This window comes from Bombina bombina, chromosome 2, assembly GCF_027579735.1.
Source record: "Bombina bombina isolate aBomBom1 chromosome 2, aBomBom1.pri, whole genome shotgun sequence".
Lineage (NCBI taxonomy): Eukaryota > Metazoa > Chordata > Amphibia > Anura > Bombinatoridae > Bombina > Bombina bombina.
In genome coordinates, this window is record NC_069500.1 from 1,045,586,555 (window position 1) to 1,045,658,643 (window position 72,089).

Consider the following 72,089-nt stretch of genomic DNA (forward strand, 5'->3'; position numbering starts at 1 on the left):
CCCCCTAATAAAATAAATAAAAAAAAAATAATAAAATTCCCTACCCTATACTAAATTACAAATGTTCAGAGGATAATGAAAACAAAGATACGAACAATAATGACTGGAAAAAGGAATTAGTAAAGAAATCCACATATATGCCTCAAATCTGCCAGTTTCCCGAAATAGACACCTATCGGAAAGTGGTGATTAGAGACATTCTCAAACTTCATGATGGAAAATTAAAAAAACATCAGTGAAAAGGAATCTAAAGCATTGAAAGAAATTCAGAAATGGGAGGACGTGGTGATAAAATCTTCAGACAAGGGAGGGAATGTTGTAATCTGGCCTACTGAACTATACCTAATTGAAGCAAAAAAACAACTAGGGGACAAAAACTGCTATAAACCTTTTTGGGGAAATCCCACACAGAAATTTCTAGTAAACTATAATACCTTAATTGAAACAGCTAAAAAAGACAAATTAATAGACAAGAGAGAATACAAATTCTTAAATGTCAGCAACCCTAAAGTAGCGACGCTATACTTACCTAAAGTGCATAAAAATCAGAAAATACCTCCCGGTAGACCAATTGTGTCAGGCATTGGAAGCCTATGTGAACAGGCATCATGATATATTGATCTAAGACTAAGGGACATAGTACTCTCTCTTCCCTCATATACAAGGGATACCATGGACATTCTGAATAAAATTAAAGGCATGATCCTTGATTCCGATACCTTGCTTGCCACATGCGATCTTGAGTCTCTATATACGTCAATAGAGCATAAATGGGGATGTCACGCAGTGGGGTATTTCCTAGAAATGGAACCGAGTGTAAATATACTCAAAAATGAATTGATACTGAAACTGCTAAAATTTGTCCTGAGTCATAATTATTTTGTCTTTAATGATAAATTCTATCTCCAAATATGTGGCACTGCCATGGGCACCGCATGTGCCCCTACATATGCTAATATATATCTTGGATGGTGGGAGCGGGAACACGTATTTGGAGAAAAGATGGAACAATATATGGACAACATACTGTTATGGCTCAGGTACATAGATGATGTATTCATTCTATGGAAAGGGGATGAATCAAGGTTTAAACAGTTTATACAAGAATTAAACTGTAATGATCTGAATTTAAAACTAACCTTTGAAATCAGTGACACGGCAGTAACATTTCTCGATCTAACAATCTCAAGAGACATGTTTGGACATGTACAATCTGGCATTCACAGAAAGGAAACAGCTACAAACTCTATAGTATCTTTTGATAGTGCACACCATCCCTCTACTAAAAAAGCCATCCCATATGGGGAATTTTTAAGAATACGTAGAAACTGCTCAGAAATTGATACTTTTAAAAGAGAATCAAAAGACCTAAAAACAAGATTGAAAAGCAGAGGATATCCAAATAGTATTCTCAAAAAAGCATACCATAAAGCACTACATATGAATAGAAATGACTTATTGTTTCCAAAACAAAAACAGAATAAAGATACCAGAATTCGATTCGTGGGCACATACAACGTAGCCCATAAATAAATAACCACAATCTTGAACAAACATGTTCACATATTACATACTGATGGAGATCTAGCTAAAAGTGTGGGAAATAAAGTTGCCATCAGTTGGAAAAGGGCACCAACAATTAGAGACAAAGTAATGAAAAGTCATTTTGCAAGGAAACCCAGTATCAGAAAGGATGGCCTAACTGGCACATATCCATGTGGTGCATGTAAATTTTGTATCTATATGAAGAACATCAAAGAAATGCCAATCTTCCCAGAAGGCGTGAAGAGAATTATTGGCCTATTCAACTGTAGAAAGTACAATGTAATATACTGCTTGGAATGCAGCTGTAACAAAAAATACGTGGAAATGTCCACTAGGGAACTCAGAAGAAGACTAGGCGAAGACCTGGGAAATATAAAAAATGCCAAGAAAGATCTTGAGAAAGATAAAAAAACTTACATCAGTTGCAAGACATTTTTTAGATTATCATGACAGCAAGCCAGAATTGAAATGTTGGGTCTTACAAAGACTCACTTTGGGTATCAGGGGAGGTAATATGGAAAATACCCTCTTAAGAGCCGAATCCAGGTGGATCTTTTGGCTACAGAGCATGAAACCTAATGGTCTAAATGAAATGATACAATATAGTGCTTATTTACACTAATCATCATAAATACTAATTCTCGCAACAAAAGGTGATCAAGAATGAGATCACCTTGTACCACAGCCATCCCTAGAACTCAATCAAACACATGTATAAAAATATAAATAAAGATATAAATGGAAGACCTAATAATCTATCTTGATATGTCTGTTGGACTGTAGTTTAAATAATAGTTATAACATCAATTGGAGTCTAATAATAATGTTAAAGAAATTACAGAATCAGCATGATATGGATTGATATATATTTCCCAGTGGAATAATGAAATGGGTATGGCTAAATCTTAAATTTCAACATACCATATGTAAATACACATAATCTAAAAATGTATTTAACCAACAATAACTATGAATTATGTAAGACAATGACCATTCTATTAAATTTGAAAACGTCGTCCATAATGAGACTAACTTCATTAGCATAGATACTGTGTTACACTAGTACTATGTTCCCTACCATATAAAGACACAAATGTTGAATTTAAATTGTAAATTCATGCTTCTCTAATATTAAAGATGTAAATACAGACTATGCAGTATAGATATATCGTAAAATAATCAATGAGGAATGTAATTTAACATAACCACATAACAACTAGTGTGGAAATAATAGAAATGTTATAATAATGGATAATTGCTTCTTTGCCATTAATCAGAACTATACATATGTAGAAGTAAATCGTCATTAATGATGACTGTTAAAATGCACATGAATCAAAACCCTTAAATAAGTATACAAAACACCCCATCATGAAAGTTAGCAGAAAGAGTAAAAGGATGGTGGTGATAAAATAAGAATGGAAAAATATCATGATCTTTGGTTTGTGATAAAATAAGAATGGAAAAATATCATGCTCTCTGGTTTGGCTATCACGCAACATATATTGTCAACTCTCACGGATATATGCTATGATACTTATTGGATATTGAATAACAAACACATGTGGTATTTGAAATCTTTGCTGATCGCTTAATATATATGTCAGAACAGTCTGACATGTAAACAATAACACCAGATAACAAACCCATTGGATTAAGTCATCGTTACACTGTGAGATGTTAGAGAGCAGCAGATAGGTTGATTTTGATTGACAAAAATGTAATTGGCTGGGGGGCGGAGCTGACTAGAGAACAGAGCAGACGTGTCTTCATAGAGCTCCTGGAGCCCATAGCGATTATACCCTAAAAAAACTGCTTTTATTACTCAATCCCTGGCCCGGTCTGCTCCATCTACTTTCAGCATCTGACTGGGCTCTCGGCTGGGACCCTTTCCCCGTTTGTTGGACTTCTACCTCACCTTTGGGCATAGCGCAGCATTTCCTTGGTTCCCATCAGCCCACATCCCGACATCAGTCCCGGAGGACCAGCTCCGCATTACCGCATTAGCGGAGGCCTTTCATCCTCTTTACTAGTTTACCCAGCTACTCACCTGCCTCCGAAACTATTGCATAGGTCAGCCCAAGAAGACCTAGGAGTACAGCTACCGACGGAGCTCCAGTTATCCTCCCGCCGGTCTAACTGCCTGATAGTAGCTACTGGGGGCAATTAAGGACTTCTAGTAGTTGCGGCCATCCTCACTTAACAAGCCAACTGCAGACTGATTCGGCTGGGGAACGGAGCCCTCCGCTGCATTCTTAGTACCACTGATTGCCGCCATAAGGGTAAGCCTCAGCACAGGGTTTCCACCTGGATCCCTGAAAAACTACTCCTCCGCATGAAAAACCATTGGGTCTGTTATTAAAATTGTGCCAGAGGCCTAATAACTAGCAGCCCTAATTAAGGCCTACTGTTTGTTTACTTGAGTGGCAATCTATAACAAGCTGCAAGAACAAGGGGGGATTATTCCTAACTCTGCTTCTACACATAAGTTATCCTGCAGCACCCTGCTGACTCTGGCTTGTCTCCCAACTTAGAGGCCTTACTCTGTACACTGAACACTGAATCCACATAACTGGCTTGAGGCCTGGGATCTGTGCTGACCTGCTGTACCAGATATTTTTCATCTACTCTACTTCTGGCACTGTCTATCTCCAGCACGCAGAGTATACCTACAAGACCCTGCTGACACAGAGACTCCCTGCAGCGCTGCGCATTGCTCAGACCTCAAGGCCCTGTCAGGACTCAGAATCCCTGCCTAGCTCTCGGATAAATACAGCACTACAGTGTCTCTCCCCCTTCCTTTCTCACTCTGCCTCTTAGAGTGGGTCATACCCTACATCCTTTTCCCGTCTGGGCCCAGTGGTGGCATTTATCTCCCTAGGGGAGAGACACATCCTGTCAAAACTTGCTACTTCTGGGAGTCATTTATTACCTACACTCCTACCAATTTACACTATAGCTCACTGCTAATACAGCCTGCAAAAGAACTCTCTACAGCTGTTTAATCCACGTAACGCAACTATGATGTGCTAAGCCCTAGGGCGCCCCTCCCTGCCGGTGTTAGCCAGCTGATTCTGCCAGGTCTCCCTCTAAGTGACCCTCTCTCCTCCTAATACCTCTTAACGCACCGCTCATCACTAGTTGCATCCCTAAATTCCAATGTCGCAACAATCCAAGAGGAAATCCAAGGGAATGCATCCTTCAAAGCATACAGTTCGGGACCATTTTCTTCCCATCAGGGACCCGTTACCGGATATCTCAGATGATTACAGATCTGTCTCCCCCTCTATGTCCGAGGGAAGGGCTAGCGTGCGGAGCTCGCCACCCTCCCGCACACAGTCTGAAACGATCACTATGGATTCTATGAAACTGCTGCTAGATCAACAGACCCAGTCATTCACAAAAAGATTTGATAAACTAGAGAGGTCCTTTGACGATCTCAGAAAAGACATTGTCACAGTTAATGAACGAACCAACATTCTAGAACGCAAGCAGGAAGACCTACTAGTCGACCACACAAATTGGGTAAGCTATATGCAAAATTTGGCGGATCAGGTGTCCTCCTTGGAGGCGAAGCTGGCTGACCTGGAAGATCGTTCCAGACGGAACAACGTCAGGATCCGGGGAATCCCAGAGTCTGTGGGGCCCCAGGAACTAGAAAAATTTGCTCAAGCATTATTCAGATCCATCCTGGGTCCATCAGGGGAACAGGATGCGAGAATTGACAGAATACACAGAGCGGCTAGACCGCAAAATTTACCTATGGACAAGCCTAGAGATACCATAGCCAAATTGCACTATTTTTCCTTCAAAGATAGGCTCCTGAAAATCACCCTGAGACAGCCACAACTTCTGGATCAATTTAGAGATATCTCGCTATATCCTGATCTGTCCCCATTCACACTCCAACAAAGACGAAGTTTCAGTGAAACCACAAAAACTCTGAGAGCCCACCATATCCGGTACAGGTGGGGATTCCCGACTAAGCTGATTATTACCAAAGACGGGGCCCAACACACTGCGCTAACACCACGGCAGGCGCAGGACCTCCTGTGAATCTGGAATTTACTTGCTGTAAACGGAGATGACGACCCTCCCCGCCCACATAGAGTTGGACCTCTGCTGAGAGTGGGAGCCCAGCCCTGGAACCCAGACAGACAAGAACCACCTCGACAAGACCCCGGACAATGATTCACCATCCTCAACCCACCCATGGAGGTCTTATGATTACCTAATCTCCTCTCTCCGGGTGCTGTATAGACTGCTTATCGCTGTCCAACCCTTGACATCATTCCCTATCCCATGTTCTTTCTCCCTCCCTTTCCCCCCACCACAAGTTGTTTAAGTTCTGCATACTTAGCTCTCACTCCTCTAGAGGACTGGGACATGGTCTGCCCGAGTAGACCATCTCCCTATATGGACTGGGACTGCACCTGAGAGCCGGAGATGACCAGAGATCTGGTAATGTACTTTTGAAAGACAATCTAGTCTCACTAATTGCATACTACTTTACTGAGTTATATTTACACCACTAATTGTCTATAATGTTCCAATAATGTTCCAAGTATGTCTTTAAGTTTATATTTCATGCAAGGGTGTTCCTGATGATTTTGGTCTCCCTTCCTAACCTCTCCCATTCCCCCCCTCCTTCCCTCATTTTCCCTGCTCCCCCTAACTCATCTTCCCTTCTCCTACTCTAGCCCTGGTCTCTCCTGACTTCCTAACACCCCCTTTCTCCCCTCAGCCTCCCCACTGGACCCTGTCATTCCTTCCCACCCACCTACTCCACTTCCCCCCCCTCCCACCTTTCCCCCCTTCCAGCCTGGCTACAACTTTCCATATGCCACTTCAGACTCTGGGTGGGCATCCTTGCAGGGGGGGGGGGCTGAGGAGGGGTCCTGCCATCTAAGCAATGTCAAGATGTTGAGTGCATACTGTTTTTTCTATATGACTAATTGAGTTTAACCTGCACTGTCAGAACTGTATAATGTTTTCACATAGAATTCTGGGTTACTGGTTTGTGTAGAGGTATATCTAATGATTATATGCTTTCTTTTTGTCTCTCCTCACCTTTACCACCCTCCCTTTCCCTAATTCCCTGCTCTACAGCAGCTTCCCGCCCCCTCTTCAGCTCCTATGCCCTCTTGTTGCTGCTCCGCCTTACTTCCCATCCGCTCTTCTTTCCTTCTTGGGAGGATAGAACTTCATGTCATCCGCCCATCTATCTTCTTTATTTCTATGTTCTTCCCTTCCCAATTCCCCCACCCTTCCTTCACACGCCCTGTGCAGCTAATACCGCCTCTCCCACTCACCCCTCCTTATGCTCTACCCTGTCTATTTACCTCTTCACCTTCTGATCTTATCCTAACATCTGAATAATGTCAAACATTTAGCATTGTAGAAATTTGTATGATATTATGCTTAGGACTATATGTTAAGGGTTTAAACAGAGGTTCTAGTAATGACCAAGTGTTCTCCTTACATCTCTCTTTGTCCAACAGCCCTGCCCTTCCCTTGGTGCAGCTGCCCTCTGATGCCTCTCCTGATTCTGATGCCTTTACTACTGTTCTACCCTCCTTTCACCACCCTCCTCTCTTCCCCATGGTAAATAAACCCCCATGTCACTCAACCCCAATCTTTTCCCCAATTTCCCCTTCCTAATCCCTTCGTTCCCTTCCAAATGCCTTTTTGCTGATTTAACTCCCTCTTATACATCTTCCCTTGTACCTTCCCACCCTACCTGCCCTACATCCTGAGCCCATCCAACAGGATCTTTCAGATCTCCCCCCTCCCTTCCCCTCCTACATTCTCCCCCTATGCCCGTCTCGGGACTGCCTTTTACCCACCACTCCCTAAGTGTTCATACAGATTAAGTTTTTCATTAATTGTTGCGCATTCGTGTACACAAACTGAACCACCCTCTAAACTTGACATGACCAACCTGAAGTCACGGACCCACAGGACCCTTTTGACCCTCCACCGATTTCATGCACCTAGCACCAAGAGGTTCCTCATATGAACATTGCTCCCTCATCATCATCACCCTAGACCTCCACCTTTCCCCCTTCCGCTCCTAACCCTTCCCTTACTTCATCCTCCCTATCTCTTCCCTAAAACTACCTGGCCACAGCTACCCATATATAACTGAATGTACACCACAACCGGCGGTGGAGGGGAGCCGCTGAGCTCTCCTCTCCCTAACCACCTCCCCACTTCCCCCTACCAGGGGTCACATTTTTGGTGCGGTTAGGGACTATCATTTGTGTCCTCCGCACTCCCTATTTGGCAGAGTGTAGTAGCCTCTGCCCAGCCCGGAGAACCTAGTGGATCCTAGTGAATACCCCTGCCTCCCCCTGCCCCTATCATCTTCCCTGATATCTCCTTCCTTCTTTCTATATTTTTTTTTTTTCTCTCCCGCAATGAGAGTGGGCACGCTGAACGTTAGGGGCCTGAACTCCCCTACAAAACGGAGTTTACTCCTTAAATTTTTGAAAACCCAGCGCCTTGACATAGTGTTCTTGCAGGAGACCCACTGGACGGGGTCTCGGGCCGCCATGTTCTACCCTAGGGATTTTCCGGTTCGCCTCTCCTCAACGTTTCACAAAAAGGCCAGAGGAGTTACTGTCCTAGTGGGGAGACACGTCTCCTATGAGCCCATCTATCTTGATTCAGACCCTTCTGGCCGCTACGTCATTTGTGTATGTCGGCTGGACAACACTTTGGTTACACTAGTGGCCCTGTATTCCCCTAATGTCAACCAGACCCGTTTCCTCAGTAGTCTGCTAAATAAGGTCGCCAAATTTAAACAGGGCCACGTAATTATTGGAGGTGAATGTAACCTAGTGTGGGACCCGCGCAGGGATAGGAAATCCCAGCAAAGGGCTCCCCCAAGACGCGGAGAGGACCATTACTCTCACCTCTTTAGGAACGTTGTCTCTCAGCATTCATACCATGATGTTTGGAGAGCCCTGCATCCGGACGTGGATGACTACACCTATTATTAACCTCCCTCCCAATCCTTTGCCTGGCTAGATTACTTCTTCTTTCACTCATGGACATTGCAGACAGTAGCTGCGGCCACGATAGTACCCTGTGTGTGGTCGGATCATGACGCAGTGGTTGTGGATATCACCTTTTCTCCCTCAGGGGAGAGTGGGCTCTCTTGGCTCCTACCAGAATACCTCCTCGCGGACTCCCAGATTCCGCTCTGGACAAAGGAGATAGAAGAGTTCTTGATTATAAACGACACAAGATCCACATCAGCGCTGACTCTTTGGGCGGCGCTCAAAGCCTACCTCCGTGGGCTCTTTATGCAAAAATCCTCAGAGATTAGAAGACACAGGGGGGCCAGTTTGGCCCAACTTTATCACGAGCACACTGTCTCTAGAACCCAGCTTAGACAAAAGAGATCAGATTCCCTAGTCAAGAAAGTTCAGTCCCTTAGAAAACAGATCGAGGCCTGTGAACTTGAAAAGGTGCAGAGGGGACTTTATCTCCTGAAACAGAGATATTACCATAAAGGGGACAGGGCAGATCGGCTCCTGGTACACAAACTCCAACAGAGAACCTTACAGAATAAGATAGCTTATGTAACAAGAGATGATAAGAAATTCTATTCCCCTAACGATATAGGTGATGCTTTTGCAAACTATTACAGAGGACTGTACCAGATAGCTGACGACCCTGGCATTCGATATGCACCAGCACACGTTATCCCTGAGTTCCTTGATAGGCTTCACTTGCCAAAGGTTCCGGAGGACATGATGGAGCCACTTGTTGCTCCTATCTCTGTTGGGGAGATCGAGAAAATGATCAAAAGCCTGAAGGCACATAAGTCCCCAGGACCAGATGGATTTGATGCCTTGTTTTACAAATAAATTGTGACTCAGTTGTGCCCTCTTCTCGTTCGTGTGTTTGGCAAGGCCATGGACACAGGCAGCTTCCCCCAAGACTTTTTAGAGGCATCAATTATATCTATTCCCAAACCAGGGAAAAACCCTGAGCTCTGCGAGAGCTACCGCCCAATATCTCTCATTAACGGAGATGTAAAACTATTTGCAAAAATATTAGCCTCAAGGCTAAATAAAGTTCTCCCGGTCCTGATTCATCATGATCAGGTGGGGTTCACCCCGGGACGACAGGGCTCGGACAACACCAGGTGCCTATTGAATATCTTCTTTGAAACTGCTGCACTTGGGATCCCACTGGTCACCCTGTCATTGGACGCTGAGAAAGCCTTTGACAGGGTCCGGTGGGAATACATGGTTGAGGTCCTATGCTCTTTTGGATTTCCACCCACTTTTACCAAAGCAGTAATGGCTTTGTTTTCAAGCCCCTCTGCTAGAGTTAGAGGATTGGGGTTTGTCTCTAGGCCCTTTGAGATTCGGAATGGCACAAGGCAGGGGTGTCCTCTGTCACCTCTCCTTTTTGCTCTTATAATGGAACCATTAGCGACTAGACTCAGGACGACTCCCTCAATTCAGCCATTAGTCTTGCATGACATACCTCAGCTCCTTGCCCTCTTTGCTGATGACTTGACGATTTTCCTGGCAGATCCGGAGGAGTCGCTCCCTAAGCTGTTTGAGATCCTAAACGAATTTGCCAATTTAACATATTACAAACTCAACTATTCTAAGACCGAGGCCTATGCTATTGGCCTCCCGGAAACCACCCTTGAGACTTTGAAAGGCTCCTACCCATTTAAGTGGTCAACGGAAGGACTGAAGCATCTGGGAGTAGTACTCTCCCATGATCCTAAGAGAATAGTGGCAGCAAATTATGGGTCTCTGCTTAAAGAGCTCCAGCAGACAGTCTCTGGTTGGAAGGTCCCGGAGGTCTCATGGACGGGTAGGGTTGCGGCTTTAAAGATGCTCCTACTACCAAAACTAATTTATCTATTCCATTGCCTCCCAGTCCCGGTCCCAGCATACCTTCTTAACCATTTCCAATCTATCTTTACAAAATACGTATGGAAGGGACAGCACGTTCGGCTTCCTCTAACCCAACTACAAAAACCGAAAAGATGCGGAGGCATGTCGATGCCGAATATTTCACTATATTATAAAGCTGCCATGCTCTCACATATTATGGCCTGGGGAGTGAAGGACTGTTCCGAGAGGTGGCTCCAAATTAAACAGGGCTCGTTGCCCGCTGGAGTGGACATAGCCAACCTCATATGGATCCCTGATCATGCAGAGGTACTGAGCGGAATACACTGCCGCATAGTCAAGACCTGTCTGAAACTATGGAGAGGGCTCCGGCCCCTGGACCCGGTTGCCCCACATCCCTCCCCCATACACTCTATTAATACTCTGCTACATAGCCTCGTGGACTCACACCCCAGGAGGTGAGAGGCCTTGGGGCTCAGATTACTCTCGGACTTGTACAGAGGGGGCGCCCTAGCCATCCCACCCCAAAATTACCCGGCGGACAGCTTTCCCAGAGAGCTGCAGTTCGAGTACCTCCGCCTGGCTTCACTTTTCTTGAACTGGGGATTTCAGAAGGATAATATGAGAGCTCTTACTAAGTGGGAGAGGAGATGGCTAACAGGTAGGCCTTTACGAGGCTCTCTATCGTTTTACTACAGGTTTCTCTTGGACTCCCCTTACTTCATAAAAACCTGCTCCACAAAGGACTGGGGGAGAGACCTGGGATTGGAGGCTTCGGAGAGTAGATGGCAGAGCGCTCTTCAGGATGTCGGGGCAGCAGTGCACTGCTCCAACATGTTTGAACTGTATCTCAAAATTCTGCTTCGGTGGCAATGGGTGCCCACCAGGCTACATAGAGTGTACCCCTCCAGGTCGGCGGACTGTTGGAGAGGCTGTGCCCACCAAGATACTCACCTCCACATTTGGTGGGAATGCCCCAAACTAAGACATTTCTGGAACCAGGTGGCTGGATTGCTCCGGGGACTGGGCCTCATTGACGACCTCTCAGGGAGTACGGCACTATTCCATTTTGGTCTACAAGATCTCCCAAAACCATCTTGTCTCCTGGGTGTTATAGTCCTTTTGTCGGCAAAGCTGGTTATAGCCAGACAATGGATGAAACAAGCCCCTGCTTCGCTTACCCCAGTTCTTGAATCTCTGGATTATATCCAAAACATGGAAGAATACGCACTAAGGGTTGAAGGCCGATATGAATACTACTGTTCTATATGGTCGGCATGGGAGGAGTATAGGAGATCTGGCGAATCTTCAGCCTCATTGGATGGCCAGATAGTTGTGTAGGCCCTAATCTGGATCGAGAATCTGGCGACCTGAACACCCCTATGGCTCCTAATGCCCAATATATATATATATATATTTTTCTCCCTCCCCCCATCCCTGTCTACCTTGCCTGCCTTTCCTGGCCCAACCCTGGCAACAGTTCTCCGGGTTATCCCCCCCCTCCCCACCCATCACACCGTGTATCCTCTTCCAGCTGATTCCCGTATCCAATCTAATATTCCACATATCCCGTATTGCCACGGTCATCATTACCTAACACTTGGTCTTAGCTTTATATTTTCCATTCTGAGAATCTTTTTCCCTACGAGTTAGGTCTTCAGACAAGTACTAAGTTCCAGGTCCCATAAGTGGACCTATTTCACTTTGTTGACACGTTTCCCCTGTTATTAAAATATATAAAATGGGGCTCTATTAGGGTTAATACAATGCTCCTTTTACTGTCTACTGTGTTTATGTTCAAATGATGGAATACTGTCATGTAATTCTGTTTGAGATATTGCCCTACCTACTATGTTTGTACTTTGATATTTTATTGCCTCAATAAAAATACTTTTAAAAAAAAAAAAATGTAATCGGCCACGGGATCGGCTGATGATCCTTTAAAAATAGTGTGTGGCGGTCGGGCCGCACGCCTCTGAAAAAGCAGTTGCGAAATGCACGTCAGGCGTTAGCACTGCTCCTCTCATATAGTCCATTTGGTTTAATATTAATTGTTGGCCTCTTTTAGGCACTTTATCTTTAACTTTAAATTCTAATAGCTAGTAATCGACCATAGCGAGTATTAGCCTGCAAATAATATTGATTTAGGCTAAGTTAGCCACATTTTTATGGAGCATACTGCTCAACTTTAGGCTATCGCTATGGATAGATTATCTTAGTGCCATTTGAACCTAGGTAATATCTATGGTCAAGTATAATAACAATGCTTATTTACCAGAGCGATATTTATAGCCTGAATTCTCATAGCTTTGGCTATTTTAGCCTCATAATATAATTGTGTATAATTCAGGCTATCGCTGTATATAAGCCTGCATAGTGCCACTTGACTTGGGACAACCTCAGAAATATACGTTCCCCTGTATAAACATCTACTTGAGTTTAATAAAGAACGAAAGTTCAAACAGTACATTCCAATACAGGAGAAATAGAAATAATCACATTGTTAGCAGTACAAATATTTTTTCTTTGAATTATTTCTATTGGAAAATCATTCTAATATATAGGTGTCTACCATAACTCCTTTATAAATCACTAGAATCTAATTGTCTGTGCTAAAATCTCAAAGTCACAAATATCTATAAATAATATTGCACTTGATACAATATCGCTTTCTATAAATAAAAGTATATATGATGATGTTGTGATGTCATCATACTCCTACACAATTTAAGTAGTGGTTGAAAAGTTTAACATCCCCAATACACTCTGAATCTATGTTAATGGATTAGGATTGGAATCAACAATTATTGTGTGTTATCTTTACACCAACCAATGGTTATGGCATTCACATCTGTCGTGAATAATAGTTAGTTAAAGTTATCTGCATTTATTTTGTTGAATAATTACCCAAACAGGACGGTGTGATACAGACTGATCACTGTATCACATTTGAGAGGAGCCTTTGCGTACCGAGTATCACTCGGACACAATTTTAATAAATTTTAAACACTCACTGGTAGAAATTTCCACAATTTTTTTTTTACCCAAATTGATATAAAAGTTAAGTTTTAAATCAACACACGACACACCACACAGTAATATAGTACTGGTTTTGACCATTATAAGGCCTAGATTTGGAGTTCGGCGGTAAAAGGGCTGTTAACGCTCCGCGGGTTTTTTTCTGGCCGCACCATAAATTTAACTCTGGTATCGAGAGTTCAAACAAATGCTGCGTTAGGCTCCAAAAAAGGAGCGTAGAGCATATTTACCGCAAATGCAACTCTCGATACCAGAGTTGCTTACGGACGCGGCCGGCATCAAAAACGTGCTCGTGCACGATTCTCCCATAGGAAACAATGGGGCAGTTTGAGCTGAAAAAAAACCTAACACCTGCAAAAAAGCAGCGTTCAGCTCCTAACGCAGCCCCATTGTTTCCTATGGGGAAACACTTCCTACGTCTGCACCTAACACTCTAACATGTACCCCGAGTCTAAACACCCCTAACCTTACACTTATTAACCCCTAATCTGCCGCCCCCGCTATCGCTGACCCCTGCATTACACTTTTAACCCCTAATCTGCCGCTCCGTAAACCGCCGCCACCTACGTTATCCCTATGTACCCCTAATCTGCTGCCCTAACATCGCCGACCCCTATGTTATATTTATTAACCCCTAATCTGCCCCCCACAACGTCGCCGACACCTGCCTACACTTATTAACCCCTAATCTGCCGAGCGGACCTGAGCGCTACTATAATAAAGTTATTAACCCCTAATCCGCCTCACTAACCCTATCATAAATAGTATTAACCCCTAATCTGCCCTCCCTAACATCGCCGACACCTAACTTCAATTATTAACCCCTAATCTGCCGACCGGAGCTCACCGCTATTCTAATAAATGTATTAACCCCTAAAGCTAAGTCTAACCCTAACACTAACACCCCCCTAAGTTAAATATAATTTTTATCTAACGAAATACATTAACTCTTATTAAATAAATGATTCCTATTTAAAGCTAAATACTTACCTGTAAAATAAATCCTAATATAGCTACAATATAAATTATAATTATATTATAGCTATTTTAGGATTAATATTTATTTTACAGGCAACTTTGTAATTATTTTAACCAGGTACAATAGCTATTAAATAGTTAAGAACTATTTAATAGTTACCTAGTTAAAATAATAACAAATTTACCTGTAAAATAAATCCTAACCTAAGATATAATTAAACCTAACACTACCCTATCAATAAAATAATTAAATAAACTACCTACAATTACCTACAATTAACCTAACACTACACTATCAATAAATTAATTAAACACAATTGCTACAAATAAATACAATTAAATAAACTATCTAAAGTACAAAAAATAAAAAAGAACTAAGTTACAGAAAATAATAAAATATTTACAAACATAAGAAAAATATTACAACAATTTTAAACTAATTACACCTACTCTAAGCCCCCTAATAAAATAACAAAGCCCCCCAAAATAAAAAATTGCCTACCCTATTCTAAAATACAAATATTACAAGCTCTTTTACCTTACCAGCCCTGAACAGGGCCCTTTGCGGGGCATGCCCCAAGAATTTCAGCTCTTTTGCCTGTAAAAAAAAACATACAATACCCCCCCCCCAACATTACAACCCACCACCCACATACCCCTAATCTAACCCAAACCCCCCTTAAATAAACCTAACACTACCCCCCTGATGATCTTCCTACCTTGTCTTCACCATGCCAGGTTCACCGATCCGTCCTGGCTCCAAGATCTTCATCCAACCCAAGCGGGGGCTAGACATCCACTGAAGAAGTCCAGAAGAGGGTCCAAAGTCTTCCTCCTATCCGGCAAGAAGAGGACATCCGGACCGGCAAACATCTTCTCCAAGCGGCATCTTCTATCTTCTTCCATCCGATGACGACCGGCTCCATCTTGAAGACCTCCAGCGCGGATCCATCCTCTTCTTCCGACGACTAGACGACGAATGACGGTTCCTTTAAGGGACGTCATCCAAGATGGCGTCCCTCGAATTCCGATTGGCTGATAGGATTCTATCAGCCAATCGGAATTAAGGTAGGAATTTTCTGATTGGCTGATGGAATCAGCCAATCAGAATATAGTTCAATCCGATTGGCTGATCCAATCAGCCAATCAGATTGAGCTCGCATTCTATTGGCTGTTCCGATCAGCCAATAGAATGCGAGCTCAATCTGATTGGCTGATTGGATCAGCCAATCGGATTGAACTATATTCTGATTGGCTGATTCCATCTGCCAATCAGAAAATTCCTACCTTAATTCCGATTGGCTGATAGAATCCTATCAGCCAATCGGAATTCGAGGGACGCCATCTTGGATGACGTCCCTTAAAGGAACCGTCATTCGTCGTCTAGTCGTCGGAAGAAGAGGATGGATCCGCGCTGGAGGTCTTCAAGATGGAGCCGGTCGTCATCGGATGGAAGAAGATAGAAGATGCCGCTTGGAGAAGATGTTTGCCGGTCCGGATGTCCTCTTCTTGCCGGATAGGAGGAAGACTTTGGACCCTCTTCTGGACTTCTTCAGTGGATGTCTAGCCCCCGCTTGGGTTGGATGAAGATCTTGGAGCCAGGACGGATCGGTGAACCTGGCATGGTGAAGACAAGGTAGGAAGATCATCAGGGGGGTAGTGTTAGGTTTATTTAAGGGGGGTTTGGGTTAGATTAGGGGTATGTGGGTGGTGGGTTGTAATGTTGGGGGGGGGGGTATTGTATGTTTTTTTTTACAGGCAAAAGAGCTGAAATTCTTGGGGCATGCCCCGCAAAGGGCCCTGTTCAGGGCTGGTAAGGTAAAAGAGCTTGTAATATTTGTATTTTAGAATAGGGTAGGCAATTTTTTATTTTGGGGGGCTTTGTTATTTTATTAGGGGGCTTAGAGTAGGTGTAATTAGTTTAAAATTGTTGTAATATTTTTCTTATGTTTGTAAATATTTTATTATTTTCTGTAACTTAGTTCTTTTTTATTTTTTGTACTTTAGATAGTTTATTTAATTGTATTTATTTGTAGCAATTGTGTTTAATTAATTTATTGATAGTGTAGTGTTAGGTTAATTGTAGGTAATTGTAGGTAGTTTATTTAATTATTTTATTGATAGGGTAGTGTTAGGTTTAATTATATCTTAGGTTAGGATTTATTTTACAGGTAAATTTGTTATTATTTTAACTAGGTAACTATTAAATAGTTCTTAACTATTTAATAGCTATTGTACCTGGTTAAAATAATTACAAAGTTGCCTGTAAAATAAATATTAATCCTAAAATAGCTATAATATAATTATAATTTATATTGTAGCTATATTAGGATTTATTTTACAGGTAAGTATTTAGCTTTAAATAGGAATCATTTATTTAATAAGAGTTAATGTATTTCGTTAGATAAAAATTATATTTAACTTAGGGGGGTGTTAGTGTTAGGGTTAGACTTAGCTTTAGGGGTTAATACATTTATTAGAATAGCGGTGAGCTCCGGTCGGCAGATTAGGGGTTAATAATTGAAGTTAGGTGTCGGCGATGTTAGGGAGGGCAGATTAGGGGTTAATACTATTTATGATAGGGTTAGTGAGGCGGATTAGGGGTTAATAACTTTATTATAGTAGCGCTCAGGTCCGCTCGGCAGATTAGGGGTTAATAAGTGTAGGCAGGTGTCGGCGACGTTGTGGGGGGCAGATTAGGGGTTAATAAATATAACATAGGGGTCGGCGATGTTAGGGCAGCAGATTAGGGGTACATAGGGATAACGTAGGTGGCGGCGGTTTACGGAGCGGCAGATTAGGGGTTAAAAGTGTAATGCAGGGGTCAGCGATAGCGGGGGCGGCAGATTAGGGGTTAATAATTGAAGGTAGGTGTCGGCGATGTTAGGGAGGGCAGATTAGGGGTTAATACTATTTATGATAGGGTTAGTGAGGCGGATTAGGGGTTAATAACTTTATTATAGTAGCGCTCAGGTCCGCTCGGCAGATTAGGGGTTAATAAGTGTAGGTAGGTGTCGGCGACGTTGAGGGGGGCAGATTAGGGGTTAATAAATATAACATAGGGGTCGGCGATGTTAGGGGTAGCAGATTAGGGGTACATAGGGATAACGTAGGTGGCGGCGATTTGCGGTCGGAAGATTAGGGGTTAATTATTTTAAGTAGCTTGCGGCGACGTTGTGGGGGGCAAGTTAGGGGTTAATAGATATAATACAGGGGTCGGCGGTGTTAGGGGCAGCAGATTAGGGGTACATAAGTATAACGTAGGTGGCGGTCGGCAGATTAGGGGTTAAAAATTTTAATCGAGTGGCGGCGATGTGGGGGGAGCTCGGTTTAGGGGTACATAGGTAGTTTATGGGTGTTAGTGTACTTTAGGGTACAGTAGTTAAGAGCTTTATAAACCGGCGTTAGCCAGAAAGCTCTTAACTCCTGCTATTTTCAGGCGGCTGGAATCTTGTCGTTAGAGCTCTAACGCTCACTGCAGAAACGACTCTAAATACCGGCGTTAGGAAGATCCCATTGAAAAGATAGGCTACGCAAATGGCGTAGGGGGATCTGCGGTATGGAAAAGTCGCGGCTGTAAAGTGAGCGTTAGACCCTTTAATCACTGACTCCAAATACCAGCGGGCGCCCAAAACCAGCGTTAGGAGCCTCTAACGCTGGTTTTGACGGCTACCGCCGAACTCTAAATCTAGGCCTGAGTGTGCTCAATATGCCTCTCTTTCTCTGTCCTTCTCCTTGTTAATAAATTATAAATAGCCCTTAAAAGGGCCTTTTGCGGGGCATTGCCCCAAAGTAATCAGCCAACATTACAACTCACCACCCACACACCCAACCCTACTCTAAAACCCACCCAATCCCACCTTAATAAAACCTAACACTAACCCCTTGAAGATCACCCTACCTTGAGACGTCTCCACCCAGCCGGGCACAAGTGGACCTCCAGAGGGGCAGAAGTCTTCATCCGATCTGGGAAGAAGAGGTCCTCAAAGCGGCAGAAGTATTCAACCAGGCGGCATCTTCTATGTTCATCCATCCGGAGCGGAGCGGGTCAATCTTCAATCCAGCTGACGCGGAGCCATCCTCTTCAATCGAAGTCCAAGCAAAGAATGAAGGTTCCTTTAAATGACATCATCCAAGATGGCGTCCCTTGAATTCTGATTGGCTGATAGGATTCTATCAGCCAATCAGCATTAAGGTAGGAAAATCCTATTGGCTGATTGGATCCAATAGGATTGAGCTCGCATTCTATTGGCGGTTCCAATCAGCCAATAGGATTTTTCCTACCTTAATTCAAGGGATGCCATCTTGGATAACGTCATTTAAAGGAACCTTCATTCTTCGCTTGGACTTCGTTTGAAGAGGATGGCTCCGTGTCGGCTGGATTGAAGATGGCCCCGCTCTGCTCCGGATGGATGGATGAAGATAGAAGATGCTGTCTGGATGAAGATTTCTGCCGCTTGGAGGACCTCTTCTGCCCAGATCGGATGAAGACTTCTGCCCCTCTGGAGATTCACTTGTGCCCAGCTGGGTGATGACATCTCAAGATAGGGTGATCTTCAAGGGGTTAGTGGGTTTTAGAGTAGGGTTGGGTGTGTGGTTGGTTGGTTTTAATGTTGGGGGGGTAATGTATTTTCTTTTCAGGTAAAAGAGCTGATTACTTTGGGGCATTGTCCCGCAAAGGCCCTTTTAAGGGCTATTTGTAATTTAGTATAGGGTAGGGCATTTTATTATTTTGGGGGGCTTTTTTATTTTGTTAAGGGGATTAGATTAGGTGTAATTATCTTAAAATTCTTGTAATATTTTTTTATTTCTTGTAATTTAGTGTTTTTTTGTAATATAGTTTAGTGTATTTAATTGTATTTTAGTTGAGATAATTGTAGTACAGGGAGTGCAGAATTATTAGGCAAGTTGTATTTTTGAGGATTAATTTTATTATTGAACAACAACCATGTTCTCAATGAACCCAAAAAACTCATTAATCTCAAAGCTGAATAGTTTTGGAAGTAGTTTTTAGTTTGTTTTTAGTTTTAGCTATTTTAGGAGGATATCTGTGTGTGCAGGTGACTATTACTGTGCATAATTATTAGGCAACTTAACAAAAAACAAATATATACCCATTTCAATTATTTATTTTTACCAGTGAAACCAATATAACATCTCAACATTCACAAATATACATTTCTGACATTCAAAAACAAAACAAAAACAAATCAGTGACCAATATAGCCACCTTTCTTTGCAAGGACACTCAAAAGCCTGCCATCCATGGATTCTGTCAGTGTTTTGATCTGTTCACCATCAACATTGCGTGCAGCAGCAACCACAGCCTCCCAGACACTGTTCAGAGAGGTGTACTGTTTTCCCTCCTTGTAAATTTCACATTTGATGATGGACCACAGGTTCTCAATGGGGTTCAGATCAGGTGAACAAGGAGGCCATGTCATTAGATTTTCTTCTTTTATACCCTTTCTTGCCAGCCACGCTGTGGAGTACTTGGACGCTTATGATGGAGCATTGTCCTGCATGAAAATCATGTTTTTCTTGAAGGATGCAGACTTCTTCCTGTACCACTGCTTGAAGAAGGTGTCTTCCAGAAACTGGCAGTAGGACTCGGAGTTGAGCTTGACTCCATCCTCAACCCGAAAAGGCCCCACAAGCTCATCTTTGATGATACCAGCCCAAACCAGTACTCCACCTCCACCTTGCTGGCGTCTGAGTTGGACTGGAGCTCTCTGCCCTTTACCAATCCAGCCACGGGCCCATCCATCTGGCCCATCAAGACTCACTCTCATTTCATCAGTCCATAAAACCTTAGAAAAATCAGTCTTGAGATATTTCTTGGCCCAGTCTTGACGTTTCAGCTTGTGTGTCTTGTTCAGTGGTGGTCGTCTTTGAGCCTTTCTTACCTTGGCCATGTCTCTGAGTATTGCACACCTTGTGCTTTTGGGCACTCCAGTGATGTTGCAGCTCTGAAATATGGCCAAACTGGTGGCAAGTGGCATCTTGGCAGCTGCACGCTTGACTTTTCTCAGTTCATGGGCAGTTATTTTGCGCCTTGGTTTTTACACACGCTTCTTGCGACCCTGTTGACTATTTTGAATGATACGCTTGATTGTTCGATGATCACGCTTCAGAATCTTTGCAATTTTAAGAGTGCTGCATCCCTCTGCAAGATATCTCACTATTTTTGGCTTTTCTGAGCCTGTCAAGTCCTTCTTTTGACCCATTTTTCCAAAGGAAAGGAAGTTGCCTAATAATTATGCACACCTGATATAGGGTGTTGATGTCATTAGACCACACCCCTTCTCATTACAGAGATGCACAACATGCATAAAGAGGATGATGTGGTCAAAATACTAATTTGCCTAATAATTCTGCACTCCCTGTATATTTAATTAATTTATTGATAGGGTAGTGTTAGGTGTAATGGTAACTTAGGTTAGGATTTATTTTACAGGTAATTTGGAAATTATTTTAACTATGTAGCTATTAAATAGCTATTAACTATTTAATAGCTATTGTACCTAGTTAAAATAAATACAAACTTGCCTGTAAAATAAATATAAACCCTAAGCTAGCTACAATGTAACTATTAGTTATATTGTAGCTAGCTTAGGGTTTATTTTACAGGTAAGTATTTAGTTTTAATAGGAATAATTTATTTAATTGTAGTTATTTTATTTAGATTATTTTAAATTATATTTAAGTTAGGGGTTTAGGGTTAGGTTTAGTCTTAGGTTTAGGGGTTAATACCTTTAATATAGTAGTGGTGACATTGGGGGTGGCAGATTAGAGGTTAATAAATGTAGGTAGGTGTCGGCGATGTTAGGGACAGCAGATTAGGGGTTAATAAAATTTAACTAGTGTTTGCGAGGCGGGAGTGTAGCAGTTTAGGGGTTAATATATTTATTAAAGTGGCGGCTATGTCCGATCGGCAGATTAGGGGTTAATATATTTATTAAAGTGTTTCCGATGGGGGTGGGGCCTTGGTTTAGGGGTTAATAGGTAGTTTATGGGTGTTAGTGTACTTTTTAGCACTTTAGTTAAGAGTTTTATGTTCCGGCGTTAGCCCATAAAACTCTTAACTACTGACTTTTAAATGCTTGTCTTGACCGGAGAGTGTCTACCGCTCACTTCTTCCAAGACTCGTAATACCAGCATTAGGCAAATCCCATTAAAAGATAGGATACGCAATTTACGCAAGTGGATTTGCGGTATGCTCGAGTCGCGGAAGAAATATGAGCGGTAAACCTGTACCTGCCAGACTCATAATACCAGCGAGCATTAAAAAGCAGTATTGGGACCCCTCAACGCTGCTTTTTAAGGCTAACGCAAGACTCGTAATCTAGGTGAAAGATAGCTACAATATAACTAATAGTTATATTGTATCTAGCTTAGGTTTTATTTGTATTTTACAGGTATGTTTGTATTTATTTTAACTAGGTAGACTAGTTAGTAAATAGTTATTAACTTTTTACTAACTACCTAGTTAAAAATAAATACAAACTTACCTGTGAAATAAAACCTAAGCTGCCTTACACTAAAACATAACATTACAAAAAATAAAAAAAAACTACCATTACAAAAAAAACAACTAAATCATCCCAAGAAATAAATATTAATTCTATTCTAATACCCTTAAAAAAACAACCCAAAATAAAAAACCCTACTCTAGAATAAACTACCAAGGGCCCTTAAAAGGGCCTTTTGGGGGGCCCTTAAAGGGCCCTGAGATAAACACCTCTTTTACTAAAATAAATACAGACACGCCCTAACACTATACAAACCCCCAATCCCAAACTACCAGGGGCACTTAAAAGGGCCTTTTGGGGTGCCCTTGAAAGGGCCTTTTGTAGGGCATTGCCTTGAGATAAACAGCTCTTTTGCTAAAAAAAACCCCACTCCCTAAAAATATACATTACACAAAATAACAAACAAATTATCAAAAATAAAAAAAATATTCCTATTCTAATACCCATAAAAAAACACCCCAAAATAAAAAAAAACCTAATCTAGAATAAACTACTAAGGGCCCTTAAAAGAGCCTTTTGTAGGGCATTGCCCTAAAGATAGCAGTTCTTTTATTGCAAATAATTTACAAAGACCCACTAACATTAAAAACCCACACACCCCAAACCAAGAAAATAAAAAAACTATCTAAAAAAACCTAATATACCCATTGCCCTGAAAAGGGCATTTGTATGGGCATATCTGTTAAAAGAGCATTTAGCTCTTTTACTGCCCAGACCCTAAACTAAAAAATAAAACCCAACCAATATGCCCTTTAAAAAGCCTAACACTAACCCCCTGATGATCCACTTACAGTATTTGCAGTCCCGCTTGAACGATCTTAATCCCGGAGTTGAAGTTCTAATCCAGGCGACCAGAAGTCTTCATCCAGGTGGCCTCTTCAATCTTCATCCCGGCAGCGACGTCCTGATCCAAGTGGCGAGAAGTCTTCATCCAGGCGGCCTCTTCAATCTTCATCCAGGCGGCATCTTCTATCTTGATCCTGGAGACGCGGATCCTGGAGGCAACTGGAGGTGGATCGTCAGGGGATAGTGTTAGGTTTTTTAAGGGTTTTTTGGGTGAGTTTTTTTTTAGATTAGGGTTTGGGCAATGTAAAAGTGCTAAATGCCCTTTTAAGGGCAATGCCCATACATATGCTCTTTTCAGGGCAATGGTTAGCTTAGGTTATTTTAGATAGTTTTTTTATTTTGGGGGGGTTGGTTGGGTGGTTGTTTTTACTGTTGGGGGGTGTTTGTATTTTTTTACAGATAAAAGAGCTGATATCTTTGGGGCAATGCCCCACAAAAGGCCCTTTTAATGGCCATTGGTAGTTTATTGTAGGCTTGGGTTTTTTTTATTTTGGGGAGCTTTTTTATTTTGATAGGGCTATTAGATTAGGTGTAATTCTTTTTTATTTTTGATAATTTGTTTGCTATTTTTCGTAATTTAGTGTTTATTTTTTTTGTAATTAAGTTAGTTTTTATTTTTTGTAACTAGATACTTTTTGTAATTTTTAGAGTAGTGTTAGGATTTTTTATTGGTAGTTTAGTTTTATTTAATTAGTAGTTAGTTTAATTTTAGTTTAATAATTATAATAGTTTAATTGTTAGTTTATTTTTACATTTTTTAATTTGACAGGTAAGTTTTAATTTAATTTAAGATGGGGAAATTGTAATTGTATTATACATTTAGGGGATCGTTAGGTTTAAGAGTACCTAGTTTAAATTAGTTTATTTCGTTGTGGGGGCTTTCGGTTTAGGGTTAATAGTTTATTTAATATATTTTGTTGTAGGGGGCATGCAGTTTAGGAGTTAATAGGTTTATTATAGTGGCAACAATGTCGAGGAGTGGCGGAATATGGGTTAATACATGTGTTTAGTGGCGGTGATGTCGGGAGCAACAGATTAGGGATTAATACATTTATTATAGTGTTTGCGATGCGGGAGGGCCTCAGTTTGGGGGTTAATAGGTAGTTTATGGGTATTAGTGTACTTTTTAACACTTTAGTTATGAGTTTTAAGCTACAGCTTTGTACCTTAACATTCATAACTACTGACTTTAGATGGCATTCCGGATCTTGTCATTTTAGGCTGTAACACTCACTTTTTAGCCGTACCGCAAAACTCGTAATACTGGCGCTATGGGAATCCCATGAAAAAATTTAATTTTTACTTGTGCGGGACTGACGTTGCAGTATAGGCTAAAAGGTGTGCGGTACAGCTATACCGACAACACTTGTAATAGCTGCGGTTCTGTTTTAACACTGAAAATGCCATATTTTCAGCATTAAAAGCCGCAATGCAAAACTTGTAATCTAGCTGATTATGAGATAAATATTCCTTATTTGAGATTTATGTGTGATCTGTATATTTATAGCTATTTATTTCCTTAATCAGGTTTATATTTAAAGGGACAGTCAACACCAGAATTTTTGTTGTTTAAAAAGATAGATAATGCCTGAAAGTAAAAGTAAACTTTGGTGAATGAAAGCCCGTTATTTAAAAATACTATTAAAAACAGGGGCACTTTCATTCATCAAAGTTTACAAAGCAACCGTTTTGTTAAAAAAATTACCTTTTTTTCTTTTCACTGCTACAGCTGCTTCCCCCACCTAGAGATCCTCTATTCACACGTCAGCAATGACTAATCTGGCTTCCTCCAATCACAGCTTTCCCCCCAGGTTAGTCATTGCCTTAGGTCATGCTGTGATTGGAGGAAGCCAGATTAGTCTTTGCTGACGTGTGAATAGAGAATCTCTAGGTGGAGGAAGCTGCTGTAGCAGTGAAAAGAAAAAAGGGTATTTTTTTAACAAAACGGCTGCTTTGTAAACTTTGATGAAGAAAAGTGCCTCTGTTTTTAATAGTATTTTTAAAAAACAGACTTTCATTCACCAAAGTTTACCTTCACTTTAATTTATGAATTCCCCAGTTTTGCATAACCAACACAGTTATAATTATACATGTTTTACCTCTGTAATTACCTTGTATTTAAGCCTCAGCAGACTGCCCCCTTATTTCAGTTCTTTTGACAGACTTGCATTTTACCCAATCAGAGCTGTCTCCATGGTAAATTCACATGCATGAGCTCAATGTTATCTATATGAAACACATGAACTAATGCCCTCTAATGGTGAAAAACTATCAAATTGCATTTAGATTAGTGGAGGCATTCAAGGTCTAAGAAATTGGCATATGAACCTCCTAGGTTTAGCTTTCAACTAAGAATACCAAGAGAACAAAGCAAAATTGGTGATAAAAGAAAGTTTGAAAGTTGTTTAAAATTACATGCCCTATTTGAATCCTGAAAGTTTTTTTTGGACTTGACTGTCCCTTTAATTTCCAAAAGGCTCGTTCTAAACTGTGGAACTATATATAATAATATGGGCTAATGATGTTAATATTTAAATCCACTTGTAATTCCTTTGCGTATTTCATGCATAATAGTTTAGAGTTAGTTGTTCTTATATGAATGTGCTGCAAACATATTGCTGTTCTATCATGATATGTACAATATTGGTGTGCCATTAATTTAAGCATTGTTATGATATAGTGCTAAGGAGGGTTCTAGACTATGACCCATATAGGCATACATTCTGCCCATAATTAAATTACTCAAGACACAAAGAAGTGGGTGTAAAGGCCACAGCCAGCATTTATTAAATTATTTAATAAATATAACTTTATCAAATTCAACAAATTCCAATAACATAATAAATTAACTTGATAACCATAAGGTGCTTGTCCACAGGGATGAACCTTCCCCCGGCTTACCACCAGGAACATCCCCCCACAACTCTCCCGCCTCTTAGGGAGGTCCCCACTTTTCTTAATTTACAGCATATAAAACAAGCATCCCCGCCACAGCTGCGACATAAACCAAACAATAAGGGAGGGAGGGAGGGAGGGAACTTCTCCTTGCGTTTGCAGAGGCAAAAGAGGATGGATAACTTCTGGTACCCCTTTATTTACTGTCCCTCCAGGCTCCACCTATCCTACCCTAGACTGCTCCATTTACCTGAATGGGGTCAAATTCTCCTCCGTCCAGGCTCTCCTCCAGGGAGCATTGACCCCATATAGGCATACATTCCGCCCATAAATGAATCACTCAAGACACAAAGAAGTGGGTGTAAAGGCCGCAGCCCGCATTTATTAAATTATTTAATAAATATAACTTTATCAAATTCAACAAATTCCAATAACATAATAAATTAACTTGATAACCATAAGTTGCTTGTCCACAGGGATGAACCTTCCCCCGGCTTACCACCAGGAACATCCCCCCAAAACTCTCCCGCCTCTTAGGGAGGTCCCCACTTTTCTTAACTTACAGCATATAAAACAAGCACCCCCGCCACAGCACGTCATAGACGGGCCAACCCCACCCGAGCTAAGGACTTTAACACCCCTTCCTTCATGCTAAAATTAAAGAGATGAAGACCCACCTCGTTCAGGTGTTCCCCATCTTTTAAGAAGAAGCACCGCCCCATTTCTCCCTCAAATTCTACATGGCGAATGCCAAACCCCCCAAGCCTTGCTACAAAACTGGTAATTGGCTGATTAATCTTTTTTCTAGAGGCCTCCAACTTCTTAAAGTCCCATGCGGCCCTCCATACCGAACAAGGTTCAATGTCAGACCATACTACACCAGGTCCGGAAACAATTCCCTTAACCTGCCCAAGTCCTTCTTGATCCTATCCAACAAATCCTTTTGTGACTGAAAGCCCAAATCATTCCCACCCGCATGGATCACTAAAATAGCCGGAGGCCGAAAAAATCTTGCATAATCTACCACCTTCCGAAGCATTTGGTCCCATCTCAGCCCCCTAACCCCATACCACTGTAACAACACTGTCTCCTTGTCCAATCTCAACTACGTGCCTTGCTCCATCACTGCTGCTGTTTTATGAGCCCAATAGGAAACATTGAACAGGACCTGTCGAAACAAATTAACATTCCAAACTCTTAAGTCCGGCCTCACATACAACTTAAAGCATCCAGACTTCCAGCCCCCAATCTTTCTGATCATGCTCTCACCCAACCCCAAGCTGGCGGCTTCTATAGCAGCCCCTATTCTAAAAGAATGCGTACCAAACTCTTCCGACGTATAACCTAACCCAACCAATACCCGCCTGAATGCCACCAAAAACTGAAAGCGAGATAAACAGAACCATCTCTATGTATGAATAGCGGCTTGGGCTAAGCCAAATCCACAACACCTTTTCTTAATTGAAACATCCCTGACCTGAAGTCCCCGACATCTTTCTTATTTGCCCCCACCATTTCTGATATATGGAAAGCCCCGAAAAACGCCAACACAAACGCAGCCCTGAACCGAACTTCAAAATCTGAATCGCACACCCTTTCCAGAAAACCCACTATCTGCAGTAAAGTACCAAACACCACCGGCTGCCTCTTATATTTCCACATCTGACCTTTACACACTCCTCTCACCGCCAACTGGACCACAAACAGCTTTGTTAAATCCTCCCAGCCCAAAAGCTTGAACAAGAACCCCAATGCCGCCACGTTCTTTTTCAACCCTGATTTAGACAGACCTTTCAATACCCATTCCTCAATCCATGCCAACAATTCCCGAATCCACCCCTCATGGGAAGATTCCCACCCATTCACCTTCAAGACCTCAAGCCACCTACCCCAAGTTCTCACATAAGCCACCCATGTACCTTGAGCTAAGGCTCCCCTGGCCACTCTGATTAAATTCAACGTTCCAACCATAACAGTTCTGGTGGACAGCCGACTCCTTTCTCCTCCGCCGCTGGGGCCACTTCTCGAAACCTCTCCCACTGGAATCGAGAGAGAGCATCAGCTATTACATTCTGACAACCTGGCACATGAACAGCATGGAACAAGACATTCATTTGCATGCAATCCAGGACAAACAACCTCAGTAAGCACACTACCGGCAATGAGCTAGATGTCAACCTGTTGATGGCGAATACCACACCAGAATTATCCATGTGGAACACGACCCTCTTGTCCTGCAAACAACCCCGCCAAACCCTCAATGCCGCCAACAACGGAAATAGCTCAAACAAATTCCTCGTAAGACCCACCTCCTTCCACTCCTGGGGCCACTTCCCCATGGACCAACTACCCTGACAATAGGCCCCAAGCAAAATTAAGCTTGCCCACCAAGGACTACAGCTTGCAAAGCCGAATCTTCCTTCTCCTGATCACCCCCCAATGGTCCCTTTCATATCTACCAATTTGTCCACCGGCAAGCGGCATTCCATTGCCATGGAATCAATCTCAATGCCCAAAAAACTCAAAACCGTAACCGGGCCCTCTGTCTTATCATTCGCCACCGGGATTCCGAAATACTCAGCCACTGTAAAAAATTGCTCCATCAACTGACCCTAGTCCGAGTTGTTTGCCTTACCCACTAATAAAAATTCATCCAGATAATGGACAACAGACTTTAGACCAGAAGCCTGCTTCACCAACCATTCCACAAAGGTGCTGAACTTCTCAAAGTATGCACACGATATGGAACATCCCATCGGTAAGCAGAGGTCCACGTAATAGGCACCCCGGAAAAAACAACCAAACAAATGGTGGCAGACCGGATGTACTGGTAACAGCCGAAAGGCAGCCTCCACGTCCACTTTCCCCATCAACGCCCCTGCGCCTGCTTCCTTAACCAATCCCACCGCCTTGTCAGAAGAGGCATACTTCACCGCCGTCATCTCTGGATCAATGCCATCGCTAACCGATGTTCCCTTCGGGTATGACAAGTGGTGAATCATTCGAAACTGCCCCTTTTGTTTTCTTGGGCACCACGCCCAATAGGGACACCCTCAAATTCCAAAAGGGCGGGCAGGAAAATGGGCCCGCCATCCTTCCCAATGCCACCTCCTTGTCCAGCTTCCATTGAACCACCTCTGGGAATTCCCTAGCTGATTTTAAATTACCTGAAATCTCAAAACCCTCCACTTCTACAAATGGGATCCAAAAACCTGAGCTTAACCCCGTGAGCAAAAGCTCCACATCCCCCGACTTTCCCCTGACCTTAGCAAACCATTCTAACCATGGCACCATTCTTGTTACCCTCACCGGGGTCCTGGCCCTTAGGAGTAACCTCCCCTGCTTTCCCACTTCCTCCGCCCTTCTTAAAACATCTAGCCCATGGGTGGGCCCCTTTGCAACCTGAACAGGCATATTTATACTTGCAACTACTCCCAAATTTGCACTGACCATCATTGTATTGGAAAGTCCAAACAGGAACCAGCACTATAACCAGAGGAACTGACACATCCGTGGGCCACTGCCAAGCCCACTATCAAATCATAGAAACAGCACAGAGGTGTCAGGTTAAAAATCCCTTTATTTTAGAACATGGGGATCAAAAAGAACACAACGTTTCGTGGCGGTCCCCTTAATCATGTGATCCCCATGTTCTAAAATAAAGGGATTTTTAACCTGACACCTCTGTGATGTTTCCATCATTGTATTGGAAACATATGCCTTTCTTACTGGCAAACGTTGTTCCCCCGCCCGTGCTACCACTGGACCCTCCTCCTCCTGCTGCTCCACTGGAACCTCGAAAGGATCCCCTCAATGGCGTCATTAACTCCAACCAAATGCCCATATCCCTATTGTCCCACCTCATCTCTTGCCTCACCGCCAGGCGCTGCCGAAACTGTTCGTCATAGCACCACCACGCCAACCCCCCGTATGTCCGATATTCGTAATAGCAGAATAATGCTGAGCATTGCTCTGGAAACTTTTCCCCAATAACCGCTGCCAGAATACAAAAGGCTTTTGACCAATTAGTAAGTGTTTTCGGTAGCTTGTGGTACCTCTTCTTCCTCTCGTCCTCCTCCTTCTTCTCTTTGTCCTTCGTATCCTCCTTGATCTCCATTACTTGATCCAACGGCAGGAGAGAAAATATTTCCAAGAATTCTCTTTTCCAAATTTTCTCCTTAACATCCTGCGCCAGATGTATTCCTAGAGGCTCAATTGAGCACAAGCATGGCTTCCTCACTTTCTGGAACCTTCAACACTTCCCCACTACTCCCACTGGTCTGTCCTACTGTGGCCACCCCTTGCACCTGGCCGCCTCCTCCCGTACCCGTGTTTCCTTCCGTCGTGGCAACCCCGGCTCCTGCCCTGGTCCCCCAAGCCGCTGCCACGTTCCCTTGCTGTCCCCCTATCTGCTTCTCAAATTGCACCAGCAAATCCCTTAAACCCTTCAGTAATGCACCCTGCGCCCCTCCTAAGCCATTCTCACTGCCATCCACACTCACTGCTTTGGGAACACCCTCACCTGTGATCCTGGGCTCCCTAGCTGCTCCTGCTGTTCCTGTACCTTCTGCCCTTGTGGCTTCCTTGGTCCCGGACTGACTCCCGGCTACTCGCCCCCTAGGCCGGTGTTCACCCCTTCTTGGGGTCGGAGATCTGGACCTCCCCCTCCTTCTACTTCTGTCCACAGCTCTCTCCAGTCTCCCCCATGTAGGAGACCGCCTGTCCATCCTATGCCTCATCCTCTCCCTAGGCGAATGGGATTTGTCCCTCCACCGGTCTGATCCTGACCTCCGTGGGCTGTGGCACACCAAGGAGTCCCTTTCTTGAGGCCGTATCTGCAGAGAGGAAACAGTGAGACCCTATTCTGCCTCCCTCCCCCTCCCCTAACACTCCCTTCTCTATGCTCACCCCCTACCCTACCTGTCCCCCTTAACTCCTGCCCACTATGCTCTGACGCCAAAACCCTAATCAACTGTTCAAGTGTGGCAAGGTCCCCTACCTGCCGTTGTCCCTCTGGTCCTGAAGACGTCCCCTCCCCAGGGTCCTCCAACTCCAAATCGCTGCAGGAGTAATCCAAGCACAGCACATCCCCATCCAGGTCCAGACACTCAGATGCAGCAGAAGCCTCTGCCCCACCGCCCACCTTTCCTCTGACTCTTCCCCCACACCTGTAGGGGATAAAATTGACAAATTCAACACACCCCCTTCACTAACCCCTGCCTGTTGCCCCCTTCCCAAACCATCTGCCTGAATCCCTGCTCCTCTCTTTCTACACCGCCCCTTTCCTCTTGTGGTGGCCTTATCTCCTGGCCTTCTATCACTAACCGCTATCCCAGCCCCTAGCACAGCTCTCCCTCTCCCTTCTCTAACTATCTGTTGCTGTTCCCTACCCCCCCTTCCTACACACCTCTGCCTCAACATTCCCTTTTTCCTACACCCCCACTCATTCCACCTCTCCCCACCTGCTCTTGCTCTGCAACCCATTTCTTCCTCCTTGCTCCCCCTGCACTCTCCTTCCTACTACCACCCCTGTCCCCCTCCAAACTCCTAGCCCTCTTGTCTCCTGCCCTCACAGACAGCTCCCGGGAATTCACTGAAGCCTGGGGAGATCCCTCCCCTGCCGTGTCCCTCACCGTGTTTGTGGCCTGCCCTTTTCCCCGCCTTACAGCGGGTCCTCTGCTCCTCCCCTGCGACTCACCACCGGCGCCTCCCTCATGTACCCCGCCTCTCCATTCTGGACCATCCTCTGCACCCACTGCTCTGCACCTCTCCTCCGACCCATCAACCGGCCTCTGGACTCATCACCTGCCTGATGGGGCCTAACGCCGTCACCGCTCCTGCCACCACTGACATCAGGGGACAAACGCTCCGGAGGCCTCGACCGCCTCAGCAGCCTGACGTTCCTGGTCCCTCTTCCATCAGCCACCTCCGCAGACCCAGGAAGCTTGGCAGCAGTCAGGTAATCCCTAAGCCATGCCGTGCCCCTTGCCGCAGCCACCCTCTGAACTTCCTTGAACACGCTATCCATTCTCTCAGGCCACTGCAAATGCAAGCTCCTATATTCAAACTTCACCTTGCGTTTGCAGAGGCAAAAGAGGATGGATAACTTCCGGTACCCCTTTATGTACCGTCCCTCCAGGCTGCACCTATCCTATCCTAGACTGCTCCATTTACCTGAATAGGGTCAAATTCCCCTCCGTCCAGGCTCTCCTCCAGGGAGCATTTCTGTTTAACTGAAATTCCTATTAGGCAGCGTGTACTGTATAATTATGGATATTGCAAGATACCTATAAAAGTTAAGTTCTTTATTTAGTGTGTGCAGATGTTATGCAGCAACATTTGAACCATTCTATGTTGGTGTGCTGTAGGTTAACTCAATATTTTAGAATGAAATATGTAAATCTAAAATGTGTTTTCTGATGTTTTGTATGTAATAACAGTGAGTTTTTTATGTATATGAATAGAACATTTATAAATTAATGAATTAATCACAGTGATTTGTACTAACAAAATCTTAGAGACATTGATGTTACCCTGAATGTCATGTTGGATTTGGTGTAGAAACAGTTAAGTAACTATGATTAGTGTTGTTACTAACCTAGATATATAAGCCTCAGGTGTTTGTATCACAAGCATGGTCTATGATTATGATGCGATTGTAAGCCCGAAACGTATAAGACCGTTTCTATCACTTCACTACACCGAAATTTTTTATCCAATAGTGTATTTTTATCTGCAGCGGGATCACTTTCTTCTTTTTTCTGTATTTTTAAATGTATTTTTTATATGTTTTATGCAAGTTTTTAGTCAAGTGTAAAGGTTTTCTTTCAACTTGTAATACTCGTGCAAAGAGGCATGATAAACCCCATTTTGATTGCAACCAACTGTTAGCGTGCCACTTATAATCTAGCCCTCAATATTTACATTTATGCACATTAGATCACTTATTCAAAATCATTAACAATATGTATATTAAATAGCTACCACAAGTTTATAAATAAATGAAATAATAATTTGTATGATAAATAAAACTTTAGAAAAAACACAACATGTATTTATGAAAACAAAGTTTATATATGAAATTCCAAAATAATGATCCATATAATAATAACTATATAAACTCTGTAGGACTCTTGTCTCTGAGTAATAAATGAAGATGTATTATTTTTTATATAAAAAAATATCCTTATCCCCATTTCAGTATGGACTGTTCTTACATTTTATGTCTGCATAGATTGACAAAAATTCAAACTTCTATTATGTGACTAGATAAATGATGACATTGGCCCTCATTTATTAACCATTCAGTGGACAAAATTCTGTCTTCCCAAGTTTGTTATGACTTTGAGCAAGGCTTACATTTTAGATTCTATAAGTAATCACTTGTGCAGCCTCACCCCATGCTATTGTGCAACACATTGAGCAATGTTGTCAATTATCCAAGGCAAATCCTGGATGTTTTAAATATGCCACCGTTGAGGTGATGGAGAGGTTAGGAAGCTGCATTATATAGACTGCTGTTTCTTAACTTGAAGTTGCATGATTATTGGAGCTTGCATGCAATTTGAGGATCCCTATGTCTGTAGATGTATCATGGTATATGTCAGCAATTAAAAACTGCTTTTAAAAGGCATACAAAATACATTTTAAATATAAATTAAAACTGATTGTTTATGGGGACTTCCGGTGGGCGGCTCTACAAGATGGCTGCAAGCTTCATCAGCTCAGAAGCAAACTACTTCTTATTCTAATATTGCTGACACTTACCCACGCCATCTGCATCTCCCTTGACAGGCAAGCTGTCCGGGAATACATAGCAGACAGAAGGATTAACAGCTCTTCTACCCCGGAACGTCATTAAAGAAGAAACCCGTTGGGGACTGTGGCGGGAATACTGCCGCCACATTGTATATTCAATTCACACAGTTCCTGTCTCCTTACAATGGAGATATCCATCGCCAAAGAATGCTCTGCTGGCTCCTATATATTAACAGAATTACAAACGCTATTCTTGCCCAAGCTAGAGAGACTCTTGCAGTCCTGCACTGATTTATGCGCTATGATGGCAACTAAGAAACAATCTGGTCAACAGGGAAGGCCAGCCGCCGAGCCCACTACAAAGACCGTCACACGCAAGTCTCTTAATGACAACCCCAGGGCCCCCAACCTATTGGTAAGCGGAGTAGTTTCTTCTGACATACACCTAGTGGGGTCCATTACAGAACCGAAAACCAAACCAAAAGAGAGCCTGCCAAAACCTTGGTTGACCCACCCACTATTGGTCTCAGCTCCAGAATTGGATATCCAAGAGAACTGGCTGGGCTACGATACAGACCCGACTGCCTATCCGAAGTACAGCTTACCGCTCTCTGATATGGCTCGTCTGATTACTGTCTCAGCTTCAGTCACAGATCTTAGCCCAGGCTTTGAAAGAGTGGCTGCCTACAACCCCGCTCACTCTGCTGCTACGGCAGTCGAGTCTTTTATCATTCCGAGTACAGCCATTACTACACCTGAGGAACGACATGATCTCTACAACTATGGTCCTGACATCATGCTCGCTGCACATTTGATTATCAGCCCACACGCCCTGAAATTGGACTTGAGGTGGAGCGTTTGCCCTTTGGGAGCATTGCTACACTTTATTCCCGCTGTGAGGCAGCTCCTCTCCCCTCCGCAGAAAAGCTGCATTCTCCAAAGACATAGTTGCCATGCTACATCCCGTGCTGGGATCGGGTAGTCTTTATATTGTTACAGCCCTAGGTACCAACTGACTGGGTATCGAATGACTGTGTGGGCTGTTATCCCTGTATAGATTATGTACAATGCCCAGCATCTTTAAACCCCGCATGTATTTCTTCATCTCATAACATATGTAAATCTGTTAACTAGCAGACTCGGACTAGGCTGTGTGTTTGTATGATTGTTGCACTTATGTTTGGTTTTAGTTGTTTTACTGTTTTTTCTTTTTTCTTTTGTTGTTAACTACCTTGGGGCTATCGTGTGTAGTGTAGTGGGAGATTTACAATCACTCCTACTCGCAACGCTGTATCCCACAGATGGAATCAGCCGATCTCGCAGTCAATAACAACATCAGTTACCCCTCTACATGTTAATTACATTACGGTAGGCTCACTGTTCAATCAACTGTATAAGTTTGCTAATCGCATAATGCCAGTTCATTGTTTTGACTGCACTAAACCTTTGTGTCCACGAAAAGCTGTATATGTTGCAGAGGAACCAGCTTAAATATAGTGTATTTTGCTTATCTCCGCTTACAACTGTGTCTGTGAATAGGCCACGCTTTTCCACTCGTTGTTTCCTTTGAATCACTCACCGGCACAGGCTGCCTCTCTCCCTACCCTGGATATCATTACCGGTTCTTTTCAGCTATGGTAATCTCTTCCTTTAACACTGCCCTATAATACGGTCTATGGCTTCTGATCTCTTCTCTACTATTTGATACTTGTGACTCCCCCTTCAGTGATATATAACACACATATGCAGATAAGGTCTACTCCAGGCTGCACATTTATAGGTAATCCCAATATAGTCTCACTCCATAGATCTAACTACATGTCCTACATCACTATTTGTACTTCACAGCTCTCAATCCCACATGATCTTGGCAGCCCTGCAGAGCGGCTACAGTATACTGTGCCCCACCATCATCCTCCGCTCTTAATCACCTACAACCATAGATTATTCGTATGACTATCGGTCCATTATACTTGTGGGAATCTTGTTGACCTTGTTAATAAGAATTACAAGTGCATCTATTACTGTCCAAATTTTAGCGCTCTTGTATATTACCAGTTTTTAGAAGTGGGACAGACACAGTACTGTTTTATTGCATATCTCATTTCTTCAACATCCATTTAGTGTACAATCTAAATGTCTAACAGTTCCCTCAATGTTCTTTTACCTAGTCTCTCAGACTACTTGTTTAAAGGAAACAAGCTTCTCATGTCCCATTCTGGAGTAAATGTATACACACGGGATTTCTATACTATTCCTATAATTCTATCACCCCCCCTACCCCAAGAGTTTTTTTTTTTTTGTTTGTTTGTTGTGTGTTAGGTTAATGTGTTGGTTTGGTTATTTTTGTTTTGTTACTACTATAAAATTTTGAGACATGGGTGCTACACGTAATGACAATTGAATAGACTCTATGTATCTTGCCATGTACAAACAGTTTAACCAACTTTCTCAATTGTGTGTTTTTTATCTCATTGCTTAAATGATAACACCTAATTTGGAACTTTGATTGTAACTCTCTAAGTGTGTCTTTACTTTGTGTACGCTTAGAATTATTGACTTGTACCTGTGTCTCTTCAATAAAAATAAATAAAAAAAAAAAAACTGATTGTTTATTATAGGGATACTATTAATATTTCTTTCATGTAATTAGCAAGAGTCCATGTGCTAGTGACGTATGGGATATACATTCCTACCAGGAGGGGCAAGGTTTCCCAAACCTCAAAATGCCTATAAATATACCCCTCACCACACCCACAATTCAGTTTTTACAAACTTTGCCTCCCATGGAGGTGGTGAAGTAAGTTTGTGCTAGATTTCTACGTTGATATGCGCTTCTCAGCAGGCTGGAGCCTGGTTTTCCTCTCAGAGTGTAGTGAATGTCAGAGGGATGTGAAGAGAGTATTGCCTATTTGAATTCAATGGTCTCCTTCTACGGGATCTTTTTCATAGGTTCTCTGTTATTGGTCGTAGAGATTTCTTCTCCTACCTCCCTTTTAAGATCAATGATATACTCTTATATACCATTACCTCTACTGATTCTTGTTTCAGTACTGGTTTGGCTATCTACTATATGTAGATGAGTGTCTTGGGGTAAGTAAAATCTTATTTCTATTTATGACACGCAAAGCTATGGTTGGGCACTTTATATGTAAAGTTCTAAATATATGTTTTAAACTTATATTTGCCATGATTCAGGATAATCAGTATTCCTTATTTCAGACTGTCAGTTTCATTATTTTGGGATAATGCATATGAATATATATATATTTTTCTTACCTTAAAAATTTTCAATTCACTTTTTTCCCTGTGGGCTGTTAGGCTCGCGGGGGCAGAAAATGCTTCAATTTATTGCGTCATTTTTGGCGCAAACTTTTTTGGTGCAAAATTTTGTCCTTTCTGGCACTATAGTTGACGCCGGAAGTTTGTTCGTGGTTGCGTCATTTTTTGGCGCATGTGTGTTAGACTTTTTTTGCGCCATAAAATGTGGGCGTCGTTTTCGGCGCCACAGGATGTGGCGTCATACTTGGCGCAAAAAAAAGTGGGCGTCGTACTTGGCGCCAAAAATGTGGGCGTCTTACTTGTTCCACTTTTTTTCACATTATTTAAGTCTCACTTTTTTGTTGCTTCTGGTTGCTAGAGGCTTGTTTATTTTGCATTTTTTCCCATTCCTGAAACTGTCATTTAAGGAATTTGATAATTTTGCTTTATATGTTGTTTTTTCTATTACATATTGCAAGATGTCACAACCTGACCCTGGATCAGAATCTACTTCTGGAAAGACACTGCCTGATGTCGGTTCTACCAAAGTTAAGTGCATTTGTTGTAAACTTTTGGTAACTGTTCCTCCGGCTGTAGTTTGTGTTAGTTGTCATGATAAACTTTCTAATGCAGATAATGTCTCCATAAGTAATAATCCTTTAACTGTTGTTTTTCCTTCAACATCTAATGTTCAGGATGTCCCTGTTAATGTAAAAGAATTTGTTTCTAATTCTATTAGGAAGGCTCTGTCTGTTATTCCTCCTTCCAGTAAACGTAAAAGGTCTTTTAAAACTTCTCATATTTCAGATGAATTTTTAAGTGACCACCACCATTCTGACTTATCTGTTTCTGATGAGGATCTATCTGGTTCAGAAGATTCTGCTCAGATATTGACACTGATAAATCTTCATTTTGTTTAAGATGGAGTTTATTCGTTCTTTACTTAGAGAAGTGTTGATTGCATTAGATACGGAGGAGTCTAGTCCTCTTGATACTAAATCTGCTAAGCGTTTAAATTCGGTTTTTAAACCTCATGTAGTTACTCCAGAAGTTTTTCCAGTTCCTGATGCCATTTCAGAAGTAATTTCTAGGGAATGGAATAGTCTGGATACTTCATTTACTCCTTCTCCAAGGTTTAAGAAATTGTACCCTGTGACATCTGATAGATTAGAGTTTTGGGACAAAATCCCCAAAGTTGATGGGGCTATCTCTACTCTTGCTAAACGTACTACTATTCCTACGGCAGGAAGTACTTCCTTTAAGGATCCTTTAGATAGGAAGCTTGAATCTTTTCTAAGGAGAGCTTATTTATGTTCAGGTAATCTTCTTAGACCTGCTATTTCTTTGGCTGATGTTGCTGCAGCTTCCACTTTCTGGTTGGAGGCTTTAGCGCAACAAGTGTCAGACCATAATGCTTATAGCATTGTTAAACTTCTTCAACATGCTAATAACTTTGTTTGTGATGCCATTTTTGATATCATTAGAATTGATGTCAGGTATATGTCTTTAGCTATTCTAGCTAGATGTTATGTTAGGTGCAAGTATTTGATATCCTTAACTGCAGGACCACTCAGTCTCACACCAAACCTTTAGGTTCATTAGATGTAATCAAGAACCTAGTTTTTGCTCATAGATCTGAGGGTCACTGCTGCATGGATGCAGAGTGAAAGAAATGAGATTTAAAGGTATATTATCCCGATTGCAATAGCAGTTTGCAATATGCAGATAATTATGCAGAGAGGAAGAAATGAGATTTAAAGGTATATTATCCCGATTGCAATAGCAGTTTGCAATATGCAGATAATTATAGAGATAGTAGATAAAAGAAAGATATAGATAAGATTAAGTATTAGTAGGTGAATGTCAGCCTCAAATAACACAGGTTGCAACCAGGAGGTGTTTCTATATAAATTAAGCAGGAGAGCTCTATAACAGGTTATGTTGTTTTTAGTTAACAGGCAGTCCTTAGTTAGTCTATAACGTTGTTAGTATTCATGTAAACAGCAGGCAGACCTTCACAACCAACAGTATGATTATTTGATAAGGCACATAGAATAATTAAGCACAGTTCGTCAAGCTGAATCGATAGATATTACAGGCAATCAGATAGTTAAAGGTAGCTGTATTTGCATAAGCGTCACACTGTAAAACATGCAGGAAAGTCCTTTTAAGTAGTAAGTGAATTAAGGTATAATACGTTACCAACTTCAGAGAGTAAGAAATAGTAACGGTTACCGCAGCTTCAAGGTGAGTTGCTATTAAGCACAGGAGTTGGTTGTTTGCAGCCAGAGTGAGAGAGAGCTCCAGAGACTTACGGTGACGTCAGACGCCGATACACGGCTTCAATGTATAAGCCGGGAGAAACAGAAATAACAAGTAAGAGATACTTTGAGGATTCCGGACAAAACAAGGAAACCTGATATATGACGATCCAAAGTTGAAAAGCACACAGCAATTGTAGTTATTAAGAGTAAATTCCTTGGTTAGGAATATCAGCAAGGTGTCTTCGTTGTTGCTCAGCTTATAGCTAAGTGAATACAAATTACCAAGCATAGGTAGACTGGAGGAGGGGCCTTATATAGGAATGTGAATACCTGAACATCCTGATTTAAAGGGACAGGAACATAACAGGACGCCCCCCTAAAAAGAGCCGCTCCGCGGATCAAGGCTTGGGTCGGTCGGGATGTCTTCGATGAAAAATTGAAAGAAGACGGGGTGCCGACAAATTAGAGTATGGTTCCCAGGAGTCCTCATCAGCCCCAAAACCTTTCCATCGTACCAGGTACTGGAGTTGATTGCGGTATAAACGAGAGTCCAAAATAGAATCCACCTCATACTCAACATCATCCACAACTGGAGGGTTAGTCAACGAAGGATGAGGGGGATCCCTTATCGGAGAGAAAGGTTTCAGGAGGGACACATGGAATGTAGGATGTATCCTGAGAGAAGGAGGCAGCTGAAGAGTCACAGCATTTGGATTAACAACCTTAACTATGTCATAGGGACCTATGAAGAGACTTCCAAGCTTTTTACTTGGAATACAGAGTTTCAGGTGTTTGGTACTTAGCCAAACCTTATCCCCAGGTTTATAAAGAGGGGGTTTTGAGCGTCTTAAATCATAATGATGTTTCTGTGAAGCTTGAGCTTCTTGTAAGGTTGTTTTGAGAACAGAAAAACCCTCAGCAATAGTATTGACTGTCTGATCAACCGTAGGTAGCAAGGAATCGGTTCTGTGGAAAAGATGATATGAAGGGTGAAAACCATAATTAATATAGAATGGCGAAGTTTTTGTGGATGCGTTGGTCATGTTATTATGTGCAAATTCTGCAGTAGGCAGCAGAGCGAACCAGTTATCCTGTTGGTTGGTACAATAGCATCTCAGATACTGTTCAAGAGACTGGTTAGTCCTTTCGCACTGACCATTAGTCTGGGGATGATAAGCAGTACTTAATCTCCTAGTAATCTTGAGAATAGAACATAACTGAGTCCAGAACTTAGAGGTGAATTGAGATCCTCTATCAGACGTGATGGAGTCGGGTAGTCCATGTAACTTTACAACATGATTCAAGAACAGTATGGCTGTTTCGGATGCAGTTGGTAAACCCATATGTGGGATAAAATGTGCCATTTTAGAAAACAGATCAACAATGACTAGAATTGTGTTATGGTTAGAGGATGGGGGTAGCTCCACTATATAGTCCATTGCTATGTCCTTCCAGGGTCTTTCAGGAACTGGTAATGAAAGTAGAAGTCCATAAGGACGAGTTCTAGTATGTTTGCAAGTAGCGCAGACTGAACAGGATCGAATGTAAGAAGAGACAGAACTTTTCATATTGGGCCACCAATAGTCTCTTTGAAGTATGCGTAGTGTTTTATGAAGTCCAGGATGTCCTGAAAGGAGAGAATCATGTGCAGAATGCATCAATTCATTACGTAGAGGTTCTGGTATGTATATCTGGTTTCCATGGTAATACAGATTACTACTGTGTTTTTGTAGATCTGCTAATGGGAGTTTTGGATCTGCTCTCTGATACTCTTTTATAGAGTTTTCAGTGATTGAAGTTAATCCAATGAACTTATTTTGTGGAATGATAGAATCTGGAGGTATATAATGTTGAGGTTTTGGATCCTTCCTTGAAAGCGCATCTGCTTTTGTATTTTTGGAACCTGGGCGGTAAGTGATGGTAAAATCAAATCTTGAAAAGAAGAGGCTCCATCTAACTTGTCTAGATGTTAACGTTTTGCTGGTTTTTAAATATTCAAGGTTTCTATGATCCGTAAGTATAAGAATAGTATGTTTAGTACCCTCAAGGAGGTGTCTCCAAAACTCTAGTGCTGATTTTATAGCGAGAAGCTCTTTTTCACCAATAGCATAATTTAGCTCGGCTGAGCTCATTACCCTAGAGTAATATGATATTGGATGCAGTGCTTCCTTGGGTGAAACTCTTTGTGAGAGTACAGCTCCAAGAGCGTACTCAGAAGCATCAACCTCAAGCGTGTACTGTAAACTGGGATCTGGGAATTTGAGTATCGGTGCTGTTACAAACCTCTCCTTTAATATTTTAAATGCGTTCTCAGCATGTATATTCCAAGAGAAACTAGGTTTTTTCTGAGTTAATTTAGTCAAGGGTCTAGCAATCTCAGAAAAGCCCTTGATAAACTTCCTATAGAAGTTTGCAAACCCAAGAAATCTCTGAACATCTTTTTTTGTACGGGGGGTGCTCCAGTTAGTAATAGCTTCCACTTTGTTTGCTTCCATGGCGATACCAGAAGGGGAAACATGGTATCCTAAGAAGGAGATAGTAGTGGTATTAAAAATGCATTTCTCTAACTTGACATAGAGATGGTGTGTATGAAGTCTGGACAAAACAAGCTTGACATGGGTGTGATGGTTTGTTATATTGTCAGAATAGATTAAAATGTCATCTAAATAAATGACCATACAGACATCAAGTAAGTCATGAAATACGTCATTTATAAAACACTGGAACGTTGCAGGAGCGTTGCACAGCCCAAAAGGCATTACTGTATATTCATACAGTCCATAACGTGTGCGGAAAGCTGTTAGCCACTCATCGCCTTTCCTCATTCTTATCAAGTTATAAGCTCCTCTAAGATCTAATTTTGTGTAAATTTTAGCTCCTTGCAACCGTTCTATAAGTTCAGGGATAAGTGGGAGTGGGTACCTGTTTTTCTTGGTGCATTTGTTAAGTTGTCTGTAGTCAATAATAGGACGAAGTGATCCGTCCTTGTTTTTAACAAAAAACATTGCAGCACCCGCTGGAGAGGTGGAAGGTCTTATAAAACCTTTCTTAAGGTTATCCTCTAAGTACTGTTTCAAATGAACCAATTCAGGTTCTGACATAGGGTATATATGACCAAAGGGAATGGAACTGCCCGGTAGTAAGTCTATCGGACAGTCATATGACCTATGGGGGGGTAAGTTCTGAGCTTCTACTTTGTCAAACACATCGGAAAATTCTTTATAACATTCAGGTAAAACATGATCAGTCATACAACACACAGAAGCTTTGGGAAAACAGACTTCCTTACAGTAAGTGGAATTAAAATTCACAACACCTTGCTTCCAAGAAATATCAGGATCATGCTTTATCAACCAATTGATACCAAAAATTAACGGGTATAAACTAGAGGGCAAAATGTCAAATGTACATGTCTCAGTATGGCCCTTCTGTGTGATAACTTGTAAGGGTGTAGTGTGATGGGTGATAGGCCCCGTATTCATAAGAAAACCATCAACCAATCTTATGGCTTGTGCACTATCTTTTTTTATTGTGGGTATTTTATGTTTTGTTACAAATGCTTGGTCAATGAAATTCCCAGATGCACCAGAGTCAATAACGGCCTGGGTTTTTGTCTTCTGTAGACGCCACTGCAAAAGAACAGAAATTGGTAAATGAGTGGTAAGCGCAGACAATTTATTAAGGCAATTTTGGTGCTGAAGATTCTTACCCCTCTTCTGTCTGATAAGCACAGGACAGTCTCTAACAGCATGGTCCTTTGCTGCGCAATATAAACACAAGTTATGTAGCTTCCTTCTGGCTTTTTCCTCTGGTTTTAGAGGACCCCTCATGACAGCAACTTCCATAGGTTCATCATTTGATTTAGATGGTGCAGTGACCACAGGATGGTATACCGGGATTTTCTTGGCAACAGGATCAGATAGTGCCCTTTCAGATCTACGTTCTCTTATCCTTCTATCAACAGTGATACATAAGGTCATAAGATTCTCTAATTCCACAGGAACTGCACCACGGGCTAATTCATCTTTTAATGTTTCAGAAAGACCTGTTCTGAACTGATTTCTCAGAGCAGGTTCATTCCATTGGGTGTCTGGTGCCCATCTTTTAAAGTCCGTGATATATTCTTCTACTGCTCTTTTACCTTGTCGTAGGCTCCTAAGAGCAGTCTCAGCAGTATTCTGATTATGATGGTCTTCATATAATAGGGACATGGCAGAGAAAAAGGCATCTAAGGAGTCCAATATGGGGTCATTGTTCTCATAGAAGGCGTTAGCCCATGATTTAGCCTCTCCTCTGAGATATGAGATGACCGTTAGAACTTTGACCCGATCAGATGCATAGGTTCGGGGTTTTAAAGAAAAGTACAAAGTACAGGAGTTTTTAAATTCTCTAAACTGAGTCCTGTCACCAAAGAATTTTTCAGGTGGAGATACAATTGGTTCAGGTGTTAAATCAATAGGAGCAGGTTTATCAGATAAGTGCTCATTAATAAACTTCCTAATGTGATCATTTTCAATTTTAATTTCTCTGAGGCCTTGTAGCATATGGTCCATGCTTTGTGCAAGGGAACCAACACGGTTTGTAAGTTCAGTGATATCCATGCTATAGGATATATGTTGGGCTTGGTAATATGTTATGTTAGGTGCAAGTATTTGATATCCTTAACTGCAGGACCACTCAGTCTCACACCAAACCTTTAGGTTCATTAGATGTAATCAAGAACCTAGTTTTTGCTCATAGATCTGAGGGTCACTGCTGCATGGATGCAGAGTGAAAGAAATGAGATTTAAAGGTATATTATCCCGATTGCAATAGCAGTTTGCAATATGCAGATAATTATGCAGAGAGGAAGAAATGAGATTTAAAGGTATATTATCCCGATTGCAATAGCAGTTTGCAATATGCAGATAATTATAGAGATAGTAGATAAAAGAAAGATATAGATAAGATTAAGTATTAGTAGGTGAATGTCAGCCTCAAATAACACAGGTTGCAACCAGGAGGTGTTTCTATATAAATTAAGCAGGAGAGCTCTATAACAGGTTATGTTGTTTTTAGTTAACAGGCAGTCCTTAGTTAGTCTATAACGTTGTTAGTATTCATGTAAACAGCAGGCAGACCTTCACAACCAACAGTATGATTATTTGATAAGGCACATAGAATAATTAAGCACAGTTCGTCAAGCTGAATCGATAGATATTACAGGCAATCAGATAGTTAAAGGTAGCTGTATTTGCATAAGCGTCACACTGTAAAACATGCAGGAAAGTCCTTTTAAGTAGTAAGTGAATTAAGGTATAATACGTTACCAACTTCAGAGAGTAAGAAATAGTAACGGTTACCGCAGCTTCAAGGTGAGTTGCTATTAAGCACAGGAGTTGGTTGTTTGCAGCCAGAGTGAGAGAGAGCTCCAGAGACTTACGGTGACGTCAGACGCCGATACACGGCTTCAATGTATAAGCCGGGAGAAACAGAAATAACAAGTAAGAGATACTTTGAGGATTCCGGACAAAACAAGGAAACCTGATATATGACGATCCAAAGTTGAAAAGCACACAGCAATTGTAGTTATTAAGAGTAAATTCCTTGGTTAGGAATATCAGCAAGGTGTCTTCGTTGTTGCTCAGCTTATAGCTAAGTGAATACAAATTACCAAGCATAGGTAGACTGGAGGAGGGGCCTTATATAGGAATGTGAATACCTGAACATCCTGATTTAAAGGGACAGGAACATAACACTAGAAGAGCTTTATGGCTTAAATATTGGAATGCAGATATGACTTCAAAGTCAACATTGCTTTCTCTTTCTTTCCAAGGTAATAAATTATTTGGTTCACAGTTGGATTCAATAATTTCAACTGTTACTGGGGGGAAAGGAGCCTTTTTGCCTCAGGACAAAAAGGTAAATATAGGGCTGCTAATCGTTTTCGTTCCTTTTGTCAGAATAAGGAGCAGAAGCCTGACCCTTCCCCTAAAGGAACAGTCTCCGTTTGGAAACCTTCTCCAGTCTGGAATAAATCTAAGCCTTTTAGAAAGTCAAAACCAGCTCCCAAATCCGCATGAAGGTGCGGCCCTCGTTCCAGCACAGCTGCTAGGGGGCAGGTTACGATTTTTCAAAGATGTTTGGATCAATTCGATTCACAGTCTTTGGATTCAGAACATTGTTTCACAAGGGTACAGAATAGGTTTCAAGGTAAGGCCGCCTGTGAGAAGATTTTTTCTCTCACGCATTCCAGTAAACCCAGTGAAGGCTCAGGCGTTTCTGAAATGTGTTTCAGACCTAGAGTCGGCTGGGGTAATTGTGCTAGTTCCAGTTCTGGAACAGGGTCTGGGGTTTTACTCAAATCTATTCATTGTACCAAAGAAGAAGAATTCCTTCAGACCAGTTCTGGATCTAAAAATATTGAATTGTTATGTAAGGATACCAACATTCAAAATGGTGACTATAAGGACTATTCTGCCTTTTGTTCAGCAAGGGCATTATATGTCTACAATAGACTTACAGGATGCATATCTTCATATTCCAATTCATCCAGATCACTATCAGTTCCTGAGATTCTCTTTTCTAGACAAGCATTACCAGTTTGTTGCTCTTCCGTTTGACCTAGCAACAGCTCCAAGGATGTTTTTGAAGGTTCTCGGTGCCCTACTCTCTGTAATCAGATAACAGGGTATTGCAGTATTTCCTTATTTGGATGATATCTTGGTACTTGCTCAGTATTTACATTCTGCAGAATCTCATACGAATCAATGTGTTGTTTCTTCAAAGACATGGTTGGAGGATCAATTTACCAAAGAGTTCCTTGATTCCTCAGACAAAGGTAACCTTTTTGGGTTTCCAAATAGATTCAGTGTCCATGACTTTGTCTCTAACAGAAAAGAGACGTCTGAAATTGGTTTCAGCTTGTCGAAACCTTCAGTCTCAATTGTTCTCTTCGGTAGCATTGTGCATGGAAATTCTAGGTCTCATGACTGCTGCATCGGACGCGATCCCTTTTGCTTGTTTTCACATGAGACCTCTTCAGCTTTGTATGCTGAACCAGTGGTGCAGCGATTATACAAAGATATCACAATTAATATCCTTAAATCCCAATGTTCGATCTTCTCTGACTTGGTGGTTGAATCACCATTGTTTAATTCAAGGGGCCTCTTTTGTTCATCCAACCTGGACTGTGATCTCAACAGATGCGAGTCTGTCAGGTTGGGGAGCTGTATGGGGATCTCTGACAGCACAGGGGGTTTGGGAATTTCCGGAGGTGAGATTACCAATCAACATTTTGGAACTCCGTGCAATTTTCAGAGCCCTTCAGTTCTGGCCTCTTCTGAAGAGAGAATCGTTTATTTGTTTTAAGACAGACAATGTCACAACTGTGGCGTATGTCAATCATCAAGGTGGGACTCACAGTCATCAGGCTATGAAAGAAGTATCTCAGATACTTGTATGGGCGGAATCCGCTTTCTGCGGTTCACATCTCAGGTGTAGACAATTGGGAAGCGGATTATCTCAGTCGCCAGACGTTACATCTGGGCGAATGGTCTCTTCACCCAGAGGTATTTCTTCAGATGGTTCAAATCTGGGGACTTCCAGAAATAGATCTGATGGCCTCTCATCCCTGTCCAGATCCAGGGATCCTCAGGCCGAAGCAGTGGACGCGTTGTCACTTCCTTGGAATTATCATCCTGCTTATATCTTTCCGCCTCTAGTTCTTCTTCCAAGAGTGATTTCCAAAATTCTAATGGAGCGTTCGTTTGTACTGCTGGTGGCTCCAGCATGGCCTCACAGGTTTTGGTATGCGGATCTCATTCGGATGGCCAGTTGCCAACCTTGGACACTTCCGTTAAGACCAGACCTTCTATCTCAAGGCCCATTTTTCCATCAGGATCTCAAATCATTAAATTTGAAGGTATGGAGATTGAACGCTTAATTCTTAGTCATAGAGGTTTCTCTGACTCAGTGATTAATACTATGTTACAGGCTCGTAAATCTGTGTCTAGGAAGATTTATTACCGAGTCTGGAAAACTTACATTTCTTGGTGTTCTTCTCATAAATTCTCTTGGCATTCTTTTAGAATTCCTAGAATTTTACAGTTTCTTCAGGATAGTTTGGATAAGGGTTTGTCTGCAAGCTCCTTGAAAGGTCAAATCTCTGCTCTTTCTGTTCTTTTTCACAGAAAGATTGCTAATCTTCCTGATATTCATTGTTTTGTACAGGCTTTGGTTCGTATCAAGCCTGTCATTAAGTCAATCTCTCCTCCTTGGAGTCTTAATTTGGTTCTGAGGGCTTTACAGGCTCCTCCGTTTGAACCTATGCATTCTCTGGATATTAAATTACTTTCTTGGAAAGTTTTGTTCCTTTTGGCCATCTCTTCTGCTAGAAGAGTTTCTGAGTTATCTGCTCTTTCTTGTGAATCTCCTTTTCTGATTTTTCATCAGGATAGGGCAGTGTTGCGTACTTCATTTAAATTTTTACCTAAAGTTGTGAATTCTAACAACATTAGTAGAGAAATTGTTGTTCCTTCATTGTGTCCTAATCCTAAGAATTCTCTGGAGAGATCTTTACATTCTTTGGATGTAGTGAGAGCTTTGAAATATTATGTTGAAGCTACTAAATGTTTCAGAAAGACTTCTAGTCTATTTGTTATCTTTTCTGGTTCCAGGAAAGGTCAGAAGGCTTCTGCCATTTCATTGGCATCTTGGTTAAAGTCTTGGATTCATCATGCTTATGTAGAGTCGGGTAAGTCCCCGCCTCAAAGGATTACGGCTCATTCTACTAGGTCAGTTTCTACTTCCTGGGCTTTTAGAAATGAAGCTTCTGTTGATCAAATTTGCAAAGCAGCAACTTGGTCTTCTTTGCATACTTTTACTAAATTCTACCATTTTGATGTTTTCTCTTCCTCTGAAGCAGTTTTTGGCAGAAAAGTACTTCAGGCAGCTGTTTTAGTTTGATTCTTCTGCTTATTATTTCAACTTTTTTGATTTGGGTTGTGGATTATTTTTTCAGCGGAATTGGCTGTCTTTATTTTATCCCTCCCTCTCTAGTGACTCTTGTGTGGAAGTTCCACATCTTGGGTATCTGCTATCCCATACATCACTAGCTCATGGACTCTTGCTAATTACATGAAAGAAAACATAATTTATGTAAGAACTTACCTGATAAATTAATTTCTTTCATATTAGCAAGAGTCCATGAGGCCCACCCTTTTTGTGGTGGTTATGATTTTTTTGTATAAAGCACAATTATTCCAATTCCTTATTTTTGATGCTTTTGCTCCTTTCTTATCACCCCACTTCTTGGCTATTCGTTAAACTGAATTGGGGTGTGGTGAGGGGTGTATTTATAGGCATTTTGAGGTTTGGGAAACTTTGCCCCTCCTGGTAGGAATGTATATCCCATACGTCACTAGCTCATGGACTCTTGCTAATATGAAAGAAATGAATTTATCAGGTAAGTTCTTACATAAATTATGTTTTTTCCTTCATGATTCAGATAGTGCATGCAATTTTAAGCAACTTTCTAATTTACTCCTATTATCAATTTTTCTTCGTTCTCTTGCTATCTTTATTTAAACAGCAGGAATGTTATGCATAGGAGCTGGCACCTTTTTGGTTGAGAACCTGGGTTATGCTTGCTTATTGGTGGGTAAATTTCAGCCTCCAATAAGCAAGCGCTACCCATGGTGCTGAACCTAAAATGGGCTGGCTGCTAAGATTTACATTCCTGCTTTTAAAATAAAGATAGCAAGATAATAAAGAAAAATTGATAATAGGAGTAGATTAGAAATTTGCTTAAAATTTCATGCTCTATCTGAATCATGAAAGAAAAAAATTGGGTTCAGTGTCCTTTAATGATTTACTCACTGCCTTATGAAATCACATAGCAGTTTTAGGTGATTAACCTGCTAAGGGCCAGATTACAAGTGGCACGCTATTTAGCACTTTTGCTTAAGTGTAAAGATCATTCAAATTAATCTATTTGTGTGCTTCAGGTTTTGCATGTATTACAAGTTGAAAGCACGTTTGTGCGTGAGCAAAACCCAACACACTCTAACCAAATATTGCAACCGTGTTAACGTATTCTCCCCACAGAAGTTGTTAATGTATTCTCCCCATAGAAGTTCAAGGAGAGCGCAGAAGAAAAATTCATATATATATTTCTTTCCAAAGGCATGGAGAGTCCACAAATCAATTCAATTACTAGTGCTGATTAAACTCCTGGCCACCAGGTGAAGGCAAAGAACACCCCCAGCAAAGCTTCAAGTATCCTCCCACTTCCCACAATACCCAGTCATTCTTTTCCTGTGTAACATTATAGGTGATGTGCGAAGATGGTGTCTGAAGGAAACCAAATTGTTAATCCTTTAATGGGTACTTTTCCCTGCAAACCAAACAGTATAGCCCAGCACTCACAGTCCACACTCCAGGTGCTCGCAGCAAGGATCCTGCACAAATCCTCAAAAGTAATAGCAAATCCAGGAAACAGCCACAGCACCTCAGTTATGCATCAAGTGTTTGTTTATTGGTGAGAATCACAGCATACAGCAACAATTTTTCCCTGCAAGCAAGGATTGGGATTATGCTGTGTACATGTAACCCTCTTTAGTAAGAGTAATGGTGGCTTTTAGCAGTTGGAAGACCTTGAGTTTGTCTTTGCTTACTTTATAACACTTATGCTACCCCTATATAGAAAACCAGGGTTGGTTACTCTGTTTTTTCTTTATCTACAGGTCTATGTCAGTAAGGATTTTGTCACACCTGTTGCTGTACCTGCTCTACAGCGGATCCATAGGTAAGTGCTTTTACCTTCTAGGTGGGAAGTATGCAGCACTTAGGAGTTCCCTTTCAAAAACAAAAAGGAAAACAAAAGGATATGTTGAGAACAAGGTGGATCCTTATGGGACTGAATATCCCTTTTAAGATTGGGGGATTTATTTGGGCAGCAGTTCAGGGCACTATTCTGTCATAAGAAGACTCTTTTATTTTGGCTATGGGGATTTTTTTGCACAGTTTATCCTTGTTTTTGTTTTAGGGTAATACCTCTTTAACCCTTTGGCTGCTAAGCCATTTCCCACCTGGGTGCTAATAATTTCTTTTGATTTTTTTATTTTTGAAATTTTTGAATTTTTTTTTTTTAACTTTTTTTTTACAGACCCCCAAGACTTACTGTTACCTTTCCAACAGTGGGTCTTGGGGGTCTGTAGCTGCTTAGATGCCTGAGATACAGGCTTCTAAGCAGCATGCCTCCTCCTCCTATACTTAACATTGTTAAGTATAACTAAAGTTGCGCAGTGACGTCATCACGTAATTGTGCGTGATGTCACTGCGCATCACATGAAGCCCCGGCGATGCCTGTCACTCTACAGGCATGATCGCCGGGGTAGCAGCAGTAAGGAGCCCCCAGATCTCCCTCAAGGTGGGAGAGTGCTCATGACAGCTCAGAGCCGTCATTAGCACTCAAAGGGTTAAGGAAGTTTGTTGGTGGTTCTTTTTACCACATTATATTTTTGACTGCTCACTTTATTTCCTAAATGCTGAGCGGTTTGTTTCTAGTCAGCTGTGTTTAAAAGCCGGATTCAAGGGGGCAGAATGGATTTTCTGGCATTGGATGTTTTTTTCTGGCGGTCGCTTCTCTCTGATGTTTGCAGCTTTCTAGGATCTGCAGTTTAAACAGGATTGTTATTTCTGCAGGCGTGGATTTGATGGATGAGTCTCTCCAGCTTGGCTGGGGTGAAGAGGTGCCATTTAATTGTTTAGAAAAATAGAAAAAACAACTTATGGTGCAGTATGACAATGTTGGATAAAAAACACAGGTTTATTATAGGAAAGGTGCTCACCTTTTTTAACCTCAAACATATGAGGTACAATTTTTACATGAAGGGGATGTGGATCCCTAACTGTGTTAAAGATGTGCTTTCTTTTTTTTACATTGTCAGGTGTGGTGATTACTCATATTTCATTTTCAGAGTAAAGTACTTCTCCCAGTGGGTCTCTTGGGGAATAAAAGAAACTTCCTTTCCTCTTTGCGGTATGGTATTAAAGTCTCCTTGCAGCTGGCGTATGGTATTAACTTCCAGTGGCCTCTTGTGGTAAACTTCCTGGAGGGCTAAAAATACCCTTGGGGATGATGGAAGAAAAAAATTCTTGTATATACTGGGTATATATTAGGTTAGTAATGGGTTGGTAATTAATGCTTGCAAAGTGTTAAAAGTATAAAAAAACTTTTTACTATTAATACACTTCAAAAACATGAAAAGTCCCACGGCAGTGTGTTATCAAAACACACTAATCAACCAAAAAGGTCCAAGCGGGAAAAGTCCTCGCTATACAATTCTGGTAAACGATGAATACTCCACTGTCCCAAAGACAAAGTGACTTTTCCAGAGGTAAAGTAAATATTAGATGCAAAATTCTGTCAGTGACAGAGTCCGTTGCGGTGCTGTGTTTGTAGCGGCAAATTTTCGCTGGTCTCGTCGGACCGGAAGTGACGTCAAAATGTGGGCATACCCTTACGCATTACGTGAACAGATGTTCATTTCAAAGAGGAAATTAAGTTTTCTTTATTTCCCAAGAGACCCACTAGGAGAAATACTTTACTCTGAACAGGGCATATGAGTAATCACCACACCTGACAAGGTCAAAAAAAGAAAGTACATCTTTAACACAGATAGGAATCCACATCCCATCCATTTAATAATCATACCTCATATGTTTGAGTTTAAAGAAGGTGAGCACCTTTCCTATACATAAACCTGTGTTTTTTATCCAACATTGACATACTGCACCATAAGTTGTTTTTTCTTTTTGTTTTTCTCCTTTCTATGAGCGCTTATATCTGGAAACTACTATAAATATATATATATATATATATATATATATATATATATATATATATATATAATTAAATAGAACATATTCTGCTGTTTTTTTCAAGTTTTTTTGCTCCATTGACTTCTCTGGGGGAATATGTGAATGTGCATGCGATATAGCTTTTTTAGCTTGTTAGGTTAGCACATGAGCGAAAACAGTTTACTTTCATAATACAAGTGCAACCCGGTGAGTATAAAAAGCTGAACTTCTAGCACAGTTAACACTCAAGCAGGAGAGTTAATTAGTGTTCAACTTGTAATCTGGCCCTTATTTGTGCAAAAAACATCAGCTACACACACACACACACACACACATATATATATATATATATATATTTATGAATGAATAGAAAATATTACGATGTGTGCAAAACATTGGAATGTGAAATATTAATATTTTCATTCTGATGTGTGCAAAACATTGGAATGTGAAATATTAATATTTTCATCTTGGGTTAGCGCACTTGAAAATATACGATCGGGTTTGCACGTGGGTAGGGTGTTAGGTTTTTTTCTGATTTTTTTTTTTGCTCTATTGTCTTCTATAGGGAAATACGTTATCACATTTGTGATATTGTAAATTTGGCTTTTTAGACGTGTTGTTAGCACGCAAAAACAGCTTACTTTCAAACATAATACCAGCCCAAGCCGACACGCGTACTTCTAGCGCAGTTAATGCTCAAGTAGGAGCGTTAAATAGCACTCCACTTGTAATCTATCCCTTTATAGATTAAAGTGAATGTAAATTTTCATGCTAAAGTGCCCGGTTTTTAAAATTTTTATTAAAAACAGGGGCACTTTAATTCATCAAAATTTACATTTAACTTGTGTTATGAAAAAAAACTTACCTTTTAATCTTGACAGCCGATCATGCTTCCTCCATGCATCGCAAAGCCTCTTCCTGGGTCTAAAATGAGGAATCCGGCTTCCTCCAATCACAGTGTTAAGTCAGACACTGATTCCCCCGGGGTGGGGGAAGCCGTTTTTGGAGAATGACCTATCCATAATTTCTGACATCAGAAATGGCTTGCGACGACCAGAGGAAGCTGGAGCTGCTGTCAAGCTGCTGTCAAGTTTAAAAGGTATGTATTTTTTCACAACAGGAGTGAAATGTAAATTTTGATGAATTCAAGTGCCCCTGATTTTAATCAAACTTTTAAAAACCGGGCACTTAAGCATCAAAATTTACATTTACTTTAAGAACAACACTTAATAATGTCTCCTCATAATATGAAAATATTCTCACATCTATAGGTTGGAAAGATACATTTTATCACTATAGGAGTCCCAAGTCAATGTACGTAGGACATTTTGTCATAAAGGAAAGTAAACAAAATTTGGTAGCAAACATAATATTTTCCATTATATTATTTAAACCATCCCATAAATCCATAAAGAATCCCTAGACTATATGCAATACTAGAATATAATGACAACCATGCCCATTTAAACATGTGGGTGGACATAAACCATGAAAAAACTTGAAATAAGGCTAACCACTATTCATTGATTAAGCACTAGAGCAGTGTGAAATGCATTAGGGGATCCACCCATGCCTTTGTAAGCTTATTCCAATAAAATAATGTTCTTAGCCCATCATATCTGCAGTGCACAGATTTTTGTTTGTTTTCCAGTTACTATTAGCGGATTGGTCCAGACTGCTCATCTGATGCGCCATTTAGTAGATGAGTAATGTCGTTTTAGTCCAGTACCTGATTACAACCAGAGTCAGCTGGTCTAGTCACGTTACATTTTAACATAGGACCCCTCATTTGATAGCAGCTTCACAAGTCTTGCATCCATTGAACTTGTGAGTTTTTGGACAGTTTCTGCTTGAATTTGTTTGCAAGATGTCAGAATAGCCTCCCAAAGCTGCTGTTTGGATGTAAACTGCCTCCCACCCTCATATATCTTTTGCTTGAGGGTGCTCCAAAGGTTCTCAATAGGATTGAGGTCAGAGAGGATGGAGGCCACACCATGACTTTCTCTCCTTTTATCCCCATAGCAGCCATTGATGCAGAGGTATTCTTTGCAGCATGAGATGGTGCATTGTCATGCATGAAGATTATTTTACTACGGAAAGCATAGTTCTTCCTTCTGTACCAGGGAAGGAAGTGGTCAGTCAGGAACTCCACATACTTTGCAGAGGTCATCTTTACACCTTTGGGGACCCTAAAGGGGCAAACCAGCTCTCTTCCCATGATTCCGGCCTAAAACATGTCTCCACCACCGCCTTTCTGACATTGCAGCCTTGTTGGAACAAGGTGGCCGTCCACCAACCATCCACTACTCCATCCATCTGGACCATCCAGGGTTGCACGGCACTCATCAGTGAACAGGACTGTTTGAAAATTAGTCTTCATGTATTTTTCTGCCCAATGCAGCCATTTCTGCTTGTAAGCATTGGTTAGTGGTGGACAAATGGAAGGTTTATGCACAGTTGCAAGACTCTGGAGGACTCTACACCTTGATGTCCCTGGGACTCCAGAGGCACCAGCAGCTTCAAATATCTGATTGCTGCTATGTAATGGTATTTTAGCAGCTGCTCTCTTGATCCAATGCATGGATCTGGCAGAAATCTTCCTCAATGTGCCTTTATCTGCACAAACCCGTCTATGCTCTGAATCAGCCACAAATCTCTTAATAGTGCAATGATCACGCCTAAGTTTTCGTGAAATATCTAATGTTTTTATACCTCGTCCAAGGCATTGAACTATTTCACTATTTTCAGCAGCAGAGATATCCTTTTTCTTCCCCATATTGCTTGAAAATGGTGCTCTGCTTAATAATGTGGAAAACCCTCCTTTAGTAGTTTTTCCTTTAATTGGGCTCACCTGGCAATCTAATTATCACAGGTGTCCGATATTGTTTCAGTGATCAAAAGAGCCCTGAGACACAATGCCATCCATGAGTTAAACTTAAAAAAAAAAAATACTAATCTTTGTGACACTGAAATAGAATTTGCATAATAATTTGGAACAGGGTGTAGTCCGGCCCTAGAAGCAGATCTTTTTGAATCTTGTTAAAAGAGTCAATGATAACCACATTATCAACAAATTGGTCAACACTAGCTCATTTATAAAACATTACATAACATCATCTTTAGGGGACAAATTATATAATACTGTTTGGGGCCCATTTATTAAGCTCCGTATGGACTACTGCTTCATAGCCTGTTTGCCTGCTCTTAGGCCACGGATAGAGATTGCGTGAAATCAACCCAATCCAATACGACCAGGTTGATTGACACCCCTGCTAGCGGCCAATTGACCACGAATCTGCAGTGGGCGGCGTTGCACCAGCAGTTCACAAGAGCTCTCCGCATTCAGCGATGTTTGTTGGACATGATCCGCTGATCGGATCATGTTGGACAGACATTTGTTAAATAGGACCCTTTGTATAAAGTGTACACTAAAGCTTATAGGCATTTAAAACTATAGTATTGATAAATATTTAATGTAACACATATCTTCAAACAGAAACACTAAGCCAAGTGCAAAAATGATATATTCGTAACAAAATTCCTTGTTCAGAGATCAATTTAAAAAAGGCAGAACCTAACCTTAATGCAAAATCTAAGTTATAAATATCTTTTCTCTTAAAAAGTTACCATTTGTGCTAATATCATTTATGCTATTTAATAAAACAGTCACTTAGTAGATGGCTAATCCAGTAATTAGAGCATACAGCTTAATTTAAAAACCTAAACCAATCTAAAATGACCCAATGAGAAAACATTAAGTTCATGTACTTGTCCTCCTTTCAAGGTACTGCCACAATTTCCATTGATGGTCGTACATAAGATTCAATTCCAGTTTCCATTTTTCTAGACTTAAAATGTATACTGGTTAATGTTTGGTTTACCTGATATGAGTCTAGGGGGTCAATTTAACAAATGTCGAGTGGACATGATTCGCTATATCGAACCATGTCCACCCGACATTACTAAATGCCGACCGCATTTAACATTGCACAAACATTTCTTGTGAAATGCTTGTGCAATGCCGCTCTCTGCACATTCTAGACCTATCAGCCGCTAACAGGGGTGTCAATCATTATGACCGCTGCTTCTTAACTTCAGTTTCCGGATTATTCGGACAGATTAAGCAGCATCAAAGCTACTAAATGTGAAAATGCATCTAGGGTGCAGTTTATGATGTGATTAAACTTGTTAAGGAAATAATAATTTTGACAAAAAAGGATGGTATAAGGCAACAAAAGAAAAACAGCCGAACCTGTTCTCTCCTGAATCACATTCACATATCGGTATGATATGAGGTTACTTCAGTGGTGTATTTAGGGTTTGCGTTGTCCTAGGCACTTACAATTCTGCTGTCGGCACCGTCCAGGTTTTAGGTATTTTATGGCCATAATATTTTCATAATATATTGCCAAAGTAAATGTTCACGAAGGCTTGCATACACTCAGGTGGGTTGAATTAGCACATGTGTTGACAGTATACATGTGAGCAGTAATAATATTATACATATTAAAAGTTCTGTCCCCCAAATCTGCCTCCATAGGCAAGTGTCTTGTATGCCAAATTCAGAATATTCTACTGGATTATTTTCTATGAGGGTGGCAGTTTGAAAACTTTTATGATCGTTCATGTATTTTGTGAGATAAGTTAAGTGGGAACATTTGGGTGGTTTTATTCATTGTGTAGCCATAATTGGTATAAAATACTAATATTTATTTATAAAACAAATAAAATACAATATTGAGCGCCCCACTGAGGATATGTGAAGACTGTGTATCACAGCTGCAATTAGACCTGGGTTGCTGCCATTAGCCTGTCACAGTTCTGAATACCGGATATTAACTATATAAAGAGAAAAAAGAGAAAAAAGAGGAAAACAGGTGCAACACCTCTAAGTGCAATATGTAAGTAAAATCACAACATTTATTATCAGGTTTACAATTAAAAACTCACAAGGATAACCTCAACGAAAATGAGGTATGGTATAAGTGCTTGAGAACCATCCAGGTCTCTCAGACGAAATCTTCTGATGTAAAATCAGCTGCAAACAAAGTACATCAATAAAATGTCCAGGTGTCACACACACCAATCGATTGTGCTAGCTGTTCTTCGAATCACGACAAACCCTTCAAGTCCGTGAGGCACGAACACTTGGAATCACTCAAGTTCAAAAAAACACGCCACTCAAGATCAGCTGTATGCAAGCGTAAAAGCCGGCAACCTGCATCAGCTGTTAGTGGTAGCGTGTGCAATGGTGGGCGTGGCCTTACGCGTTTCATAGGGATAACCCTACTTCGTCAGAGGCTGCCCACTTGTTCCACCATCCGATCCTTTATGCACGGGCTGACGTGATGCTCCTCCTTCACAGGTATATTAAACCAACCAGAGAAAAAGTGGATACTTTTCAAAACTCGCCCTTCTCTACATTTATTGTTAAGGAATACCAATTAGGATCGCACTGTGTTTACAACACAAATGCAATTACACATTTTATGTATAATAATAATAATACAGTCAGCATACGGATTATTCTAAAAATAAACATCTCTACCTATATTATATTAAAACATCTCACAATTACATTAAAAAACCATGCCTAAGATGCATCAACATATTCTTATGTAAAACATACAGTTCCATACTTATAAACATATTCATTAGATATGCAGTATAAAAGATATATATAAAATATGAAAAATTCTCTATATTTTGTCATCCAATATTAAAAATGCATCCATAATTCATAATAATTTTAAAATGAATATGCTTATTAAATAAATAAATAAATAAATAAATAAATAAATAGATAAATAAAATCCATATTTCCTGTGTATACACCATTCATTTTCATCAGTAATACTTATTTATTAGCAGATCTAAATTAGAGCATTTAAAATAATCTGCTTATACATAGCAAACATTTTTTAGCCGTCAACCTTGTGCATACTCAGATTTAGTTAAAGAAAAGTGATAATTTCTTGGTTTCGTTAAAATGTTGTAATAATGTAAAATCATTTTTTTTCAAACTATAAAACATACTTAAAAATCTGTCTGCAGCTTTTAACACAGTTGACCATTCTCTCCTCCTAAAAATACTACATTCATTTGGCATCCGAGACACAGCCCTCTCCTGGTTTGCATCACATCTTTCAAACCGCTTGTTTTCAGTTTCCTTTAACAACATATCTTGTGATTCTATGCCTCTCTCAGTTGGAGTACCGCAAGGCTCTGTCTTGGGCCCCTTGCTTTTCTCTCTTTATACATCCTGCCTTGGAAAAATTACAGCCTCCTTTGGATTCCAGTACCACCTATGCTGATGATACCAAAATCTATCTTTCCTGTCCTGATATCTCTCCCTCTTTACTCAACCAGATTTCTGACTTCCTCTATGCAATTTTCTCTTGGATGTCTTCACACTACCTCCAACTCAATCTGTCCAAAACTGAGCTGCTTCTTATCCCCCCCTCTTTGAGACATCCAACACCTGACATTTCTCTGATGGTTGGAGACTATTCACAACACCTCACCCCAGGTCCGCTGCCTTGGGGTCACACTAGACTCAGAACTCACATTCAACCCACATATACAAGCGCTTACCAAATCCTGCAGTTCACACCTATGCAACATTTCCAGAATTCGTCCCTTCCTTACTCAAAAAACTACAAAAATACTTATTCATTCCCTCATTTTGTCACGCATTGATTATTGTAATCTACTCCTAAATGACCTCCCTCCAATCTATTATGAATGCTTCTGCTAGACTCATTCACCTAAGTCGACGATCTACATCAGCTGCTCTGCTCTGCCAGTCTCTACACTGGCTCCCCATACACTCCAGAATACAATTTAAAATAGTATCCCTAACCTACAAAGCACTCAACAGTCTAACTCCCAACTATATTTCCTCTCTCATCGTGAAATATTCCCCATCCTGTCCTCTTCAATCAACCTCTGACCTACATCTCTACACTCCTGTTATCTCTACTTCCCACTCCCGCCTCCAAGACTTTACAAGTGCTGCTCCTGTCCTCTGGAACTCTCTACCCCGCTCCATTAGACTGTCTCCAACCTTGTATAGCTTCAGACGATCCTTGAAAATTCACCTATTCAGAGAGACATACCATCTCTCCTCCATCACGCATCCGAACCAAACTAATACATGTACATGAACTGCCTGACTCACTGCTGCAAATACAACCGATGTAACAAGCTACCCCAACCTTATGTCTCTGCACCCTAAACCTAAAGACTGTGAGCTCTCCGGAACAGGGCCCTCTTCCTCCTGTACTAGATTTGTTTCGTTTTGTTATGTTTTGTATTTTATAACAAATCTTTGTCATTGTGTACCCCTATCACTGTACCCAGCGCTACGGAATTTGGCGGCACTTTACAAAAAAATGATAATAATAATAATAATAATAATAATAATAATAATACTCATTACTAAATAGAATCACCTTTATGCTTAATTATTTATGGGTTTAATGCTTGAATGTTCTAAAATGATAATTAAATAAAAAGATAAAGAATAGTGGTAGTTGAACATCTGTCATAAATTGTTCCGATCAGCCAATAGAATGTGAGCTCAATCTGATTGGCTGATTGGATAAGCCAATCGGATTCGATCAGCCAATCAGATTTTTCCTACCTTAATTCCGATTGGCTGATAGAATCCTATCAGCCAATCGGAATTCGAGGGATGCCATCTTGGATGACGTCATTTAAAGGAATCTTCATTCGTCGGGAGTCGCCGGAAGAAGAGGATGGATCCATGTCGGCTGCTTCAAGATAGTCCCGCTCCGCGCCGGATGGATGAAGATCAAAGATGCCGCCTGGATGAACATGTCTACTGGTCCGGATGTCCTCTTCTTGCCGGATAGGATGAACACTTCGGACCCTCTTCTGGACCTCTTCTTGCCGGACAGGATGAAGACTTCGGACCCTCTTCTGGACGGATCGGTGATACCTGGCGTGGTGAAGATAAGGTAGGGAGATCTTCAGGGGCTTAGTGTTAGGTTTTTTAAGGGGTGTTTGGGTTAGATTAGGGGTATGCGGGTGGTGGGTTGTAATGTTGGGGGGAGGGTATTGTATGTTTATTTAAATGCAAAAGAGCTGTTTTCTTTGGGGCATGCCCTGCAAAAGGCCCTTTTAAGGGCTGGTAAGGTACAAGAGCTGTTAAATTTTTATTTTAGAATAGGGTAGGGCATTTTTTATTTTGGGGGGCTTTTTTATTTTTTTAGGGGGCTTAGAGTAGGTGTAATTAGTTTAAAATTCTTGTAATCTTTTTATTTTTTGTAATTTAGTGTTTGTTTGTTTTTTAATTTAGTTAAGTTGATTTAATTGTATTTAATTGTAGATAGTTTAGTTAATTAATTTATTGATAGTGTAGTGTTAGGTTTAATTGTAACTTAGGTTAGGATTTATTTTACAGGTAATTTTGTAATTATTTTAACTAGGTAGCTATTAAATAGTTATTAACAATTTAATAGCTATTTTACCTAGTTAAAATAAATACAAAGTTGCCAGTAAAATAAATATAAATCCTAAAATAGCTACAATATAATTATTCTTTATATTGTAGCTATATTAGGGTTTATTTTACAGGTAAGTATTTAGCTTTAAATAGGATTAATTTATTTAATAAGAGTTAATTTATTTAGTTAGATAAAAATTATATTTAACTTAGGGGGGTGTTAGTGTTAGGTTTAGACTTAGCTTTAGGGGTTAATACATTTATTAGAGTAGCGGCGAGGTCCGGTCGTCAGATTAGGGGTTAATACTTGAAGTTAGGTGTCGGCGATGTTAGGGAGGGCAGATTAGGGGGTTAATACTATTTATTATAGGGTTTTTGAGGCGGTTTAGGGGTTAATACATTTATTATAGTGGCGGCGATGTCCGGCAGATTAGGGGTTAATAAGTGTAGGTAGGTAGTGGCGAAATTGGGGGGGGGGGCAGATTAGGGGGTAATAAATATAATATAGGGGTCGGCGGTGTTAGGGGCAGCAGATTAGGGGTACATAGGGATAATGTAGGTGCGGCGGTATACGGAGCGGCAGATTAGGGGTTAATAATAATATGCAGGTGTCAGCGATAGCGGGGGCAGCAGATTAGGGGTTAATAAGTGTAAGGTTAGGGGTGTTTAGACTTGGGGTTCATGTTAGGGTGTTAGGTGCAGACTTAGGAAGTGTTTTCCCATAGGAAAAAATGGGGCTGCGTAAGGAGCTGAACGCTGCTTTTTTGCAGGTGGTTTTTTTTTCAGCTTAAACTGCCCCATTGTTTCCTATGGGGATATCGTGCAAGAGCACGTTTTTGAAGCTGGCCGCGTCCGTAAGCAACGCTGGTATATAGAGTTGCAGTGGAGGTAAATATGCCTGTACGCTCCCTTTTTGGAGCCTAACGCAGCCCTTCAGAGAACTCTAAATACCAGAGTTGTTTAAAAGGTGCGGGGGAAAAATACCACGCGTAGCTAATGCACCCCTTCTAATGCAAAACTCTAAATCTAGGTGTTATTTTCTACCTAAATCCCATTCTATACTCTAATCTTACTTACTATTAAGATCCTAGCTCCGGCCACCCTTTCATAAAGAAACTTTCGGCTACATTACGAGTTGTGCGTTAGGGTTAAAAAGCAGCATTAAGAGGTCCCAACGCTGCTTTTTAATGCCCGCTGGTATTATGAGTCTTGCAGGTACAAGTGTACCGCTCACTTTTTTGGCCAGACTTGGAAATTCCGCAAATCCACTTACGTCAATTGTGTATCCTATATTTTCAATGGGACTTCTTGGAATTCTATCAGCCAATCGGAATTAAGGTAGAAAAAATCCTATTGGCTGATGCAATCAGCCAATAGGATTTTTCTACCTTAATTCCGATTGGCTGATAGAATTCTATCAGCCAATTGGAATTGAAGGGACGCCATATTGGACGTCATTTAAAGGAACCTAAAGGATGCCGTATGGATGAAGACTTCTGCCCATCTGGAGGACCTCTTCTGCCCAGCTTGGATAAAGACTTCTGCCCATCTGGAGGACCACTTCTGCCCGGTTGGGTAAAGACGTCTCACGGTAGGGTGATCTTCAAGGGGTTAGTGTTAGGTTTTTTTAAGGGGGGATTGGGTGGGTTTTAGAGTAGGGTTGGTTGTGTGGGTGGTGGGTTTTAATGTTGGGGGGGTATTTGTAATTTTTTTTTTTACAGGTAAAAGAGCTGATTACTTTGGGGCCCCGCAAAAAGGCCCTTTTAAGGGCTATTTGTAATTTAGTGTAGAGTATGGCTTTTGTATTTTGGAGGCTTTTTTATTTTGTTAGGGGGATTAGAGTAGGTGTAATTAGTTTAAAAATCTTGTAATTATTTTATTATTTTCTGTAATTTAGTAGGTTTTTTTTTTCGTACTTTAGATATTTTTTTTTAAATTGTTATTAATTGTATTTAGTTTAGGTAATTTATTTAATTATAGTGTAATGTTAGGTGTAATTGTAACATAGGTTAGGTTTTATTTTACAGGTAAATTTATATTTATTTTAACTAGGTAGTTATTAAATAGTTAATAACTATTTAATAACTATTCTACCTAGTTAAAATAAATACAAACTTGCCTGTAAAATAAAAATAAACACTAAGATAGCTACAATGTAACTATTAGCTATATTGTAGCTATCTTAGAGTTTATTTTATAGGTAAGTATTTAGTTTTAAATAGGAATAATTTAGTTAATGATAGTAATATGTATTTAGATTTATTAAAATCATATTTCAGTTAGGGGGGTTAGGGTTAGACTTAGGTTTAGGGGTTAAGATGTTTATTATAGTGGCAGCAACATTGTGGGCAGCAAATTAAGGGCTAATAAATGTAGTTAGGTTGCGGCGACATTGGGGCAGCAGATTAGGGGTTAATAAATATAATGTAGGGTTTGGCAATGTTGGGGGCAGCAGATTAGGGGTTTATAAGTATAATGTAGGTGGCGGCAGTGTCCAGAGCGTCAGATTAGGGGTTAAATTGTGGCGATTCCTGTCTGCTTGCTCAGAGCAGGTGGACAGGGTTATGGAGCAGTGGTCTTTGTGACCGCTGCTCCTTAACTTGTGTTTCTGGCAAGTCTGAAGACTCGCCAGAAACACAGGCTGTCAAGCTCCGTTCGGAGCTTGATAGATAGGCCCCTTTTACTGTAAGCTAAATAGCGGTCGCCCAATTAAAAACTGAAACACTAAAGTATATATTTGTAGAATATAGATACACAGGAGTATTTGTCTAGAGTTATTTTGACACACATATATAAGTAAGCTTTTTGCACACTTTGGGTTGCGCTAGAATTATCAGTTGGTAGTAAAAAGTTATCACTCTTGTGCAGGGCCAGATTGGGCAGCCGGGATACCGGGAAAAATCCCTGTGGGCTGCCGGCCGGCAGCTCAGCTGGGCTGGCTCAGCTGCTGCAGAGACTGTCTGAGACTGAGAGCAACACATTTTTAGTGCTGGCGGCTGATTGATTTTTTTTGTGCCCTGATCAGTGCAGCTGTTGGGCCACATGCCATGAGTCATTCTATCATGTGGCTTCAGTCAAGCGCACAGCTGCACATGTGAGTGAAGTGGTGTCAGCATGGTCGCTGGGAGCGAGTGCAGCACTGAACAGCTATGTCAGTGAGATTGCCGCAGGACACTGGTCAGGAGGATATCGGATCCTTGCTTCTGCTTCATCATCTCTCAGTGAAGAAAGTCAGTGACTCAGTGCTGTGACTAATATGATCCAAAGCTGAGATAGTGCAGCAGGGGAGTGTGGCGGCCATCACAGCAGCAGCCAGCCAGGTACACTGTGTCACTGTTGTAATTCAAGGGGACTTAGGGAAGGTAGAAAGCAGGGACACTGGGAGAGTGGAGGCTCAGGCTGCCGGTCACGATACTCTGGCCGGCGGCTCACTAATTGCACTGTCAGTTCTAAGTTTCTATTCTCACACCCAGGGTGAAATAATTCATGTAAAATTAAAAAAGACTCATGTAGTGTGTGTATGTTTTGTGCCTGCATGTATGTGGTTTGTCTCGGTTTGAATGTGTATGTTTGTGTCTGCGTCTGTATGCAAGTGTATATAGTGTGTATGCATGTGTTTGTTGTGCGTCTGCAAGTATTTCATTTGTGTATAAACTGCCTGCTTGACTCAAAATATTTTTATGTTTTATTATATACTGTGTGTATATATATATATATATATATATATATATATATATATATATATATGGACGTGCAGTCATAGGAGGCAGGGGAGGCACTGCTTCCCCTGCCATATGGGGCCAAAGTTTAGTTAAATTTTAATTAAGAAAAAATGGTAAAAAAAAAAAAAAAAAAAAACCATTTTTTTCAACCCATGTAATGCTATGGAGAGGCATCATACAGGACTGCATCTCTTCATAGCAAAACATGGATACATTTCTTCAATAGCAGCAGCACCACCCACTGGTGGTAACTTAAAACTACCTGAAGCAAAAATAATGACCAATAGGAGGCATCCCTCATGATGCCTCTTAGGGAGAGAGCCAATCAGAGAAGTAAAACTCTTCTTGGCATTATTAGTTATGCAGGATTCAGGGCTGGCCCTGTATGATGTTCACTGACTTCCTGTTACTGTGATCCAGTCTGGGACCCTCCCACTAGCACAGGCTTCACTAGAAACAAGAGGGGAGAATAAGGACTGCAGGAAGAATTGCACAGTAAGGTGTAGGGTTTATAGCTTTCCTCATTCTGTTAAATGATAGTGTTAATATTAATGCTTTTAATGTGATCTGTAAGCTTTCTACTTATTAAAAATGTTGACTGTTGTGACTAAGGAGTGCTGGTAATGATAATAGCTTCCCACATTTTGCTGGCAGTTTATTTTAACTTTTTATTGTGAATATTTGTTTTTAATGTGATCAGGTAATTTGCTGCTTTTTAACCAGTTAACAACATTGACTGCAGAGCCTGCTTTATTACTACAGCTCTCAGTAAGTATTGTGTTGTCACTAGCTGGTGCCCTTGTCCAAAAAAAGGAAATGCTAGTGCCTTTTTTATGCAGGAACCTCTCCTGGTCTGTATAATAAATTATGCTTTATTACTACAGCTCTCAGTAAGTATTGTGTCACTAGCTGGTGCCCGTGTGCAAAAAAAGGAAAAGCTAGTGCCTTTTTATGCAGGAACATCTCCTGGTCTGTATAATAAATTATGCTTTATTACTACAGCTCTCAGTAAGTATTGTGTTGTCACTAGCTGGTGCCTGGCGCCCTTGTGCAAAAAAGGAAAAGCTAGTGCCTTTTTATGCAGGAACATCTCCTGGTCTGTATAATAAATTATGCTTTATTACTACAGCTCTCAGTAAGTATTGTGTTGTCACTAGCTGGTGCCTGGCGCCCTTGTGCAAAAAAGGAAAAGCTAGTGCCTTTTTTATGCAGGAACCTCACCTGGTCTGTATAATAAATGATGCTTTATTACTACAGCTCTCAGTAAGTATTGTGTTGTCACTAGCTGGTGCCCTTGTGCAAAAAAGGAAATGCTAGTGCCTTTTGTATGCAGGAACCTCTCCTGGTCTGTATAATAAATGATGCTTTATTACTACAGCTCTTAAGTATTGTGTTGTCACTAGCTGGTGCTCTTGTGCAAAAAAAGGAAAAGCTAGTGCCTTTTTTATGCAGGAACCTCTCCTGGTCTGTATAATAAATGATGCTTTATTACTACAGCTCTCAGTAAGTATTGTGTTGTCACTTGCTGGTGCCCTTGTGCAAAAAAGGAAATGCTAGTGCCTTTTGTATGCAGGAACCTCTCCTGGTCTGTATAATAAATTATGCTTTATTACTACAGCTCTTAGTAAGTATTGTGTTGTCACTAGCTGGTGCCATTGTGCAAAAAAGGAAAAGCTAGTGCCTTTTTTATGCAGGAACCTCTCCTGGTCTGTATAATAAATGATGCTTTATTACTACAGCTCTCAGTAAGTATTGTGTTGTCACTAGCTGGTGCCCTTGTGCAAAAAAGGAAATGCTAGTGCCTTTTGTATGCAGGAACCTCTCCTGGTCTGTATAATAAATGATGCTTTATTACTACAGCTCTCAGTAAGTATTGTGTTGTCACTAGCTGGTGCCCTTGTGCAAAAAAAGTAAATGCTAGTGCCTTTTTTATGCAGGAACCTCTTCTGGTCTGTATAATAAACAATGTACTTTCCCTCCTGTAAAACAGTCATTGCTGAGTACACTCCTGTCACCCAAGATATAAGGTGAGATCTACTGGGTCCAGACACTTCTGAGTATCTTAGTTATGTGCACTGAAAACTAAAGAGAACAAAACTGTGCTGATTTTGTTTCTATGTATGTGGATTAGATAGACTGATTGAGTTAAGGTCAGTACTTCACTGTCATCCTACAGTTGTTTTCCTTCAATAAATACACTTTTTTTTTACTGTAGTTTCCCATGCTTTTGGGTTTTCCTGTTTATAACACCTCACTTTTTATTGTCTTTCTGTAATATGATGATCTGTCTGTCATTTATTAAAAAGCATAGTTTTTATATTTTTAGTATTAAAAAATTATTTTATATAATATATTAGTATTAGTGGTTTTCATATTAAATACACAAGTGAGCTGTGATATCTGTCAGTGAATGTATGGGGGCAGGGAGTCTTGCATCTTGCCTGGTATTTTGTGGCATTTAGCTAGCATTCATGTGAGTAGGGGAACTGATTGGCAGATTTAATATGGTATATGATGAGTGGCATAAATGAGGGAAGGGAGTCATGTGGCAGAAAACTGTAATAAGTGGTTGTAAAAGGCCCTTAATCTTAATCAAATGTAGTGTATTACTGGCACACAGTAAGTAGGAGCAGGGGGGCACTCCATCTTGCCAAGTACAACTGGCATATAATATTAATAAAACATTTTATTCAACTATTATATATTTAACTCATGTAAAAGTCACATGGAAGTGTGTATGTGTGTGTATCTAAGTGTGTGTGTGCTTGTCTGTATATATTTGTGGATTAGCCAGCCTCTTAGTGTGTATTCCTGTGGGTGCTTGTGTATGTGTGAGTGATGATGTATGTGGCTTCTTGTCTGTGCTTTTTGGGTGCCTGTTTGTGTGCATGTGGTGCCTGGTTTTGTGTATGTTGGTTCCTATGTGTATATGGTATCTGATGGTGCTTGTGTGTCTGTGCGTGTCTGTCTGTGTCTGTCTGTGTGAGTCTTCTTGTATATCTGAGTGTATATTTCTGTGTGTGATTCTGTATGTGTCTGTTTCTGTGTGTGTCACTGTGTGTGTCTGTATGTGTTAGTGCCTCTGTATGTCCTAGTGTGTTTCTGTGTGTATGTGAATCTATGTTTGTGAGTGTGTGTTTCTATGTATGTGTGGGGGCCCTGATTAATGGTTTTATAAGGGGCTGTACAAGGATGTCAGTAGTATGTTAGGACTGTACATGGATGTCAGCAGTTTTCTGTAAATGTACATGATGCCAGCAGTATGCTAGGGCTATACATTGATGTTAGAAAAAATAAATATATATATATATATATATATATATATATATATATATATATATATATATTTTTCCATTGAAATTCTGTTTTTATAGCCTTATTTCTATAATTTCTTAGGGGCTTTACTTCCCTTGTAGTTTAACTATTAGATATAGAATTTCATAGTGGGCAGGGTTTTAGTACTTGGGCCACTGAATTGTACTTGCCCCCTGGTTCCAAAATTGCCAGTTATCCCCTGCATTTTTTATGCATTAGGGAGTTTTAACATGTGGTCAGATTGTTTGAAAGGCTTGTTTGTGTGCTTGCAAGTATTTCATCCTGCCTGGGTCAGAATTCAGTCTACACCAAAATTGCTATTATTTAAAAAGATAGATAACGCCTTTATTACCCATTCTCCAGCTTTGCACAATTAACATTGTTATATTAATATACTTTATAACCGTTTAATCTCTAAATTTCTGACTGTTTAAGCCACTACAGACAGCCTCTTATTACATGCTTTTTTACAACAAGAGACTGCTAATTTATGTGTGTCATATATATAACATTGTGCTCTCTCCTGTGGGGTTGTGTAGGACACAGCACTAACTGGCTAAAATGCAAGTCAATAGATAATAAATAAATAGCCCTGAGATAAGGGGACTGTCTGCAGAGGCTTAAATACAAGATATTAGATACTATTCTAATTGTCATTGTGTAACTGGCTAATTTAATCCTAAATTTAAGTTACCTCTATTAGGTTCATATATGTGCTTCTCAGGCCTATCATAGCCACTGCCTCACTAGCCTCTGAGCTCACTGCATATATATATATATATATATATATATATATATCTTTATGAGTTGAAGGGAAAACCAACTAGAGCATAGTTGGCTGGCTTGGAGGGGGCATGACTAGGTTGGTGGGTGCGGGGTTGGGCTTTCCCAGTCCGGCCCTGCTCTTGTGCTTACCCAATGTGCATAAAAACCAGAATATGTGCATTCACGTATTCCCTCATAGAACTCAATGGAGCAAAAATAGTGAGAAAAATGTTCTTCACATAGAATAATATGTTCTATATATTTTTAAAGACGTATTTATATGTATATGTGTGTGTGTGTATATATATATATATATATATATATATATATAATATTATTTTGCACACACATATATTTATACATATATATATACACTGCTCAAAAAAATAAAGGGAACACTTAAACAACACAATGTAACTCAAAGTCAATCACACTTCTGTGAAAACAAACTGTCCACTTAGGAAGCAACACTGAGTGACAATCGATTTCACATGCTGTTGTACAAATGGGATAGATAACAGGTGGAAATTACAGGCAATTAGCAAGACACCCCCAATAAAGGAGTGGTTCTGCAGGTGGTTACCACAGACCACTTCTCAGTTCCTATGCTTTCTGGCTGATGTTTTGGTCACTTTTGAATGCTGGTGGTGCTTTCACTCTAGTGGTAGCATGAGACGGAGTCTACAACCCACACAAGTGGCTCAGGTAGTGCAGCTCATCCAGGATGGCACATCAATGCGAGCTGTGGCAAGAAGGATTGCTGTGTCTGTCAGCGTAGTATCCAAAGCATTGAAGTGCTACCAGGAGACAGGCCAGTACATCAGGAGATGTGGAGGAGGCCACAGGAGGGCAACAACCCAGCAGCAGGACCGCTACCTCCACCTTTGTGCAAGGAGGAACAGGAGGAGCACTGCCAAAGCCCTGCAAAATGACCTCCAGCAGGCCACAAATGTGAATGTGTCTGCTCAAACGGTCAGAAACAGACTCCATGAGGGTGGTATGAGGGCCCGATGTCCACAGGTGGGGGTTGTGCTTGCAGCCCAACACCATGCAGGACGTTTGGCATTTGCCAGAGAACACCAAGATTGGCTAATTCACCACTGGTGCCCTGTGCTCTTCACAGATGAAAACAGGTTCCCACTGAGAACTGGAGACGATGTGGAGAATATTCTGCTGCCTGCAACATCCTCCAGCATGACCAGTTTGGCAGTGGGTCAGTAATGGTGTTGGGTGGCCGCACAGTCCTCCATGTGCTTGCCAGAGGTAGCTGGACTGCCATTAGGTACCGAGATGAGATCCTCAGAACCTTTGTGAGACCATATGCTGGTGCGGTTGTCCCTGGGTTCCTCCTAACGCAAGACAATGCTAGACCTCATGTGGCTGGAGTGTGTCAGCAGTTCCTGCAAGACGAAGGCATTGATGCTATGGACTGGCCCATCCCGTTTCCCAGACCTGACTCCAATTGAGCACATCGGGACATCATGTCTCGCTCCATCCACCAATGTCACATTGCACCCCAAACTGTCCAGGAGTTGGCAGATGCTTTAGTCCAGGTCTGGGAGGAGATCCCTCAGGAGACCAGACGCCACCTCATCAGGAGCATGCACAGGCATTGTAGGGAGTTCATACAGGCACGTGGAGGCCACACACACTACTGAACCTCATTTTGACTTGTTTTAAGGACATTACATCAAAGTTGGATCAGCCTGGAGTGTGTTTTTCCACTTTAATTTTGAGTGTGACTCAAAATTCAGAACTCCATGGGTTGAGACATTTGATTTTCATTTTTAATTTTTGTGTGATTTTGTTGTCAATACATTCAACTATGTAAAGAACAAAGTATTTCATTAGAATATTTAATTCATTCAGATCTAGGATGTGCTATTTTAGTGTTCCCTTTATTTTTTGGAGCAGTGTATATATATATATATATATATATATATATATACACACATATATATATATATATATATATATATATATATACATACATACACAAGATTATATAGATTTATACAGAATATATATATTCTCTCCGAGACCCAGGCAGCAGTTGTCAGTCGGCTAATCAAAAGGAAGGCACAGGCTCCACTTGATAAATAAAAGTTACTTTATTTCAACTGCTTAGAACAAATCACACACACTTCTGCACGCTCAGAGTCATATGAAGTGTTTTGCGCCTCTGATTTGTGCCTCTTTGTGCAGTAAAGAAATAAAAGCAATCTTTTTCATTCAAGGTGTTAACTGTAACCACAGTGATCACCTGTCTTTTTTTTTTTTTTTTTTTATTGAGAGTTACTTTAAATATATTTTCACAAACAGAATAATGCATCCATTGTTAGATATCCAAATATGTTTCAGCATTTTCTTAACAAAAATCAATTATTCACTTATTAACATAAATTACATCATAGCATTTCTCTCTCTCTTTTTTTTCTTTTTTCCATTTATGTAATACTTGGTTATTTCTCTAGATAAATCAAAGCGAATACACACTACATATCACATTTTCTTTGTTACATGTAGTAAGTAAAATAACCTTTATCGTTTCATGAGGGGGGGGGGAAAGAAGGGAAAAAAAAAATAGATGCCCCTACCTCCTATTCTCTCTCCCCTAGCATCCTCCAGCTCCCTCTAAGTTGTTCCTCTTGAATGTATAATGAATTTTCAAATGGTTTAATAATAATTAGTTGCATTGAAGGATCTAATGATCTTATGTAAAACTTCCATTTAGACATACATTTTGCAATTTGTTTTTCCGATTGGTTATTTGTATCAAATTGCTCGAGGGTCATTTGTTTTTGTATTCGTCTTAGAAAAACCTTCATGCTCAAGCTCTTTTTAGAGTTCCATTCACATAGTATCATATTCCTAACAATTAATATTATGGTATTTATTAAACGGGTAACCGATCCATATTCTAAACCTTTTGCTAAGAATAAAACTTCCTTCAAAGTAATACTCATCTTAATTTTACATTTTTTTTCTAACCAGTACCTTATTTTTAGCCAAAAGGTATTAATCTTAGGGCATGAATACATACAATGTACTATGTCTGCTTTTTCGAAGCTGCATTTCTTGCACAAATTGTTTTGTGTATTACCCCACTTAGCCAGAACATAGGGGGTTAAATATACATGGTGCAATATTTTAGCTTGTGACTCTCTCCAGCTAGATAGTAAAGTAGCTTTTTTTACTCTATTTATACTTTCTCTTATATCCTCCTTAGTTATTTCAAGCTCTGGGGAGATTCTCAGCCATTTATTGATTGATTCATATATATATATTATCCTGCTCTGATCGTTGAGTTTATTATATAGTGCTGAGCATCTAGTATTCCCTTGAGAGAATAATTTCATTACTAAACTTAAGTTATCCCAATTATCCTTCGTATAGATCACTTTGCCAAGTGAGTTACAGTAATGCCTCAGCTGTAAATATATAAAAAAGTATGATTTCTCCCAGCCATACGAGGCCTTCAAATAGTTAAAATCCCAAATACATTTCTTTTCATTATCAATTATCTGATATAGGTAAATAAGGCCTCTATCTTGCCAAGAATGGCATATTTCTTCATTGATCATTACTTCCGGGTTCCCTACCAGAGGTAAGAAGTTTGAAAAATGAAAGTCTATTTTAAGAATCTTGCATATTTTTTGCCAAGCTATTATAAGATTTTTTATGTTATCTAATTTTTTAACACTATCTGGTAGCTTTTTATAGTCCATATGTATTAAGGATTTTAATCTGAAAGGTTTTACCATATTTTCTTCTAATTCTAGATCTAAGAATTTATTATTGTTAGAGATCCAAGCCAAGACTATTTTAACCAAAAACACCTGATTGTATAAATTTAGGTCAGGTAGGCCCAATCCTCCCCATTCATTTGATATGGACAATTTTGCATATGATATTCTAGCTTTTTTACCTTTCCAGCATAATTGAATTAATGCTTTTTTAATGCA